This window comes from Heptranchias perlo, unplaced genomic scaffold, assembly GCF_035084215.1.
Source record: "Heptranchias perlo isolate sHepPer1 unplaced genomic scaffold, sHepPer1.hap1 HAP1_SCAFFOLD_50, whole genome shotgun sequence".
Taxonomy (NCBI): Eukaryota; Metazoa; Chordata; class Chondrichthyes; order Hexanchiformes; family Hexanchidae; genus Heptranchias; species Heptranchias perlo.
In genome coordinates, this window is record NW_027139516.1 from 6,099,134 (window position 1) to 6,171,222 (window position 72,089).

The 72,089-nt window shown below is 44.6% G+C and overlaps 9 non-coding genes across 9 annotated transcripts; 4 read left to right on the plus strand and 5 right to left on the minus strand.

The window, feature by feature from the left end:
* Positions 1-4,432: 4,432 nt before the first annotated feature.
* On the minus strand, positions 4,433-4,504 carry trnae-cuc (transfer RNA glutamic acid (anticodon CUC)). Its single transcript has one exon. It is a non-coding gene; the product is annotated as a tRNA-Glu (tRNA).
* Positions 4,505-13,701: 9,197 nt separating this feature from the next.
* On the minus strand, positions 13,702-13,774 carry trnav-uac (transfer RNA valine (anticodon UAC)). The gene has a single exon. It is a non-coding gene; the product is annotated as a tRNA-Val (tRNA).
* Positions 13,775-15,100: 1,326 nt separating this feature from the next.
* trnal-cag (transfer RNA leucine (anticodon CAG)) lies at positions 15,101-15,183 on the plus strand. The gene has a single exon. It is a non-coding gene; the product is annotated as a tRNA-Leu (tRNA).
* A 2,115-nt stretch (positions 15,184-17,298) lies between these two features.
* Positions 17,299-17,371, minus strand: trnav-aac (transfer RNA valine (anticodon AAC)). Its single transcript has one exon. It is a non-coding gene; the product is annotated as a tRNA-Val (tRNA).
* A 12,502-nt stretch (positions 17,372-29,873) lies between these two features.
* Positions 29,874-29,945, plus strand: trnaw-cca (transfer RNA tryptophan (anticodon CCA)). The gene has a single exon. It is a non-coding gene; the product is annotated as a tRNA-Trp (tRNA).
* A 4,995-nt stretch (positions 29,946-34,940) lies between these two features.
* On the minus strand, positions 34,941-35,023 carry trnal-cag (transfer RNA leucine (anticodon CAG)). The gene has a single exon. It is a non-coding gene; the product is annotated as a tRNA-Leu (tRNA).
* Positions 35,024-35,252: 229 nt separating this feature from the next.
* Positions 35,253-35,325, plus strand: trnai-uau (transfer RNA isoleucine (anticodon UAU)). Its single transcript has one exon. It is a non-coding gene; the product is annotated as a tRNA-Ile (tRNA).
* A 5,491-nt stretch (positions 35,326-40,816) lies between these two features.
* trnae-cuc (transfer RNA glutamic acid (anticodon CUC)) lies at positions 40,817-40,888 on the plus strand. The gene has a single exon. It is a non-coding gene; the product is annotated as a tRNA-Glu (tRNA).
* Positions 40,889-56,281: 15,393 nt separating this feature from the next.
* Positions 56,282-56,354, minus strand: trnam-cau (transfer RNA methionine (anticodon CAU)). The gene has a single exon. It is a non-coding gene; the product is annotated as a tRNA-Met (tRNA).
* Positions 56,355-72,089: the final 15,735 nt, after the last annotated feature.

Below are 72,089 nucleotides of genomic sequence, written 5' to 3' on the forward strand. Positions count from 1 at the left end.
AAACAGACCATTGCTTAAAATGACTGGCTCCCAGTCACTGTTTTGAAGGCATTTATCAGCCTGTCCTTTTCAAACTGGTGAGTCTGTTTGGAATCTCTGAGAATGTTAATCAAGTCGACAGTTTCCATCGTTTGTGAGAAAAAGACAACAAAGAACCAGGATGTTCGAAAGTTCGGTCACTGTTTCGTATAGCATTTGTGAATTATTTATTATTTTCTTTTCCAATAAGGATCTGGTTGAGCTTTACAGTAAAACTGTTGTCTTACTGCTACTGTTCTGTTTGTTCTCTTACTGTTTCACCAAATTGTTTTGCAGTTAAAGTCTAAAACAATGTCTAGTGAAGTGTGACTCTGTCACCCTCTGAAGAGCAGGCACGATTAGGCACTGGATAGAACGAGTGGGCTGAGATAATCTGAAGGGGTTTCACTGTTCATTACCTGGAGCCCTTCCAATGTTACATTGATATCAGGACAAGTGGAAACACTGAGACATTGGGAGTGAAGCCTCACCTAACAGAGGAGCTGCTTTTTCAAGCTGAGAAATACAGCTGGTTTTAAATCAGCAAAATTTAATGAAAGTCGGCAAAAAAGGCAAATATCTCTGAACTGTCGCCACTATCTGAAACACACAGACATTTTACTGATCGGGGAATAATGATCTTGTTCAAAAAATACAAATTACAAATCAATACTCATCTTTTTATAAATAACGACCTGATATAAATCATTGTCCAACCAAACAAAAGCACCAAACATTCCCAGGACATTGAGAGATTACGTGAGTGGGCAAAACTGTAGCAAATGGAGTTCAATGTGGGGAAATGTGAGGTCATCCACTTCGGATCTAAGAAAGATAGATCAGAGAATTTTCTAAATGGTGAGGAGCTCGGAACTGTGGAGGAGCAGAGAGATTTAGGGGTCCAAGTACAGAAATCATTAAAAGCTAGTGGACAGTTACAAAAATAATTAAAAAGGCTAATAGAATGTCCGCCTTTATTTCAAGAGGGCTGGAATATAAAGGGGTGGAAGTTATGTTCCAGCTGTACAGAGCTCTGGTTAGAGCCCATCTGGAGGACTGCATTCAGTTCTGGGCACTGCGCCTCAGGAAGGATATATTGGCCTTGGAAGGGCTGCAGCGCAGATTCACCAGAATGATATCGGGGTTAAAAGGGTTAAATTATGAGGACAGGTTGAATGGACAAGGCTTGTATTCCCCTGAATATAGAAGATTAAGGCGTGATTGAATTGAGTTGTTTAAGATGATGAAAGGAGTTGATAGGGTAGATAGAGAGAAATTACTTCCTCTGTTGGGGGAGTCTAGAACAAAGGGGCATGACCTTAAAATTAGAGCCAGGCCGTCCAGGGGTGATGTCAGGAAGCACTTCTTCACACAATGGGTCGTGGAAATCTGGAACTCTCTCCCACAAAAGTCTGTTGAGGCTGGGGGTCGATCCGAAATTTCAAAACGGAGATTGATAGACTTTTGTTAGGCAAGGGTATTAAGGATTCTGGAACCAAGGCGGGCAGATGGAGTTCAGATACAAATCAGCCATGATCTAATTGAATGGCGGAACAGGTTGAGGAGCTGAAATGTCTACTCCTGTGCCTATGTAACAGGCTCGTGTGGCTGAATGGACTCCTCTTGTTCGTATGTAACATGCGCAAGGGGCTGAATGGCATCCAGATCCTGTATAACAGTCTCGAAGGGATGAATGGCCTCCTCCTGTTCCAGTGCAACAAGCTCGAGGGGCTTAATGACCAAGTCCTATTCCAGTGTAATAGGCTCGAGGTGCTGAATGGCCTTCAGTTCCCGTATAACACGCTCGAGGGGCTGAATGGCCTGCTGCTGTTCCTATGTAAAAGGCTTGCGGGGCTGATTGGCCATCAGATCTGGTGTAGAGGGCTCGAGGGGCTGAATGGCCTCCTCCTGTTGCTATCTGACAGGCTTGAAGGGTTGATTGGCGTCTAGTTCCTGTATAACAGGGTCGAAGGGCTGAATGGCCTTCAGTTCCCAGATAACAGGCTCGAGGGGCTCAATGGCCTCCTCCTCTTGCTATTTGACAGGCTTGAGGGGTTGCTTGGCCTCAAGTTCCTGTATAACAGGCTCGAAGGGCTGAATGGCCTCCTCCTGAATCAATGTAACAGGCTTGAGGGGATGATCGGCCACCAGTAACGATGTAACGGGCTTGAGGGGCTGAATTGCCTCCTCCTTTTCCTGTGTAACAGCCTTCAGAGGCTGAATGGCCGTCGGTTCCCATATAAGAGGCTTGAGGAGCTCAATGGCCTCCTTCTGTTCCTGTCGAACAGCCGTGAAGGACTTGCCGCCATTTTGTCCAAGATGGCCGCCGTACTTACAGCCATTTTGTACAAGATGTCCAGCGAACTTGCCACCATTTTGTCTAAAATTTAGAGCCGGACCTTTCAGGAGCAAGATTAGAAAACATTTCTACACACAAAGGGTGGTAGAAGTTTGGAACTCGATTCCGCAAACGACAATTGATACGAGCTCAATTGCAACATTTAAATCTGAGATAGATAGCTTTTTGGCAATCAAAGGTATTAAGGGATATGGGCCAAAGGCGGGTATATGGAGTTAGATCACAGATCAGCCATGATCTTATCAAATGGCGGAGCAGGCACGAGGGGCTGAATGGCCTACTCCTGTTCCTATGTTCCTATGATATTATTCATATCGAATTCCGACCGGCATTTGATGAGGTTCCACACAAGAGACTGTTGGCAAAAATGAAAGCGCATGGAACTTGAGGCAATGTATTGGCATGGGTAGAGAATTGGTTCGGAGATAGGAGACAGAGAGTAGGGACAATGGGCACATACTCCAATTGGCAGGATGCGACTAGTGGTGTCCCCCAGGGATCTGTAACTGGGGTCTCAGCTTGTCACCATATTTATCAATGACTTCGATGAAGGAACAGAGTCTTATATCCAAGTTTGCTGATGACACTAAGTTAGGTGGTACAGTAAGTAATGTGGATGAAAGTGGAAAGTTGCAAAGGGACATTGATAGTTAAGTGAGTGGGCAAAACTATGGCAGATGGAGTTCAATGTTGGGTAATCCACTTTGGACCGATGATCAGGGTATTTTCCAAATGGTAAGAAGCTCGGAACTGTTTAGAAGCAAAGAGAATTAACGGTTCTTTTGCATAAATCAGTAAAAGCTAACGGACGGGTCCAAAAATAATTTAAAAGGCTAACGCAGTGTTAGCCTTTATCTCAGGGGGCTGGAATATAAAGAAGTGGAAGTTATGTTCCAGTTATATAAAGCTCTGGTTAGACTGCGTCTGGAGTAACTGCGTTCAGTTTTGGACACTGCACCTCAGGAAGGATAGATTGGCCTTGGAGGGGGTGCAGAGCAGATTCACCAGAATGTTACCGGGGCTGAAAAGGTAAAATAATGAGGACAGGCTGCATCGACTGTGCTCGTATTCCCTCGAGTATGGAAGATTGAGGGGCAGTCTGAGCGAGGTGTTTAACATGTTCAAATTATTCGATAGAATAGAGAGAGAGAATCAATTTCCTCTGGGGAATCAAGAACGAGGGGGACATCACCTTAAAATTAGAACCATGCCATTCAGGTTCGAAATCAGGAAGCACTTTTTTACACAAAGGGCAGTTGAAGTCTGGAACTCTGTCCCCCAAAAGGCTGTGAATGCTGGGGGTCAACTGAAGCTTTCAAGACTGAGATCGATCGATTTTTGTTGGGTCAGGGTATCGAGGGATAGGGAGCAAAGACGGGTAAATGGATTTGAGGTACAGATCATCTCTGATCCAATTGAAGGGCGGAACAGGTTCAAGGGGCTGAATGGCCTCCTCCTGTTCCCAATGGAAATGTTGAGAATATGTTTTGTTGAGGCTGTGACGTCTGGGTCAACCCCTGTCCAAACAAGGCAGGTCACATTTGGGAGTTTAATAACTTTGAAATGAACATTTTCCTTTTGTGACTTGTGCAACTTCGATCAATTGAATAGTTATGAAAGAGAATCAATGCAGTCAATCCAACTTATGGCTAATAAGCTAAGCAGAGGTTTCTGTGGTGTAGCGGTTATCACGTTTGCTTTGCACGTGAGAAGTCCCCGATTCAATCCCAAGCAGAAACATTATGTTCGGGCAAATTTATTTTTTCTCTGTGAAATACCCGGTCCTGTTAAATTTAACACAAATTCGTGGTCTCACGAGCATTGAACATTTTAAACCGAGCCCTTAAAAATACAGTGTGTAAAATGAGAAGGGATAAAAAGTTCATCGCACAAAAGAAATTATTAAAGTTTTCCAACTTCCCTCAGTCGCCTTTCATTCTGCAAAATAACGTTATCGGTTAATTAATGGAATTGAAAAAAATGTTTGTTTTTTTTTTCTTCCCACAGTCTTTGAGTGAGTTCATGCGACGAATATAACAAGTGTTCAAAAGTTGCTTCCCTGACCGGGAATCGAACCCGGGCCACGGCGGTGAGAGCGCCGAATCCTAACCACTAGACCACCAGGGAGCTCTGTTGACTGTCTTATCAGATGTAACATGGATTTCCCTTTGTCTGTGATTCAGCTTTTATTTCTTTTTAGCTCCTGATTGCGGATATTCCCGTGATTAAATAGGTAAAAAGCTCAGGAAAACCCGAGGAGGTGGCATCCCGCTCAACGAGCCTTTCCAGCAGCATTTATCTTACAAAGGACTGGAGTGAGTGAAACTTTCTCCGGGGGGGTCTCAATGTGGAAAGGGTGGCGAGTGAAAAAGCCATTTACCAGTCAGGATCGCCGAGCGGTCGAAGGCGCTCTATTTCGTGCCACACAGGCGGCTTTTTTTGTCTTCATTCATGGGATGTGGGTGTCAATGGCAAGGTCAGCATTTATTGCCCATCCCTAATTGCTCTTGAGAAGGTGCTGGTGAGCCGCCTTCGTGAACTGCACCTTTCATTGACTGTGTCATTGACGTTTTCTGGATAGAGAGAAACTCTTTCCGCTGGTTGGGGATTCAAGGACTCGGGGGCGCAGACTCACTTCTGACAACAGTGATTTTGACTCCTATTTTATTTGTTGCTTGAGCTGCAGTTTATTTTTCGGCCGAGTTGATTTGCTTTTCCCGCAATAACCAACCCGGTCTCCGTCCACGGCACGTTTTGACGCCCACCGGCTCGTCCCTGAACCGAGCTTTAAACGAAAATATGCTGGAAACACAAGGCGATAATTCAACAACTATGGAGAGAACAGACGCTTGGGGAAATGTACCACAGGAACAGGAGTAGGTCATTCAGCACCTCGAGCCTGCTCCTCCATTTGATAAGATCATGGCTGATCTGTGATCTCACTCCATATACCTGCCTTTGGCCCATATCCCTTAATACCTATGGTTGCCAAAAAGCTGTCTATTTCAGATTTAAAATTAACAATTAAGCAAGCATCAATTGCCCTTTGCAGTAGAGAGTTCTAAACTTCTACCACCCTTTGTGTGTAGATGTATTTTCTTATCGCACTCCTGAAAGATCTGGCTCTAATTTTTGGACTGTGCCCCCTCGTCCTTGAATCCCCAACCAGCAGAAAGAGTTTCTCTCTATCCAGAAAACGTCAATGATACAGTCAATGAAAGGTGCAGTTCACGAAGGCGACTCACCAGCACCTTCTCAAGAGCAATTAGGGATGGGCAATAAATGCTGACCTTGCCATTGACACCCACATCCCATGAATGAAGACAAAAAAAGTCGCCTGCATGGCCGAGTAATTTCCTGCTGCTAAACGACGGGAAGAATGAAACCATCGGCTTCAGTCCTTTGAACGAACTGTATAAACTTGCCGTCGAGCTCAATCCCCACTTGGTCCTCTGCCCCGAATATCCACTGAATTAGAGAATCCTCCATAACATCGAATCACAGCATGGAAACATCATAGAAGGAGGCCATTCGGCCCATCGTGCCTGTGACAACTCTTTGAAAGAGCTATCCAATTAGACACGCTCCCCTTCCATTTCCCCATAGCCCTGCAAAATTTTCCCCTTCAAGTATTCATCCAGTTCCCCTTTGAATGTTATTATTGAATCTGTTTCCACCACCCTTTCAGGCAGTGCATTCCAGATCATGACAACTCGCTGCGTAAAAACATTCTCCTCATCTCACCTCTGTTGCCAATTACCTTAAATCTGTGCCCTCTGGTTACCATCCTTTGTGGAACTGGAAATAGTTTCTCCTTATTTATTCTATCAAAACCGTTCATGATTTTAAACACCTCTGTTAAATCTCCCCTTAACCGTCTCTGCTCTAAGGAGAACAACCCCAGATTCTCCCGTCTTTCCACCTCACTGAAGTCCCTCATCCCTGGCACCATTCTAGTAAATCACCTCTGCACCCTCTCCATAGCCTTGACACCCTTCCTAAAGTGTGGTGGGCAGAAATGTGTGGTGGCCAGCTGGGGCCTAACCAGTGATTTATAAAGGTTTAGCATAAGTTTCTTGCTTTTGTACTCTATGCCTCTATTAATAAAGTCAACGATTCCGAATACTTTTTTTTTACAATCTATTCAACTTGTCCTGCTACCTTCAAAGATTTGTGTACCTATATCCTCAGGTCTCTCTGTTCCTGCACCCCCTTTAAAATTGCACCATTTAGTGTAAAGAGCTGACACATGCACGATGGGCCGAATGGCCTCCTGTGATTCTATGATAATATGTTTTTGATTACACCTCCATGAAGCGCTTTGGGATATCCCTCAGAAGTGGGAGTCAGCAGTTCACTTTCTCCCTTAACACTTCCGTCTGACCTCGGCTGTTTAAATCGATGTTTTCTTGGTGCACTTGTTACCATGTTGGCCTCACACACGAAAAACTCCCGGTTTAATCCCGGGCCAGAAACAATTTGCTGGAATTTGCTCCTCACAAACTTCCAGGAGCGAGCTTTCTCTCGTGTAAATTGGGCTGCAATCCTTTCACATTCAACAACGGCTGCACCAGATTCCTGGTCTCATCACTACTGAACACTTTCAGCGAGAGAGGGCGGGAGCGAGGCGGAGGAAGAGAGAAGGACAGCGAGAGAGGGCGGGCGCGAGGCGGAGTAAGAGAGACGGACAGCGAGAGAGGACGAGACTCTTAAAATAAAGTGCGTAAAATGAGAAGGGATGAAAGTCAGAACAGTTAGCGTAGTTTCGACAGTCACTCGGCAAACTTGTTGGCATTTCGTTCAGTGTGAAACAGAAAGTTGTGGGTTTATTAATGGTAATTTAAAAAATCATCTGAGACTTGAATTATTTTGTGTAATCAAGTGAACTGTTTTGTAAAAGCAAATTTTGTGATTGGGAATCGAACCCGAATCATTGCGATGAGAGTGCCAAATCCTAACCACAAGACCACTGTTTTAATAGTAGGACCATATCTTTGCCACAGTTATAAATATATTGGGCTGCAGCCGTGTTCGATTAAAAATATATTTCTGATTTGTTAGATGCAAATGCATTTCATGACTGCTGCTTACAAATGTATTTACATGTATCTGTATTTTTATTCATTTATTGGGGTGTATATAATGTCAATGTATTTTCTGGATATTTATTTCTCTATGTCTTATTTTTTATTACACACAAATACATAACACAGATACACAGAGATATAATGATAACCACTACACAGTTACACCCAAATGTATTTATAAGTGTCACAGATGCAATCATATATATTTATAACAAGATATATCATATTGTAAAAATAATCAAAATAAATTTATAAATGGCATACATGATATAAACACTCACTTTATAAAGAAGCATGACACCCATTTATACACATCCATAGTTTAAATTTTCACACCGTCCTTTTATCAGTCCTCAACAATGTCCACACAACGAAAGTCTCAGCATTTCTTCAGATGCTGCCCGTCCAGTTCCTTTCCTGTGATGTGATGATTCTGGGTGCCGGGTGTGTGTAATTAGATTTGCTGCAGTCATGCTGCCGCGGACAGGTGAAGGCTGCTTCTGAGGCTGCCTGACACCCGGTGGGAGTGGGCGGGGATTTGGTAATCTGAAATAAATGAAACGGTGTATGAGAAACTTTCATAAAGGTCAACATCCAGGTCCCTCCCATTCGACCTCCAGGCGCAATCGCAGCGCGTCTGATTCAAGGTTGCGTGTTCAAATCACGTCGGGGTCACACTTGTTCTTAGCGCTGGTAGGAGTCTGAATAATTCCGCAATTCATATTGCATTCCCTTTTTCACAATAAACAGAACACTGCTCTGAATTCTGCCTCACTAGTGGAAGGATGATAGGGGAGCTGAGGAGAATTTTTTTCACCCAGAGGTTGGTGGGGGCCTGGGACTCACTGCCTGAAAGGGTGGTAGAGGCAGAATCCCTCGTTACATTTAATAAATATTTGGCTATGCACTTGATGTGGCGTAACCGACAAGGCTACGGACCACCCGCTGGAAAGTGGGATTGGACTGGATGGCTCATTTTCGGCTGGTGCGAACGTGATGGGCCGAATGACCTCCTTCTATGCCATAAATTTGCTGTGATTCTACAAAATTAGCAATTGTTTGTTGTAAGACCAAATTCCCGAAACGGAGATCAAACCCAGACCACGACAGTGAGAGCGCTGAATCCGGACCACCAGGGAAGGCAGGCGAGGATTTTAAATATATCTGACAGCGTTTGTGTCAGGTAAAACTAATATTTCTGGTTAAGTGACTCTGTTAGTTGCAAATGTATTATCTGATTCTGTATTATTTATTGTTGTGTACATATTGTAAAGCTACTTTTCGCGCTGATAAGAGTCTGTATAATTCCGCAATTAATGCTTTATTTGCATTTTCACAATAACAAGTCTGTCTCACTGGTTCCCCAGTGTCAGGGAGGGAAGTGTCTGATGCCCTCTTTTATTTTAAGTTAGAAAACGAAGACAAACACTCGTATTCGTTCAAAATCAAACTGCAGGTGGACACGCACACAGAGATAAACACAGCCAATGATCTGGACGTGATGTTGGGATTGCTGCACATGGACACACAGGGGCGAGTTTACTGCAATGATAGACAAGAGTGGCAGCTTTTTCGGGCCCGACTAGCTCAGTTTGCACAGCATGAGACTTTTAATCTCAGCGTCGTGGGTTCAAGCTCTACGTTAAGCGCAACCTCTTTTAAACTTTTTATGTTGCTTTCAGGGACGAACTCCAGCTCTGACTCCCCCCCGTCCCGCCCCTGAACTCCCGTGCAGTTTCACCGCGCACATTTTGGCCGCTCTCTCTGTCTCACCCGGGACCTCTGAGTCTGCTGTACCGTGATCGCCAACTCACCCAGTTTGGAAATTTAAACCACAGCAGGTGCCTCGCAAAGGGCAAGAGAAGTCGGGAAGGCTGCAACCTCTGACAAAATCTCATTCCCATTAGAGGCTTGTGTATCTGAACCCCGAACACTTTCTGCACATTTTAAAAGTTTTGACATTCACTGTACAGGACGCGGCACCTAGAGTCTCGTCTCTTATTCTCACAGTGATGCGTCGGGCCGTTTTCACTCGTAAAACAGCTATTGTGATATTGTGATATTGTCTTAGGCTCCCTCACCAGCAGATAGGGTTTGTCTATCTACCTTTCAAAATCCTAAAAAGCCTTCTATATTCCAGGGGATACAAGTATGTAACCGCTCCTCATAATTTAATCCTTCGAGCCCTGCTAACATTCTGGTAAATCTGGGCTGCGCTCCTTCCAAGGCCAATCTACCCTTTTAGAGTAAAAGTGAACAAAACTTGAAATGAGCGTCACTGAGGATCAGTTTTCTCTCACTCAAAGTTATCTGTTTAGTGAAGTAAAAGATGCAGCTTTTCAAGAATAAGGGAGCAGCCACTGTCGCACTTGTTGGCAGGAGGAAAAAACTCCTCCCTGGATGTTTATGGAGAGCAAGTTTCAACATAATGTTCACACTCGGGAACCTTTTGCGTGTAAAGCAAACGCGATAACCGCGACACTACGGAAACCGCTACTATCTCATTAAAAACAATGGGGAACTGACTTAGTCTCCTGTCTCTGTTCTGACTTGGAATGCGTTGCTTCTCATCCCAGCAACACTTAATATGTTACAACACAGAAGGAGATCATTCGGCCCATCTTGCCTGTGCTAGCTCTTTGAAAGAGCTATCCAAGTCGTCTCACCACCCATAAGCTCTTTCCTCATAAGTCCTGCATTTTTTTTCCTTTTCAAGTATTTATCCAATGCCCTTTCGAAAGTTACTCTTGAATCTGCGTCGACCGGCCTTTCAGGCATCGCATTCCAGGTCATAACAACTCGCTGTGGAAATTATGTTCCCTCATGTCGCCACTGACTCTTTTGCCAATTACCTTAAATCTGTGTCCTCTGGTTACCGACCCGTCTGCCACTGAAAAAAGTTTCTCCTTATTTGCTCAATCAAAACCATTCATAATTTTGAACACCTCCATCAAATCTCCTCTTAACCTTCTCTACTCTTAGGGGATAATCCCAGCTTCTCCATTCTCGCCATATAACTGAAGTCCCTCATCTCTGTTACCATTCTAGTAAATCTCCTCTGCACCCTCTCCAAGGCCTTGACATCTTTCCTAAAGTGCGGTGCTCGGAATTGAACACAATACTCCAGCTGCAGCCGAACCAGTGTTTTATAAACGTTTAGCATAACTTTGTAGCTTTTGTACTCTATGCCTCTATTAATAAAGTCCATTTCACCAGGCTGGCTATGTCCTCCTGAAGTCTGATACTATCCACCACATTGTTTACTACATTCCCGAGTATCGTGTCATCTGCAAACTTTGAAATTATACCATGTATACCCAAGTCCAGGTCATTAATGTATGTATCAAAAATGTAAACTTTTTGCAGTGTGACTTGTGCGATTTTAAGCCTAGTTTATAAAACATCTGCTCATAATTTAACGCATTGCACCCTGGTAACAATCTGGTGAATCTGTGCTGCACTCCTTCCAAGGACAATATATCCTTTCAGATTCAAAGGGTATAAACTTGAAATAAGCGTCACCGTGGATCAGTTTTCGCTCACTCAAAGTTATCTGATGAGTGAAATGAAAGAAAACGCTTTTAAAGAATAAGGAAGCAGCCACTATTGCCCCTTTTGACAAGCCTATTTTGTGGCATTTTATCAAACGCCTTTCGAAAGGCCATATACACAACATCAACCACATTGCCCTCATCAGCCCTCTCTGTTAACTCATCACAAAACTCAATCACGATTTGCCTTGAACAAATCCACAGTGGCTTTCTATTATCAATCCACACTTGTCCAAATGACTGTTAATTTTGTCCCAGATTATGATTTCTAAAAGCTTCCCATCACCATGGTTAAACTGACTGGCCCGTAGTTGCTGGGTTTATCCTTACACCCTTTTTTGAACAACGGTGTAACATCTGCAATTCTCCAGTTCTCTGGCACCAAACCGTGTATCTAAGGAGGATTGAAAAATTATGGCCAGGACCTCTGCAATTTACACCCTTACTTCCCTCAGCAACCTAGGATGCATCCCATTCAGACCAGATGACTTATCTACTTTAAATACAGCCAGCCTTTCTAGTATCTCCTCTTCATCAATTTTCACCCCATCCAGTATCTCAACTACCTCCCCTTTTATTGTGATTTAGGCAGCATTTTCTTCCTCGGTAAAGACAGATGCAAAAAACTCATTTAGTACCTCAGCCATGCCCTATGCCTTTATGCGTGAATCTCCTTTTTGGTCCCAAATCGGTCTTACCCCTCCTCTTACTACCCGTTTACTATTTATATGCCTATAGAAGGCATTTAATGACTTGATGAATGGATCGAGTGTAATGTATCCAAGTTTGCTGATGATACAAATCAAGGTGGGAAGGTAAGCTGTGAGGAGGACACAAAGAGTCTGCAAAGGGATATAGACAGGTTAAGTGTGTGGGCAAGAAGGTGGCAGATGGAGTATAATGTGGGGAAATGTCAGGTTATTCACTTTGCTAGGAAGAACAGAAAAACAGAATATTTTTTAAATGGTGAGAAACTATTAAATATTGATGTCCAGAGAAACTTGGGTGTCCTGGACACCTGAACTCCAGGTTGTGCTAACCTAGTATAAGCATATAAAACCTGATGACAGAGAAAGGCTAAATAAACACTACGACATGAAACAATCTTTAGTGGTTTCTGACAGTCAGCAAAGTGGGATGGTTTACCACCATGAGTTAAGATAAGTGGTGCTTACGTTCAGAACAATGCAGCCGAATCGTATAAAGATAGGACATGCTCCCTTCTCAAATGTTACAGCTCTCAATCGGGGACAATCAGAAGTCGATTGCCACCGGCAGTCCGCAAAGGTCAGGTCTGATATACCTGGATTCGCAGACAGGTCACGTTGTGTTGATTGCTTGTCATTAATGTAATCTGCAGACAGTTGTATTATAACTATAATACTGTTGAATGTAATGTTGAAGACAGCTGTAGTGCAAATCTGTTGTAAGGCAATCTATTAAACTTGCTATTTTGTAACCACTCGGGCTAAAATCAAGCGGAAGTTATTGTTGATGGATTAACAACCCATAGTTGCGAGAGTAATGGGAGAAATCCGCTCACAAACATTCACTTTATATGTAAACATCATCCCCATAGTTTATATTTTCACACGTTCTTTTCTGCAGTTCGAATCGAAGTCTAAACACCGAAAGTCTAAGTGTTTTTCAAAGGTTTCCCCTCCTGTTATGTATCTTGAGCAGTTTCCCACATCCGTTTCCTGTGATGTGATGATTCTGGGTGCAGGATGAATGCAATTGGATTTGCTGCAGTCCGCTGACAGCAGGCGATGGAAGCGAGCGCCATGCTGTCGCTGACAGGTGATGGCGACTTCTGATGCTGCCTGACATCCGGTGGGAGTGGGCGGGGATTTGAAAACCAACCCATTCCACCAAAACAGGAGAAATAAAGCGGTGCTTGACAAACATTGATCGAAACAAACACCCGATGTGACATCCAGGCCTCGTGGCGCAACGGTAGCACGTCGAACTCCATATCATGAAAGTTCCGTGTTCAAATCACGTCGGGGTCACAGTTTATTTCTCTTCGAGCTGGTTTGTATAATTCTGCAATTAAAGTTTTCTTTGCGTCTTCACAATGAACAGAACCTTGCTCGAAAGTCTGCCTCTGGTTCCCCAGTGTCAGGGAGGGAAGCACCGGATGCCCTCATTTATTTAATGTAACAAACCGAAAACAAACACACGTCTTCGGTTCAAAAACCACCCTGCAGGTGGACCCAGAGTGAGATAAACACACGGCAGAGATGCAGACAGTATCCGGAAACATCGGGAAAGAGACAAGAAAAATAGCTTGAGCGCTTTGTTATCAGAAAATTGTCTGAACCTCCATAGTCAATGATCGGGCTTTTGTTGGTCGGTTTCCCATTGAACCGGAGAATTCGGGAGAACTTGGTAGATGGTTGGTTCGGTTCCCTTGTCCCCCCACCAGCGGAAAAGGTTTGTCGATCCCACCCGACGAACTCCTTTCAAAAGCCACTCTGTCCAAAGCCAATATATCCTTCCAGATTAAAAGGGAATAAAACTTGAAAAGAGCATCACTGTGGATCAGTTTTCTCTCACTCAAAAATATATGTTCAATGAAGTAAAAGATGCAGCTTACAAAGAAGAAGGGAACAGCCACTGTCTCCCTTTATGGCAGAAGAAGAAAATCGATCTGGATGTTTCTGGAGACCAAGTTCCAACATAATGTTTCCGCCCAGGATCGAACCGGGGACTTTTCACGTGTAAAGCAAACGTGATAACCGCTACACTACGGAAACTGATGGTATTTTATTTAACACAACGGGCAACTGAATGGTGTCCTCTCTCTGCTCGTACTTGGAATGTCTTGTTTCAAGTGCAGCAAGGGACAGAGACAGTGGCTGCTCTCCCTTTTCTTTAAAAACTCTCAGGGTAGTGGGTTTGAGCCCCACGTTGGGCGAGTACCATTTTAAACTTTTATGCTGCTTCCACCGGTGAGCCCCAGCTCTGACACTTCCCCCACCCCCATCTCCGTCTCACCGCACACGATGGGGCCGCGCCCGGGCAGAATCTCTCCAATTCGGTTTCCGCCCCTGTCGCAGCATGAAATGGTCCTTATCAAAGTCACAAATGATACCCTTTGTGACTACCACCATAATAAACTATCGCTCCTCATCCTTCTCAAATACAATATCTCACTGTGCTGTTGTGCTGTTAGACAAGTTTCCTCTATCTGCTCTTATTTGGAATGTGTTGCTTTTCCGTCTGACAACACTTAGTATAATCGTATTATGTTAGGCCACAAAATGAGATCATTCGGTCCATCGTGCCAGTGCCGGGTCAAACACACGTACTCGTTCAAAATTCGTTCAGAGATAGTTTGAGTGCTTTGTTATCTGAAAATTGCCTGAACCCCCACAGACCACGGCTTTCCTCCTCGCTATTAACCACACGGCCTATTTTTGTGTCACTCGCAAATTTCTTAATCATGCCCCCTTCGTTAAAGTCCAAATCGTTAATGTAGAGCACAAAAAGCAAAGGACCAAGTATCGAGCCCTGCGGCACCCGACTGGAAACAGCCTTCCAGCCACAAAGCACCCGTCGATCATTACCCTTTGCTTCCTGTCACTGTGCCAATTTTGGATCCAACAAGCCACATTCCCTTGGATCCCATGGGCTTTTACTTTTTTGCCCAATCTGCCATGTGGGAATTTTTCAAAAGCCTTTCTAAAATCCATGCAGACTACATCAATTGCGGGACCCTCATCGATCCTTCTTGTCACCTCCTCGAAAAATTCAATCGGGTTAGTCAGACACGACCTCCCCTTAACAAATCCATGCTGACTGTCCTTGATTTGTCCCTGGCTTTCGAAGTGACAGTTTATCCTGTCCCTCAGAATTAATTACAATAATTTGAAATGGAATCTTTCTCCTGATTGCTACAATAACAGATACGGCGGTTAGGTGCACTTCGGTCCGGCTCGCTCAGTCGGTGGAACATGCGACTTTTAATATCAGGGTCGTGGGTTCGAGCCCCACGTTGGGTGAGCACCATTTTAAATATTTATGCTGCTTTCACTGTCCAACAGTGCAGAAATGATGCAGAATGAAAAGGGAAATCGGCAGTCAGGAAGGCCGAGCGGTCTAAGGCGCTGCGTTCAGGACGCAGTCTTTTCTGGAGGCGTGGGTTCAAATCCCACTTCTGACATTTCTTATTTTTACCATTACGTGGAAATATTTTATTTGTGGATTGGGCTGCAGCTGATTTTTCCACCAAGTTGATTCGGTCCTCCCACAAAAGCAACTGGCTTTGTCATGGAGATGTGACTTGAGAAGTTTCGAACGGTGAAATGGTTGACATATTATTAACCTGGACAAAGAAAAAGAACAGCAGTGGGAAACATTTAAAACGGTGATCAATAGAGTCCAGGAGAAATTTCTCCCACTAAAAAGCAAGAACAAACTATCCAGAAATGACACACCAGGGATGAATAAAGAAATAAGGGCAAAATTGAAACTAAAGAAAAAGGCACACACTAGACAATAAAGGAGAGAGGGGAATGTGAAAAGACTGGGAAAGAAGTCGAAAGAACTATTAGAAAGGCAAAAAGGAATATCAAAAAAGCAAAGTATTCTGGACACATCAACAGCCAAAGCAAATTTCGGATAGGAATCGGGCCATTAAGGGATACACACGACAAACTCACAGGCAATGACAGCGAAGTGGCAGAAATATTAAATAATCACTTTGCTTCAGTATTTATCAGGGAGACTAGTATTGTGGGCATGACTGGACAGCTCTGAAAGTGCTGTCCAGTTCGTCCCACTCGCCTGCTGTTTCCCCATAGCCCTGAAAATGTTTCCATCCAAGCGTTTATCCAATTCCCTTTCGAAAACTATGAGTTAAGAAAAACAATATTGAAAGGGGTGCTGGGGCCTCTGCAGCGTCGATGTGGAGTGTGTGATGATTGAAGTTATCAAGATGGTTGCTTTACACATGGTATGTTGTGCAATCATCCTGAAATATCTTCAATATCGAATACAAATTGAATTGCAAACCTGACGGAAAAACATTGGAAAACAAGTCACGAGTGAACGCAAATCATCTGGGGCCCGTTTTCAGCCTCACGGCACTTTATGTAAAGTGAAATAACTTTGCATTGAAAAGATTTGGAACTTGCATCTGTGCCTTTATCTGTTCCATTTCTTAAAGTTGCTGGCGTCTGATGATGTGCAATCCTCTGCTCCCTCTATTGAACAAGAAAGGAGGTGTTTGACGTTGACGGGACCTGTTGGTTATGAGCTTATCCTGCACATTGAGTGGGTTCGCGTTCTGTGAACGTCAACTTTAGCCCAGCGGTGAACTTCGCAGCAAACAAGTGCGACACCGTCTCACCGCGGGCACTGACTGACATGTTGATTGTTATTTCTTTCAGACTTAAATAAATAGTAACCCTGATTTTAAATTTGCACTCAGTGATTTTTAGGTAGTCTCCTTTCAACGTTTCAAAGGCGACTCCTAATTTATGATAGTCCGGCCATTTCACCAGCCGTGTTGAAAACAAAACATGTCTCTGCTTTTCGCGTCTTTTTTCGAAAGGCAAAAAATATATTTCCCGTGACCTCTGAAGGATGGACAAGTACAGTTCAGAAAGCTGAAGCAAGTTCACCGAGCTTAAATCGTCTGACCACGTTAAAGGCGCTATACACAGATATATATATGCATATATATATATATATATATATATATATATGCCTGTTTCTGTGGTTGTCTTTTTTCTGTGTGTGTCCATCTGCAGGTCGATTTTGAATCAATACCAGTGTTCGTGTCAGTTTGTTGCATGAAATAAATGAGGGTATCAGGCGCTCCCCTCCCTGCCACTGGGTAGGTACTGAGTCAGGGTTTAAATCAAACATCTGTTTTATTTGTGAAAAAGCAATTAAAATCTTAATTCGGGAATTATCCAGTCTCATGTGAGCGGTGAAAGAAACAGTGACGCCGCTCCCTTTTGATCTGGAGTCTGATTTTTGCGCCATGCACCCTGATGACAGGATCTTGGATGTTATTATACATATGAATGTTTCTCAAACACCGTTTCGTTTATTGGTTGAATAGATCGGGCTTATCAAATCTCCGCCAGATCCCACCGGGTGTGAGACAGTATTGGAAGCAGCCTTCACCCCCAATATCACGCTGGCATTGATCTCCTGCTCTCAGCGGACTGCATTAACAGGGCTGGGAGAAATGGACTTTGTTCACACTTGACCACCAGTGTGAATCGTTAAATATTTAATCATTTTTAATGGGGACAAGGTTACAAAATGTTTCCGCCCGGTTTCGAACCGGGGACTTTTCGCGTGTTAGGCGAACGTGATGACCACTACACAACGGAAACCTGATGTCTGTGTACCTGTGTTAGGGATATAACCCATCAGCCAAACTAATTTCCGTATTACTGTCCAGGAGCTGATTTCAAAGGGATACATTTACTGCGCTGTATTTCGGAAGGCTGCAGAGAAGGATCGGTGACGATGGTCAGGCAGGGAATCCCAGAGCATCGCGCCCACACAAACATTTCAGTTTTTTTTCATGAGCCTGATATCCGATCGCAGTGTAAATTATGGCGAATCAGGCAAGCTCAGATGACATTGTTCACAGAGTGTTTTCTTGCAGCCAAATCACACATTAGAAAACTTGAAATGAGATTAAGAGATCGGAGCCATTTAAAGTGCTCCCAGTTGCTCCAGATCAGGAATTAAAACCTGGCACCGGCTTCAGGGCGATCAGAATGAGGCGATAAATCCTAAATTGGGAAAAAAGGTGCAATTTTCGTCCCTGGGTGGCCGACCGTTGCGCCACAAGGTCTACTCGGGGCAGATATTTTTTTATGTACGTGTACGTATTATATACTTAAATATATATGTTTGATGCAGTGTTCCCTAGTCGTTGGGAATAGTTCATTGCACAAAACTAATTCAAGTCTGTGAGACACTTAATGTTTTTTTTAATCGCCATTAATACGTTCTGTTGCACACTGAAGGAAATGCTAACTTGTTTGCCAAGTGACAATTAAAACGTTTATAAATCTTTGTGCTTTGCATGTCATGAACTTTTCTCCCTTCCTATTTTACATATTGTATTTTGGGAGTCTGCTTAAAAATGTTTAATGCTTATTATACCAGGAATCTGGTGCAGCCGCTGTTAAATTTAAAAAGGTTTGTAGCCCCTTTCACGCTTGAAGAAACTCGACCCTGGAGGTTTATGGGGAGAAAATCCCAACAAAATGCTTCCCTCCGAGGTCAAATCGGGGACTTTGTGCGTGTAACTGGTGAACATGATAACCGCTACACTACGGAAACGACAAACGTTTCGGTCTCAGGGCTGAAGGAAGTGTCTCGGCAAAACATGAGCTGCTAACTCTCTTTACACTGACTCTTTTGACGAACATTTCATCGATCGAAACTATACAAGTCACAGCGAAAAAATGTCAAAGTCATTAAAATCCCGAATTAGCCTCAAATGAGGATATAACTTTCGTTATGGGCTTAGTCTAAGATAGACATTTGGTTTCCAAACGGTTAGACATTTTTAGAATTCAGAATGTGTTGTTTTATTGGTGTTAAAGCAATTCTAAATCGGGCATAAACCCAAGATGTTGTTCAAATTCTAATGTCAATTTTTCTTGTGTATTAATAATAACTGATTGTTTTCTTTATGAAGTCGTGGTCTGTGCTTGAAGTTTCTTGAGGAAAAAGAGACCATTAAGTTAATGATAAAATTAAACCTCGTGGAGATAAAACGTCATTGCCCCAAATTAAAGTGTAAAATCACTTTGTACCTTTCTGCTCCTCCATCTGTACCATGTGTAACTTTCCCAGTGAGCTGCTGGATTCTGTGATAAATCACACTGTACTCTTACCCCTTTTGCTGTGTTACTGTGTGACAGGGTCCCGCAGCACTCTTCTGCTTTGTTACAGTTACAAATACTGTTATTGTTTCAGATTAAATAATAATGGAGAAATAAACACCATCCCAGATCAGAACTACAGTCACATTGAGTCCAATTTTACTCTGATTTATTTAATAGAAGCTAGAATTGCATTCTATACACAAAATGGCTAATTTGACCTTTCGTCCGATTGTCTATTCTCTCCTTCGCCGTGAACATTACATCAAAAAAAAAAGAAACGTTAATCCTTTTTTTTCAGCAGAAGTTCACGTTTTGGTGTTTAATTCCTTCACTGCACCGCTGTCTTTGTGTTAAACATCAACTACTGCCAATCTCACTCAGTTTGTATCTTTAACTATAATGCAACTGTAATTTAACAGGAACAGCAAATAAACCCTCTCCGTCCAAACAGCGCGGAGAGAGCGAGACCAGAGCGGGGATATAAACAGCGCGGAGAGAGGGAGACCAGAGCGGGGATATAAACAGCGCGGAGAGAGCGAGACCAGAGCGGGGATATAAACAGCGCGGAGAGAGGGAGACCAGAGCGGGGATATAAACAGCGCGGAGAGAGCGAGACCAGAGCGGGGATACAAACAGCGCGGAGAGAGTGAGACCAGAGCGGGGATATAAACAGTGCGGAGAGAGTGAGACCAGAGCGGGGATATAAACAGCGCGGAGAGAGGGAGACCAGAGCGGGGATATAAACAGCGCGGAGAGAGCGAGACCAGAGCGGGGATATAAACAGCGCGGAGAGAGCGAGACCAGAGCGGGGATATAAACAGCGCGGAGAGAGCGAGACCAGAGCGGGGATATAAACAGCGCGGAGAGAGCGAGACCAGAGCGGGGATATAAACAGCGCGGAGAGAGCGAGACCAGAGCGGGGATATGAACAGCGCGGAGAGAGCGAGACCAGAGCGGGGATATAAACAGTGCGGAGAGAGCGAGACCAGAGCGGGGATATAAACAGTGCGGAGAGAGTGAGACCAGAGCGGGGATATAAACAGTGCGGAGAGAGTGAGACCAGAGCGGGGATATAAACAGTGCGGAGAGAGTGAGACCAGAGCGGGGATATAAACAGTGCGGAGAGAGCGAGACCAGAGCGGAGATATAAACAGCGCGGAGAGAGCGAGACCAGAGCGGGGATATAAACAGCGCGGAGAGAGCGAGACCAGAGCGGGGATATAAACAGCGCGGAGAGAGTGAGACCAGAGCGGGGATATAAACAGCGCGGAGAGAGCGAGACCAGAGCGGGGATATAAACAGTGCGGAGAGAGTGAGACCAGAGCGGGGATATAAACAGCGCGGAGAGAGGGAGACCAGAGCGGGGATATAAACAGCGCGGAGAGAGCGAGACCAGAGCGGGGATATAAACAGTGCGGAGAGAGCGAGACCAGAGCGGGGATATAAACAGTGCGGAGAGAGCGAGACCAGAGCGGAGATATAAACAGCGCGGAGAGAGTGAGACCAGAGCGGGGATATAAACAGTGCGGAGAGAGCGAGACCAGAGCGGGGATATAAACAGCGCGGAGAGAGTGAGACCAGAGCGGGGATATAAACAGTGCGGAGAGAGTGAGACCAGAGCGGGGATATAAACAGCGCGGAGAGAGCGAGACCAGAGCGGGGATATAAACAGTGCGGAGAGAGCGAGACCAGAGCGGGGATATAAACAGTGCGGAGAGAGTGAGACCAGAGCGGGGATATAAACAGCGCGGAGAGAGGGAGACCAGAGCGGGGATATAAACAGCGCGGAGAGAGCGAGACCAGAGCGGGGATATAAACAGTGCGGAGAGAGCGAGACCAGAGCGGGGATATAAACAGTGCGGAGAGAGCGAGACCAGAGCGGAGATATAAACAGCGCGGAGAGAGTGAGACCAGAGCGGGGATATAAACAGTGCGGAGAGAGCGAGACCAGAGCGGGGATATAAACAGCGCGGAGAGAGTGAGACCAGAGCGGGGATATAAACAGTGCGGAGAGAGTGAGACCAGAGCGGGGATATAAACAGCGCGGAGAGAGCGAGACCAGAGCGGGGATATAAACAGTGCGGAGAGAGCGAGACCAGAGCGGGGATATAAACAGTGCGGAGAGAGCGAGACCAGAGCGGGGATATAAACAGTGCGGAGAGAGTGAGACCAGAGCGGGGATATAAACAGTGCGGAGAGAGTGAGACCAGAGCGGGGATATAAACAGTGCGGAGAGAGTGAGACCAGAGCTTACTCTGAGAGCGAGACTCTGAGACCAGCGGCAGAGTTCGGGGTGACGTCACCAGTCAGAAAGTGACGCGGCACAGGGGAGGCAGCTGATTGGTGAGTAGGTTCAGGTGAGTTTTTCTACCATTTTACTGTAAGTAAAGTAATAAGAAAGGGAAGATCTGCAGGTTTTATAGCAGATAGTGTTTTTTTTTAGTGAACCTAGGTCCCTAGTATAGTTAACATTTTCTAATTTCAACGTAATTTAAAAGGGGTAACTAAGCTAAGGCAAGTCATGGCAGCAGACCTCGCACCCGTGATATGCTCCTCCTGCAAGATGTGGGAAGTCATGGACACTACCAGTGTCCCTGCCGACCATGTGTGCGGGAAGTGTGTCCACCTGCAGCTACTGACCGATCGTATCTCGGAGCTGGAGCTGCGGGTGGACTCACTGTGGAGCATCCGCGATGCAGAGAAACTCGTGGATAGCACGTTTAGCGAGTTGGTCACACCGCAGGTAAAGGGTATACAGGCAGGAAGTGAATGGGTGACCACCAGGAAGAGTAAGAGATGCAGGCAGGTAGTGCAGGGGTCCCCTGTGGCCATCCCCCTCTCAAACAGATATGCCACTTTGGATGCTGTTGGGGGGGATGACTTATCAGGGGAAGGCAGCAGCAGCCAACTTCCTAGCACCACGGGTAGCTCTGCTGCACAGGCTGGGAGGAAAAAGAGTGGCAGAGCTATAGTGATAGGGGACTCAATTGTAAGGGGAATAGACAGGCGTTTCTGCGGCCGCAACCGAGACTCCAGGATGGTGTGTTGCCTCCCTGGTGCAAGGATCAAGGATGTCTCGGAGCGGCTACAGAACATTTTGGAGGGGGAGGGCGAACAGCCAGCTGTCGTGGTGCACATAGGCACCAACGATATAGGTAAAAAAGGGGATGAGGTCCTAAAAGCAGAATATAGGGAGTTAGGAGGTAAATTAAAAAATAGGACCTCAAAGGTAGTAATCTCAGGATTGCTGCCAGTGCCACGTGCTAGTCAGAGTAGAAATAGGAGGATATTTCAAATGAATACGTGGCTAGAGGAATGGTGCAAGGGGGAGGGATTCAAATTCCTGGGACACTGGAAACGGTTCTGGGGGAGGTGGGACAAGTACAAACCGGATGGTCTGCACCTGGGCAGGGCCGGGACCGCTGTCCTAGGAGGAGTGTTTGCTAGTGCTGTTGGGGAGGGTTTAAACTAAAGTGGCAGGGGGTTGGGAACCTGAGCAGGGAGAGAGAGGAAAGCGTAACAGGAAGGGACAGAAGGTATGGAGTAAAAGGTAAAGTGTTAAAAAAGGAAAAAGCAGGAACTAAGCGTCACAAAACAGATTTGAAAGTTCTTTATCTGAATGCACGTAGCATTCGTAATAAAATGGACGAGTGAACGGCACAAATAACTACGTATGGGTATGATCTTGTGGCCATTACAGAAACATGGCTGCAGGGTGACAACGACTGGGAATTAAATATGCCAGGGTATTTAACAATCAGGAAGGACAGGCAGGAAGGAAGGGGAGTTGGGGTGGCTATGTTAATAAAGGAAGGAATCACTGTAATACAGAGAAATGATATTGGGTCAAAGCATCAAGATAATGAAAGAGTTTGGGTGGAGATAAGGAATAATAAGGGAAAAAAAAACATTAGTGGGCGTAGTATATAGGCCTCCTAATAGTTGCAACTCTGCTGGAAGAAGTATGAATCAGGAGATAGTCGGGGCATGTAATAAGGGAACAGCCATAATTATGGGGGATTTTAATTATCATATTAACTGGACAAATCAAATTGGGCAGAGCAGCCTTGAGGACGAGTTCATTGAGTGCATCAGGGATGGATTTCTTGAGCAGTATGTAACTGATCCTACAAGGGGGCAGGCAACCTTGGACCTGGTCCTGTGTAATGAGTCAGGATTAATTAATAATGTCCTAGTTAAGGATCCCCTTGGAACGAGCGACCACAACATGGTTGAATTCCATATCCAATTAGAGGGTGAGAAGGTTGATTCTCAAACAAGCGTACTGAGCTTGAATAAAGGAGACTATGATGGTATGAGAGCGGAATTGATTAAAGTGGACTGGGAAAATAGATTAAAGGGTAAGACGGTACATGAGCAGTGGTGTTCATTTAGGGAGTTATTTTACAACTTTCAAAATAAATATATTCCACTGAGGAAAAAAGGGTGTAAAAGAAATGACAGCCATCCGTGGCTAAGTAAAGAAATCAAGGATAGTATCCGACTAAAAACAAGGACATATAAGGTAGCCAAACTTAGTGGGAGGATAGAAGATTGGGAATTCTTCAAAAGACAGCAAAAAGTAACTAAAGGATTGATTAAGAAAGGGAAGTTAGATTATGAAAAGAAATTAGCAAAAAATATAAAAACAGATAGCAAGAGTTTCTATAGTTATATAAAAAGAAAAAGGGTGGCTAAGGCAAACATAGGTCCCTTTGAGGATGAGACCGGGAAATTAATGGTGGGAAACATGGAGATGGCAAAAATGCTGAACAAATATTTTGTTTCAGTCTTTACAGTAGAGGACACTAAGAATATCCCAACACTGGACAAACAGGGGACTCTCGGGGGGGAGGAGCTAAATACGATTAAAATCACTCAGGAGATGGTACTCAGTAAAATAATGGGACTCAAGGCGGATAAATCCCCTGGACCTGATGGCTTCCATCCTAGGGTCTTGAGGGAAGTGGCAGTAGGGATTGTGGATGCTTTGGTGATAGTTTTCCAAAATTCCCTGGACTCAGGAGAGGTCCCGGCAGATTGGAAAACTGCTAATGTAACACCGTTATTTAAAAAGGGTAGTAGGCAGAAGGCTGGAAATTATAGGCCAGTTAGCTTAACATCTGTGGTGGGTAAAATTTTGGAGTCTATTGTTAAGGAGACAGTAACGGAACATTTAGATAAGCATAATTTAATCGGACAAAGTCAGCATGGTTTTATGAAGGGGAAGTCATGTCTGACAAATTTGCTTGAGTTCTTCGAGGATATAACGTATAGGGTGGATAAAGGGGAACCAGTGGACATAGTGTATTTAGACTTCCAGAAGGCATTCGACAAGGTGCCACATAAAAGATTATTACTTAAGATAAAAAATCACGGGATTGGGGGTAATATTCTGGCATGGGTGGAGGATTGGTTATCGAACAGGAAGCAGAGAGTTGGGATAAATGGTTCATTTTCGGACTGGCAACCAGTAACCAGTGGTGTTCCACAGGGGTCGGTGCTGGGTCCCCAACTCTTTACAATCTATATTAACGATTTGGAGGAGGGGACCGAGTGCAACATATCAAAATTTGCAGATGATACAAAGATGGGAGGGAAAGTAGAGAGTGAGGAGGACATAAAAAACCTGCAAGGGGATATAGACAGGCTGGGTGAGTGGGCGGAGATTTGGCAGATGCAATATAATATTGGAAAATGTGAGGTTATGCACTTTGGCAGGAAAAATCAGAGAGCAAGTTATTTTCTTAATGGCGAGAGACTGGAAAGTACTGCAGTACAAAGGGATCTGGGGGTCCTAGTGCAAGAAAATCAAAAAGTTGGTATGCAGGTGCAGCAGGTGATCAAGAAAGCCAACGGAATGTTGGCTTTTATTGCTAGGGGGATAGAATATAAAAACAAGGAGGTATTGCTGCAGTTATATAAGGTATTGGTGAGACCGCACCTGGAATACTGCATACAGTTTTGGTCTCCATACTTAAGAAAAGACATACTTGCTCTCGAGGCAGTACAAAGAAGGTTCACTCGGTTAATCCCGGGGATGAGGGGGCGGACATATGAGGAGAGGTTGAGTAGATTGGGACTCTACTCATTGGAGTTCAGAAGAATGAGAGGCGATCTTATTGAAACATATAAGATTGTGAAGGGTCTTGATCGGGTGGATGCAGTAAGGATGTTCCCAAAGATGGGTGAAACTAGAACTAGGGGGCATAATCTTAGAATAAGGGGCTGCTCTTTCAAAACTGAGATGAGGAGAAACTTCTTCACTCAGAGGGTGGTAGGTCTGTGGAATTTGCTGCCCCAGGAAGCTGTGGAAGCTACATCATTAGATAAATTTAAAACAGAAATAGACAGTTTCCTAGAAGTAAAGGGAATTAGGGGTTATGGGGAGCGGGCAGGAAATTGGACATGAAGCTGAGTTCGGATCGGTCAATGCCCTGTGGGTGGCGGAGAGGGCCCAGGGGCTATGTGGCCGGGTCCTGCTCCGACTTCTTGTGTTCTTTAGATTTGTGGTTGGGATCAGATCAGCCATGATCTTATTGAATGGCGGAGCAGGCTCGAGGGGCCGATTGGCCTACTCCTGCTCCAATTTCTTATGTTCTTATGTTCTTATACCCAGGGGCGAGTTTACTGCAATGACAGACAAGAGTGCTACGTTCGTTCACGCCCGGCTAGCTCAGTCGGTAGAGCATGAGCCTCTTACTCTCATGGTCGTGGGTTCTCCTTTAAACTTTTTATGTTGCTTTTAGGAGCGAACCCCAGCTCTGACGCACCCCGACCTCCCGTGCAGTGTCACCGCGCACATTGTGGCCGCGCCCGGGCTGATTTCTCTCTCTCACACCCGGGACCGCTGAGTCTGCTGTACCGTGATCACCAACTCATCCAGTTTGTGAATTTAAACCGGAACAGGTGCCTCGCAAAGGGCAAGAGAAGTCGGGAAGGCTGCAACCTCTGATAAAATTTCATTCCCATTAGAGGTTTGTGCATCTGAATCCCTGACACTTTCTGCATCTTTTAAAAGTTTTGACATTCACTGTACAGGACGCGGCACCAAGAGACTCGTCTCTTCCACTCACAGTGATGCGAAGGGCCGTTTTCACTCGTAAAACAGCTATTGTGATATTGTGATATTGGCTTCGACTCCCTTAACAGTGGAAAGAGTTTGTCTAACTACCTTTCAAAATCCACAAAAATCTTCCCTATCCCAAGGAATACAAGTATGTAACCGCTCCTCATAATTTAACCCTTCGAGCCCTGCTGACATTCTGGTAAATCTGGGCTGCGCTCCTTCCAAGGCCAATATGCCCTTTTAGAGTAAAAGGGAATAAAACTTGAAATGAGCGTCACTGAGGATCAGTTTTCTCTCACTCAAAGTTATCTGTTTAGTGAAGTAAAAGATGCCGCTTTTCAATAATAAGGAAGCAGCCACTGTCGCCCTTTTTGGCAGGGGAAACAAACTCCTCCATGGAGGTTAATGGAGAGCAAGTTTCAATATAATATTTCCACTCGGGAACCTTTCACGTGTAAAGCAAACGCGATAACCGATATACTAAGGAAACCGCTACTATCTCATTAAAAACAATGGGGAACTGACTTAGTCTCCTGTCTCTGTTCTGATTTGGAATGCGTTGCTTCTCCGTCCAGCAACACTTAATATGTTACAACACAGAAGGAGTTCATTCGGCCCATCGTACCTGTGCTAGCTCTTTGAAAGAGCTATCCAAGGAGTCCCACCACCCACAAGCTCTCTTTCCTCATAAGCCCTGCAATTTTTTTTCCTTTTCAAGTATTTATCCAATCCCCTTTTGAAAGTTACTATTGAATCTGCTTCCACCGGCCTTTCAGGCAGCGCATTCCAGATCATAACAACTCGCTGTGTAAATTATGTTCCCTCATGTCGCCTCTGGCGCTTTTGCCAATTACCTGAAATCTGTGTCCTCTGGTTACCGACCCTTCTGCCACTGAAAACAGTTTCTCCTTATTTGCTCTATCAAAACCTTTCATGATTTTGAACACTTCTATCAAATCTCCCCTTAACCTTCTCTGCTCTAAGGGGATAATTCCAGCTTCTCCATTCTCACCACGTAACTGAAGTCCCTCATCCCTGTTATCATTCTAGTAAATCTCCTGTGCACCCCCTCCAAGGCCTTGACATCTTTCCTAAAGTGCGTTGCCCAGAATTGAACACAATACTCCAGCTGCAGACTAACCAGTGTTTTATAAACGTTAAGCATAACTTTGTGAAATAAGAACATTAGAAATAGGAGCAAGAGTAGGCCAATCGGCCCCTCGAGCCTGCTCCGCCATTCAATAATATCATGGCTGATCTGATCCTTATCTCAAATTTAAATTCATGTCCAATTTCCTGCCCGCTCCCCGTAACCCCTAATTCCCTTTACTTCAAGGAAACTGTCTATTTCTGTTTTAAATTTATTTAATGATATAGCTTCCACAGCTTCCTGGGGCAGCAAATTCAACAGACCTACTACCCTCTGAGTGAAGAAGTTTCTCCTCATCTCAGTTTTGAAAAAGCAGACACTTATTCTAAGATTATGCCCCCTAGTTCTAGTTTCCCCCATCCTTGTGAACATCCTTACCGCATCCACCCGATCAAGCCCCTTCACAATCTTATATGTTTCAATAAGATCACCTCTCATTCTTCTGAACTCCAATGCTTTTGTACTCTGTGCCTCTATTAATAAAGTCAATTTCACCAGGCTGACTATGTCCTCCTGAAGTCTGATACTATACACCATATTGTTTACTATATTCCCGAGTTTCGTGTCATCTGCAAACTTTGAAATTATACCCTGTATACCCAAGTCCAGGATATTAATGTATGTATCAAAAATGAAAACATTTTGCAGTGCGACTTGTGTGATTTTAAGCCGTGTTTACAAAACATCTTCTCATAATTTAACGCATTGCACCCTGGTAACAATCTGGTGAATCTGTGCTGCACTCCTTCCAAGGCCAATATATCCTTTCAGATTAAACGGGTATAAACTTGAAATAAGCGTCACTGTGGATCAGTTTTCGCTCACTCAAAGTTATCTGTTGAGTGAAATAAAAGAAAGCGCTTTTAAAGAATAAGGAAGCAGCCAATATCGCCCCTTTCGACAGGCCGATTTTGTGGGCACTTTATCAAACGCCTTTTGAAAGGCCATATACACAACATCAACCATATTGCCCTCATCAAACCTCTCTGTTAACTCAGCACAAAACTCAATCACGATTTGCCTTTAACAAATCCACAGTGGCTTTCTATTATCAATCCACACTTGTCCAAATGACTATTAATTTTGTCCCAGATTATCATTTCTAAATGCTTCCCACCTCCATGGTGAAACTGACTGGCCCGTAGTTGCTGGGTTTATCCTTACACCCTTTTTTGAACAAGGGTGGAACATCTGCAATTCTCCAGTTCTCTGGCACCAAACCCTGTATCTAAGGAGGATTGAAAGATTATGGCCAGCACCTCTGCAATTTACACACTTACTTCCCTCAGCAACCTCGGATGCATCCCATTCGGACCGGGTGACTTCTCTACTTTAAGTACAGCCAGCCTTTCTGCTATCTCCTCTTTATCAATTTTCACCCCATCCAGTATCTCAACTACTTCCCCTTTTACTGTGATTTAAGTAGCATTTCCTTCCCCAGTAAAGATAGATGCAAAATACTCATTTAGTACCTCAGCCATGCCCTATGCCTTCATGCGTAGATCTCCTTTTTGGTCCCGAATCGGTCTTACCCCTCCTCTTACCACCCGTTTGCTATTTATATGCCTTTAGAAGACTTTTAATGACTTGATGAGGGGATCGAGTGTAATGTATCCAAGTTTGCTGATGATACAAAGGTGGATGGAGAACTAAGATGTGAGGACACAAAGATTCTGCAAAGGGATATAGACAGTTTAAATGAGTGGGCAAGAAGGTGGCAGATGCAGTATAATGTGGGAAAATGTGAGGTTATTCACGTTGGTAGGAAGAACAGAAAAACAGATTATTTTTGAAATGGTGAGAAACTATTAAATGTTGATGTCCAGAGAAACTTGGGTGTCCTGGACACCTGAACTCCAGGTTGTGCTAACCTAGTATCAGCATCCAAAACCTGATGACAGAGAAAGGCTAAATAAGCACTAAGACATGAAACAATCCTTAGTGGTTTCTGAGAGTCAGCAAAGTGGGATGGTTTACGACCATGAGTTAAGATCAGTGGTGCTTACGGACAGAACAATGCAGCCGAATCGTATAAAGATAGGGCATGCTCCCTTCTCAAATGTTAGAGCTCTCAATAGGGGACAGTCAGAAGCCCATTGCCACAGGCAGTCCGCAAAGGTCAGGTCTGATATACCTGGATTCGCAGATAGGTCAGGTTGTGTTGATTGCTTGTCATTAATGTAATCTGTAGACAGTTGTATTATAATAATAATACTGTTGAATTTAATGTTGAAGACAGCTGTAGTGCAACTCTGTTGTAAGTCAATCTATTAAACTTGCTATTTTGTAACGCTCTGGCTAAAATCAAGTGGAAGTTATTGTTGATGGATTAACAACCCATAATTGCCACATTAACGGGAGAAATCCGCGAACAAACATTCACTTCATATATAAACATCACACCCATAGTTTATATTTTCACACGTTCTTTTTTGCAGTTCTAACCAAAGTCCAAACATCGAAAGTCCACGTGTTTTTCAGAAGTTTCCCGTCCTGTTATGTATCTTGAGCAGTTTCCCACATCCTTCTCCTGTGATGTGATAATTCTGGGTGCAGGATGAATGTAATTGGATTTGCTGCAGTCCGCTGACAGCAGGCGATGGAAGCGAGCGCCATGCTGCCGCTGACAGTTGAAGGCGACATCTGATGCTGCCTGACATCCGGTGGGAGTGGGCGGGGATTTGAAAGCCAACCCATTCCACCAATCTCAGAGCTATAAAGCGGTGCTTGACAAACATTGATTGAAACAAACACCCATTGAGCAGCCAGGCCTCGTGGCGCAAGGGTAGCGCGTCTGACTCCAGATCAGAAGGTTGCGTGTTCAAATCACGTCGGGGTCACAGTTTTTTCCCTTAGAGCTTGTTTGGACAATTCCGCAATTAATGTTTTCTTTGTGTCTTCACAATTCACAGAACCCTGCTCTAAAATCTGCCTCTGGTTCCCCAGTGTCAGGGAGGGAAGCACCTGTTGCCCTCATTTATTTAATGTAACAAACAGAAGACAAACACACGTCTTCGTTCAAAAACCACCCTGCAGGTGGACACATAGTGAGATAAACACAGGGCAGAGATGCAGACAGTATCCGGAAACATCTGGAAATAGACAAAACAAATAGATTGAGCGCTTTGTTAACAGAAAATTGTCTGAACCTCCACGGTCAATGAAAGGGCTTTTGTTGGTCGATTTCCCATTGCACCTTATAATTCAGGAGAACTTGGTAGATGATTGGTTGGGTTCCCTTGTCCCCCACCAGCGGAAATGGTTTGTCGTTCCCACTCTACGAACTCCTTTCAAAAGCCACTCTGTCCAAAGCCCACACATCCTTCCAGATTAAAAGGGAATAAAGTCGAAGTGAGCGTCACTGTGGATCAGTTTTCTCTCACTCAACGTTATCTGTTCAATGAAGTAAAAGATGCTGCTGACAAAGAAAAAGGGAACAGCCACTATCTCCCCTTTTGGCAGGATCAAAAAATCAAACCGGATGTTGATGGAAACCAAGTTCCAACATAATGTTTCTGCTTAGGATTGAACTAGGGACTTTTCGCGTGTAAAGTAAACGTGATGATCGCTATAATAAAGAAACTAATCGAATGACAATCAACACAATCGGCAAATGAATGGTGTCCTCTCTCTGCTCGTACTTGGACCGTGTTGTTTCAAGGACAGCAAGAGACACAGACAGTGGCTGCCCCCCCCACCTTTTCTTTAAAAACTCTTCATTTTACATCAATAAACAGATACGTTTGAGCAAGAGAATGTGGAAAATTATACAGACCACATTAATGTAGAAATACGTGAATAGTTACTTGACCATAAAAGAGAAAAGCATGATGGGTATTTGACCAATGTTAACTCCTTGACTCCCATACATAGGGTAGTTACAATTTCACACACACACACATTAATGTGGTCTTTATAGTTTTCCACAAGAGAACTGATCCACAGTGACTCTCATTGCAAGAGCATCAGATCTCAGGGTCGTGGGTTTGAGCCCCACGTTGGGCGAGTACCGTTTTAAACTTTTATGCTGCTTCCACCGGTGAGCCCCAGCTGTGACACTTCCCCCCGCCCCCCACTACTCCGTATCACCCCGCACCATGGGGCCGCGCCCGGGCTGAATTTCTCCATTTAGCTTTCCGCCCCTGTCGTAGCATGAAATGGTCCTTATCAAAGTCACAAATTATACCCTATGGGACTACCACCATGATAAACTATCCCTCCTCATCCTTCTCAAATACAATATCTCACCGTGCTGTTGTGCTGTTAGACTAGTTTCCTCTCTCTGCTCTGATTTGCAATGTGTTGCTTTTCCGTCTGACAACACTTAGTATCGCATTATGTTAGTCCACAAGTCGAGATCATTCGGCCCATCGTGCCTGTGCCGGGTCAAGCACACGTATTCGTTCAAAATTCGTTCAGAGATAGATTGAGTGCTTTTTTTATCAGAAAATTGCCTGAACCCCCACAGCCTGCAGCTTTCCTCCTCGCTAGCAACCACACGGTCGATTTTTGTGTCACCCGCAAATTTCTTAATCTCGCCCCCAACGTTAAAGTGCAAATCGTTAATGTATACCACAAAAACCAAAGGACCAAGTACCGAGCCCTGCGGCACCTCACTGGAAACAGCCTTCCAGCCGCAAAAAAACACCCGTCGACCATTATCCTCTGCTTCCTGGCACTGAGCCAATTTTGGATCCAACAAGCCACATTCCCTTGGATCCGATGGGCTTTTACTTTTTTGACCAATCTGCCATGTGGGAACTTTCCAAAGCCTTGCAAAAATCCATGTAGACTACATCAATTACGCTACGCTCATCGATCCTCCTTGTCACCTCCTCGAAAAATTCAATCAGGTCAGTCAGACACGACCTCCCCTGAACGCTCAGAATACATTTTTTTATTCGTTCATGGGGTGTGGGTGTCGCTGGCGAGGCCGGCATTTATTGCCCATCCCTAATTGCCCTTGAGAAGGTGGTGGTGAGCCGCCTCCTTGAACCGCTGCAGTCAGTTTGGCGAAGGTTCTCCCACAGTGCGACATAGTAACAGACAAAGCACCGGTAGGCGCGCCGGTTGCAGGAGAGCTGGTTGTCGGTGATATCGATGCTGTGAGCGAGACCAGACCGTTTCCATGTTTCCACAAACAATGTCCCATCCTTCATTTCTGGAAAAGTAACACTGATAGTGGTCAATTGCATTTCTGTGACTGCAATATGTAACTTTGGCAAGGTGACACGCTGCTTTAGTGTATCTTGCAATAAAAAGCACAGGACCGTCTCTGTGGCGCAACCGGTTAGAGTGTTCGGCTATTAACCGAAAAGTTGGTACTTCGACCCCACCCAGGGACGAAAATAAGACCTTTTTCATCCCACTTTCGGATTCATTGCCTCATTCTAATAGACCTGAAGCCGGTGCAAGGTTTTAATTCCTGATCTGCAGTAACTGGGAGTTCTTTAAATGGCTCTGATTTCTTAATCTCTTTTCCCATTAAAAAAGAGTAAATATTTAACGATTCGAACTGCTGAATAATGTGAACAAAGTCCATATCTCCCAGCCCTGTTCATGCAGCCCGCTGGGAGCAGGCGATGAATGCCAGCGTGACATTGGGGGTGAAGGTTGCTTCCAATACTTTCTCACATCCGGTGGGACCTGGCGGAGATTTGATAAGCCCTATTAATTCAACCAATACATGAAACGGTGTTTGAGAATCATCCATAAAGATAATAACATCCAGGGTCCTGTCTTCAGAGTGCCTGGCGCAAAGGTCTAACTCCAGATCAAAAGGCTGCGTGTTCACATCACATCGGGGTCAGTGTTTCTTTCACCGCTCACATGAGACTGGATAATTCCCGAATGAAGGTTTTAATTGCTTTTTAACAAAAGAACAGAAGTTTGGTCCAAACCCTGACTCAGTGCCTACCCAGTGTCAGGGAGGGGAGCGCCTGAGACCCTCATTTATTTCATGCAACAAACTGATACGAACACTGGTATTGATTCAAAATCGACCTGCAGATGGACACACACAGAAAAAAGACAACCACAGAAACAGACAGCAAATACTTGCACATATATATATATATAAATATATAGCGCCTTTAACGTGGTCAGACAATTTCAGCTCGGTGAACTTGCTTCAGCTTTCTGAAATGTACTTGTCCATCCTTCAGACGTCACAGGAAATATATTTTTTGTCTTTCGAAAAAAGACGCGAAAAGCAGAGACATGTTTTGTTTTCAACACGGCTGGTGAAATGGCCGGACTATCATAAATTCGGAGTCGCCTTTGAAACATTTAAAGGAGACTATCTAAAAATCACTGAGTGCAAATTTAAAATCACGGTTACTATTTACTTAGTTCTGAAAGAAATAACAATAAAAACGTCAGTCAGCGCCCGCGGTGAGACGGTGTCGAACTTGTTTGCTGTGAAGTTCACCGCTGGGCTAAAGTTGACCCCGTTTAAAAAACGCGAACCCACTCAATGAACAGGATGAGCTCATAACCAACAGGTCCGTCAACGTCAAACACCTCCTTTCTTGTTCAATAGAGGGAGCAGAGGCGTGTCCATCATCAGACGCCAGCAACTTTAAGAAATGGAACAGATAAAGGTACCGATACAAGTTCCAAATCTTTTCAATGGAACGTTATTTCACTTTACTTAAAGTGCCGTGAGGCTGAAAACGGCTCCCAGATGATTTGCGTTCACTCGTGACTTGTTTTCCAGTGTTGGTCCTTCAGGTTTGCAATTCAATTTGTATTGGATATTTAAGATATTTCAGGATGATTGCACAACATACCATGTGTAAAGCAACCATCTTGATAACTTCAATCATCACACACTCTACATCGACGCTGCAGAGGCCCCAGCACCCCTTTCAATATTGTTTTTCTTAACTCACAGTTTTCAAAAGGAAATTGGATAAACGCTCGGATGGAAACATTTTCTGGTCTATGGGGAAACAGCAGGCGAGTGGGACTAACTGGACAGCTCTTTCAGAGAGCTGGCACAGGCACGATGGGCCAAATGGTATCCGAATGGTGCTGTCTTATTCTATGATTCTATTAACAGATCAATTTTCGCCTTTCACTGAGCCTCCCTGAATGGAGGACAGTAATCGTGTCCCTGTGAAATGAGCTCCTGAACAGCAATACGGAAATTAGCGTGGCTGAGCGGTTTGAAACTCTGGCCAGGCAGCTAACAGGAAATTTCCTCTCTAAGTTTGATTAGTTTATCAATTATCTCCCCCCTTCGATCTTCAATGTCTTTACATACTTTTTGATCTCTTCTTCGACTGTCATTCCCGCAATACTCGTCTCTCTGGTAAATACTGAAATAAAGTGATTATTTAATATTTCTGTATCCCTGAGTGGCCCTATTCCTATCCTAAATTTGCTTTGGCTGTTGATGTGTCGAGAATACTTTGCTTTTTTGATATTCCTTGTTGCCTTTCTAATAGTTGTTTAGACTTCTTACCCCGTCTTTTCACATTCCCCTCTCTCCTTTATTGTCCAGTGTGTGCCTTTTTCTTTAGTTTCAATTTTACCCTTATTTCTTTATTCATCCCTGGTGTGTCATTTCTGGCCAGTTTGTTCTTGCTTTTTCGTGGGATATATTTCTCCTGGACTCTATCGATCACCGTTTTAAATGTTTCCCACTGCTGTTCTATTTCTTTGTCCAGGTCATTCATATGTCAAACATTTCACCATTCAAAGCTTCTCAAGTCACATATGCATGACAAAGCCAGTTGCTTTTGTGGGAGGAGCAAATCAACTGGGCAGAAAAATCAGCTGCAGCCCAATCCACAAAGAAAATACTTCCACGTTTTCGTAAAAATAAGGAATGCCAGAAGTGGGATTCGAACCCACGCCTCCAGAAGAGACTGCGACCTGAACGCAGCGCCTTCGACCGCTCGGCCATCCTGACGACGGACAGCAGCTTTCATTCTGCATCATTTCTGCACTGTTGGTCAGTGAAAGCAGCATAAAAGTTAAAAATGGCACTCGCCCAACGTGGTGCTCAAACCCACTACCCTGAGAGTTTTTAAAGAAAAGGGGGAACAGTCACTGTCTGTATCTCTTGCTGCACTTGAAACAACACATTCCAAGTACGAGCAGAGAGAGGACACCATTCAGTTGCTCATTGTGTTGAACCAGTTTCTGTAGTGGAGCGGTTGTCACGTTTGCTTTATACGCAAAAAGTCCCTGGTTCGATCCCGGGTGGAAACATTATTTTGGAAATTGTTCTCCATGAACATCCAGATCGAATTTCTTCTCGTGCCAAAAAGGGAGACAATGGCCGCTCCCTTCTTCTTTCGAAGCTGCATTTTTCACTTCATTAAACAGATAAATTTGAGTGAGAGAAAACTGATTCTCAATGACGCTCATTTCAAGTTTTATTCCCTTCAAATCTGGAAGGCTTTGAACAGAGTGGCTTTTGAAAGGAGTTCGTTGGGTGGGATCGACCAACTTTTTCCGCAGGTGGGAGACGAGGGAACCGAATCAATCACATACCAAGTTCTCCTGAATTATAAGTTGCAACGGGAAACCGACCAACAAAAGCCCTTTCATTGACCGTGGAGGTTCAGACAATTTTCTGATAACAAAGCGCTCAATCTATTTCTCTTGTCTGTTTCCCGATGTTTCCGGATACTGTCTGCATCTCTGTCCTGTGTTTATCTCACTATGTGTCCACCTGCAGGGTGGTTTTTGAACTAAAACGTGTGTTTGTCTTCCGTTTGATGCATAAAATAAATGAGGTCATCAGGTGCTTCCCTCTCTGACACTGGGGAACCAGAGGCAGACTTCAGAGCAGGGTTCTGTTCATTGTGAAGACGCAAAGAAAATATGAATTGCAGAATTATACAAACCAGCTCCAAGGGAAAAAACTGTGACCTCACCGTGATTTGAACACGCAACCTTCTAACCTGGAGTCAGACAGGCGACCGTTGCGCAACGAGGCCTGAGTGCTGCAATAGGTGTTTGTTTCTATCAACATTTGTCAAGCACCGCTTTATAGCTAACAGATTGGGTTAGCTTTCAAATGCCCGCTCACTCCCACCGGATGTCAGGCAGCATCAGAAGTGTCCTTCACCTGTCAGCGGCAGCATGGCGCTCCCTTCCATCGCCTGCTGTCAGCGGACTGCAGCAAATCCAATTACATTCATCCTGCACCCAGAATTATCACATGTTTGTTCACGGATTTGTCCCGTTACTGTGGTAACTATGGGTTGTTAATCCATCAACAATAACTTCCACTTGATTTTAGCCCGAGTGGTTACAAAATAGCAAGTTTAAGAGATTGACTTACAACAGAGTTGCACCACAGCTGTCTTCAACATTACATTCAACAGTATTATTATTGTAATACAACTGTCTACAGATTACATTAATGACAAGCAATCAACACAACCTGACCTGTCTGCGAATCCAGATATATCAGACCTGACCTTTGGGGACAGCCTGTGGCAATGGACTTCTGACTGTCCCCTATTGAGAGTTCTAACATTTGAGAAGGGAGCATGCCCTATCTTTATACGATTCGGCTGCATTGTTCTGTACGTAAGCACCACTGATCTTAACTCATGGTCGTAAACCATCCCACTTTGCTGACTCTCAGAAACCACCAAAGATTATTTAATGTCTTAGTGTTTATTTAGCCTTTCTCTGTCATCAGGTTTTAGATGCTGATACTAGGTTAGCACAACCTGGAGTTCAGGTGTCCAGGACACCCAAGTTTCTCTGGACATCAACATTTAATAGTTTCTCACCATTTCAAAAATGTTCTGTTTTTCTGTTCTTCCTACCAAAGTGAATAACCTCACATTTCCCCACATTATACTACATCTGCCACCGTCTTGCCCACACACTGAACCTGTCTATATCCCTTTGCAGACTCTTTGTGTCCGCCTCACAGCTTACTTTCCCAACTAGCTTTGAATCATCAGCAAACTTGGATATATCACACTCGATCCCTTCATCAAGTCATTAAAAGTCTTCCATAGGCTTATAAATAGTAAACGGGTCGTAAGCAGAGGGATAAGCCCGATGAGGGACCAAAAGGGAGATCTTCGCGTGAAGGCATCTGGCATGGCTGAGGTACTAAATGAGTATTTTGCACCTGTCTTTACAGAGGAAGAAAGTGCTGCCTAAATCACTGTAAAAGGGGAGGTAGTTGGGATTCTGGATGGGGTGAAAATTGATCAAGATGAGATACTAGAAAGGCTGGCTGTACTTAAAGTCACCTGGTCCGAATGGGATGCATCCTCGGTTGCTGAGGGAAGTAAGGGTTTAAATTGCAGAGGTCCTGGCCATAATCTTTCAATCCTCCTTTGACACAAGTTTTGGTGCCAGAGAACTGGAGAATTGCAGATGTTCCACCCTTGTTCAAAAAAGAGTGTAAGGATAAACGCAGCAACTACTGGTCAGTCAGTTTAACCACGTTGGTGGGAAGCTTTTAGAAATGATAATCTGGGACAAAATTAATAGTCATTTGGACAAGTGTGGATTGATAATAGAAAGCCACTGTGGATTTGTTAAAGGGAAATCATGATTGAGTTTTGTGATGAGTTAACAGAGAGGGCTGATGAGGACAATGTGGTTGATGTTGTGTATATGGCCTTTCAAAAGGCGTTTGATAAAGTGCCACAAAATAGGCTTGTCAAAAGGGGCGATAGTGGCTGCTTCTTTATTCTTTAAAAGCGCTTTCTTTTATTTCACTCAACAGATAACTCTGAGTGAGCGAAAACTGATCCACAGTGACGCTTATTTCAAGTTTATACCCTTTTAATCTGAAAGGATATATTGTCCTTGGAAGGAGTGCAGCACAGATTCACCAGATTGTTACCAGGGTTAAGGAGTTAAATTATGAGAAGATGTTATATAAACTCGGCTTAACGTCACACAAGTCACACTGCAAAAAGTTTTCATTTTTGATACATACATTAATATCCTGCACTTGGATATACAGGGTATAATTTCAAAGTTTGCAGATGACACGAAACTCGGGAATGTAGCAAACAATGTGGTGGATAGTATCAGATTTCAGGAGGACATCGACTGCCTGGTGAAATGGACTTTATTAATAGAGGCATGGATACAAAAGAAACAAAGTTATGCTGAACGTTTATCAAACTTTGGTTGGGCTGCAGCTGGAGTATTGTGTTCACTTCTGGGCACCGCACTTTAGGAAAAATGTCAAGGCCTTGGAGAGGGTGCAGAGGAGATTTACTAGAATGGTAACAGGGATGAGGGACTTCAGTTATGTGGCGAGAATGGAGAAGCTGGGATGATCCCCTTAGAGCAGAGATGGTTAAGGGGAGATTTGATAGAGGTATTCAAAATTATGAAAAGTTTTGAGAGAGCAAACAAGGAGAAACTGTTTCAAGTCTCTGAGATGATTCTTTTAATTACCATTAATAAACCCACAACTTTCTGTTTCGCACTGAACGAAATGCTAACAAGTTTGACGAGTGACTGTCGAAACGAGGCTCACTTTTCTGACTTTCATCCCTTCTCATTTTACGCACTTTATTTTAGGAGTCTGCTTAAAAGTGTTCAGTGGTGATGAGACCAGGAATCTGGTGCAGCCGTTGTTGAATGTGAAAGGATTGCAGCCCAATTCACACGAGAGAAAGCTCGCGCCTGGAAGTTTGTGAGGAGCAAGTTCCAGCAAATTGTTTCTGACCCGGGATTAAACCGGGAGTTTTTCGTGTGTGACGCCATTACACCACGAAAAATTTATTTAGTCTAGCCCAGGTCAGATGGAAGTGTAAAGGGAGAAAGTGAACTGCTGACTCCCACTTCTGGGGGATATCACAAAGAGCTTCATAGAGGGGTAATCAAAAACATAGAATCATAGAAACACAGGCGGCCATTCGGCCCATCGTGCCTGTGCCAGTTCTTTGAACTAAATGGTGCAATTTTAAAGGGGCTGCAGGAATAGAGAGACCTGGGGGTATACGTACATAAATCTTTGAAGGTGGCAGGACAACTTGAATAGATTATAAAAAAAAGTATTCGGAATCGTTGACTTTATTCATGGAAGCCTAGAGTACAAAAGCAAGGAACTTATGCTAAACCTTTATAAATCACTTGTTAGGCCCAGCTGGTCACCACACAATTCTGCCCACCACACTTTAGGAAGGATGTCAAGGCCTTGGAGAGGGTGCAGAGGTGATTTACTGGAATGGTGCCAGGGATGAGGGAATTCAGTGAGGTGGAGAGACGGGAGAATCTGGTGTTGTTCTCCTTCGAGCAAAGTAGGCTAATGGGAGATTTAACAGAGGTGTTCAAAATCATGAAAGGTTTTGAAAGAATAAAAAAGGAGAAACTATTTCCAGTGCCAGAAAGGAGGTGAACAGAGGACACAGATTTAAGGTAATTGGCAACAGGGGTGAGATGAGGAGAATTGTTTAACGCAGCGAGTTGCCATGATCTGGAATGCACTGCCTGAAAGGGTGGTGGAAACAGATTCAATAATAATATTCAAAGGGGAACAGGATAAATACTTGAAGGGGAAAATTTTGCAGGGCTATGGAGAAAGGGAAGGGGAGTGGGTCTAATTGGATAGCTCTTTCAAAGAGTTGGCACAGGCACGATGTGCCGAATGGCCTCCTTCTGTGATGTTTCCATGCTGAGATTCGATGTTATGGAGGATTTTCTGATGCAGTGGATATTCGGGGCAGAGGACCAAGTGGGGATTGAGCTCGACGGCAAGTGTATACAGTTCGTTCAAAGGACTGAAGCCGATGGTTTCATTCTTCCCATCGTTTAGCAGCAGGAAATTACTCGGCCATGCAGGCGACTTTTGTCTTCATTCATGGGATGTGGGTGTCAATGGCAAGGTCAGCATTTATTGCACATCCCTAATTGATCTTGAGAAGGTGCTGGTGAGCCACCTTCGTGAACTGTACCTTTCATTGACCGTGTCATTGACATTTTGTGGATAGAGAGAAACTATTTCCGCTGTTTGGGGATTCTTGGACGAGGGGGCACAGTCCAAAAATTAGAGCCAGATCTTTCAGGAGTGAGATTAGAAAACACTTGTACACACAAAGGATGGAAGAAGTTTGGGACTCTCTTCCCCGAACTGCAATTGATATTTGCTTAATTTCTAATTTTAAATCTGAGATCGATAGCTTTTTGCCAACCGAAGGTATGAAGGGATATGGGCTGTTCTATAGTTCTCTCTATAGTTGTTGCCTTGTGTTTAAAGCATATTTTCGTTTAAAGCTCGGTTTAGAGTTGAGCCGCTTGGCGTCAAAACTTGCAGTGGATCGAGACCGGATTGCTTATTGCAGGAAAAGCAAATCAACTGGGCCGAAAAATCAACCGCAGCTCAAGCAACAAATAAAATAGGAGTCAAATAACTGATGTGAGAAGTGAGATTCGAGCCCACGCCTCCGAAAGAGACTGCGACCTGAACGCAGCGCATTAGACCGCTCTGCCATCCTGACTGATAAATTATTTCTTCACTCGCCACCCTTTGCACATTGAGACCCCCCAGAGAAAGTTTCACTCACTCCAGTCCTTGGTAAGATAAATGCTGCTGGAAAGGCTCGGTGAGCGGGATGCCACCTCCCCGGGTTTTCCTGAGCCTATTGTACTTTATTCCTATTTAATCACGGGAATATCCGCAATCGGGAGCTAAAAAGAATTAAAAGCTGAATCACAGAGAAAGCGAAATCCATATTACACCTGATAAACCAACTAACAGAGCTCCCTGGTGGTCTAGTGGTTAGGATTCGGCGCTCTCACCGCCGCGGCCCGGGTTCGATTCCCGGTCAGGGAAGTAACTTTTGAACACTTGTCGGATGAACTAACTCAAAGTCTGTGGGAAGAAAAAAAACAACCATTGTTTTCATCACCATTAATTAACCGATAACGTTATTTTCCAGAATGAAAGGCTACTGAGGGAAGTTGGAAAACTTTAATAATTTCTTTTGTGCGATGAACTTTTTATCCCTTCTCATTTTACACACTGTATTTTTAAGGGCTCGGTTTATAATGTTCAGTGCTCGTGAGACCACGAATTTGTGTTAAATTTAACAGGACCGGCTATTTCACAGAGAAAAAATAAATTTGCCCCAACATAATGCAGCTGTCCGAGATTGAACCGTGGACTTCTCACGTGTAAAGCGAACCTGACAACCGCTACACTACAGAAACTTCGGTTTTGGTTATCAGCCAGAAGTTCGAATGACTGCATTGATTCTCTTTCACAACTATTCAATTGATCGAAGTTGCACAAGTCACAAAAGAATAATTTAAAAGGCTAACGGAATGTTCGGCTTTATCTCAGGGGGCGGGAATATAAAGAAGTGGAAGTTATGTTCCAGTTATGTTCATTTCAAAGTTATTAAACTCCCAAATGTGACCTGCCTTGTTTGGACAGGGTTGACCCTGACGTCACAGCCTCAACAAACCATATTCTCAACATTTCCATTGGGAGCAGGAGGAGGCCATTCAGCCCCTTGAACCTGTTCCGCCCTTCAATTAGATCATAGATGATCTGTTCCTCAACTTCATTTCCCCGCCTTTCTCCCGATCTCTCGATACCCTTACCCAACAAAATCGATCGATCTCAGTCTTGAAAGCTTCAATTGACCCCCAGCATCCACAGCCTTTTGGGGGACAGAGTTCCAGACTTCTACTGCCCTTTGTGTAAAAAAGTGCTTCCTGATTTCGAACCTGAATGGCATGGTTCTAATTTTAAGGTTATGTCCCCCTCGTTCTTGATTCCCCAGAGGAAATTGATTCTCTCTCTATTCTATCGAATCATTTAAACATGTTAAACACCTCGCTCAGACCGACCCTAAATCTTCTTTACTCGAGGGAATACGAGCCCAGTCTGTGCAGCCTGTCCTCATAATTTAAGCTTTTTAGCCCCGGTAACATTCTGGTGAATCTGCTCTGCACCCCCTCCAAGGCCAATCTATCCTTCCTGAGGTGCAGTGTCCAAAACTGAACGCAGTTACTCCAGACGCAGTCGAACCAGAGCTTTATATAACGGGAACATAACTTCCACTTCTTTATATTCCCGCCCCCTGAGATAAAGGCGAACATTCCGTTAGCCTTTTAAATTATTTTTGGATCCGTCGGTTAGCTTTTACTGATTTATGTAAATGAACCGTTAATTCTCTCTGCTTCTTACCATTTGGAAAATACCCTGACCATAGGTCCAAAGTGGATTACCCCACATTGAACTCCATCTGCCATAGTTTTGCCCACTCACTTAATCTATCAATGTCCCTTTGCAACTTTCCACTCGCATCCACACTACTTACTGTACCACCTAACTTAGTGTCATCAGCAAACTTGAATATACGACTCTCTATTCCTTCATCAAAGTCATTGATAAATATGGTGACAAGCTGAGACCCCAGTTACAGAGGCCTGGGGGACACCACGAGTCCCATCCTGCCAATTGGAGTATGTACCCATTATCCCTACTCTCTGTCTCCTATCTCCTAACCAATTCCCTACCCATGTCAATACATTGCCTCAAGTTCCATGCGCTTTCATTTTTGCCAACAGTCTCTTGTGTGGAACCTTATCAAATGCTTGTCGGAATTCTATATTAATAATATCATAGGAACATAGGAGCATCGGAACATAGCCTTTGTATGTAGAAGTGTTTTCTAATCTCACTCCTTAAAGGTCTGGCTCTATTTTTTAGACTGTGCCCCCAAGTCCTAGAATCCCCGACCAGCGGAAAAAGTTTCTCTCTGCCCATCGTGCGTGCGCCAGCTCTCTGAAAGAGCTGTGCAGTTAGTCCCACTCGCCTGATGTTTCCCCATAGCCCTGAAAAAGTTTCCATTCAAGCGTTTATCCAATTCCCTTTTGAAAACTGTGAGTTAAGCAAAACAATATTGAAAGGGGTGCTGGGGCCTCTGCAGCGCCGATGTGGAGTGTGTGATGATTGAAGTTATCAAGATGGTTGCTTCACACATGGTATGTTGTGCAATCATCCTGAAATATCTTCAATATCCAATACAAATTGAATTGCAAACCTGATGGACAAACACTGAAAAACAAATCACGAGTGAACGCAAATCATCTGGGACCCGTTTTTAGCCTCACGGCACTTTAAATAAAGTGAAATAACTTTGCATTGAAAAGATTTGGAACTTGCATCTGTGCCTTTATCTGTTCCATTTCTTAAAGTTGCTGGCATCTGATGATGTACACGCCTCTGCTCCCTCCATTGAACAAGAAAGGATGTGTTTGACGTTGACGGGACATGTTGGTTCTGAGCTCATCCTTTGCATTGAGTGGGTTCGCGTTTTTTAAGCGGCGTCAGCTTTAGCCCAGCGGTGAACTTCGCAGCAAACAAGTTCGAAACCGTCTCACCGCGGGCGCTGACTGCTATGTTTATTGTTATTTCTTACAGACCTAAATAAATAGTAACCGTGATTTTTAATTTGCACTATGTGATTTTTAGCTGGTCGCCTTTAAATGTTTCAAAGGCGACTCCGAATTTATGATAGTCCGGCCATTTCACCAGCCGTGTTGAAAACAAAAAATGTCTCTGCTTTTCGCGTCTTTTTTCGAAAGGCAAAACATATATTTCCCGTTACCTCTGAAGGATGGACAAGTACATTTCAGAAAGCTGAAACAAGTTCACCGAGCTTAAATCGTCTGACCACGTTAAAGGCGCTCTATATATATATGCAAGTAGTTGCAGCCTGTTTCTGTGGTTGTCTTTTTTCTGTGTGTGTCCATCTGCAGGTCGATTTTGAATCAATCCAGTGCTCGTGTCAGTTTGTTGCATGAAATAACCGAGAGTATCAGTTGCTTCCCTCCCTGCCACTCGGTAGGTACTGAGTCAGGGTTTTGCCCAAACTTCTGTTTTTTTTTTTGTTGAAAAAGCAATTAAAACCTTCATTCTGGGATTATCCAGTGTCATGTGAGCGGTGAAAGAAACAGTGACCCCAATATGATGTGAACACGCAGCCTTTTGATCTGGAGTCCTGGATTTTTATTATACATATGAATGCTTCTCAAACACCGATTCATTTATCCCACCTTGGTTGAACAGATCGGGTTTATCAAATCTCCGCCAGGTCCCACGGGGTGTGAGACAGTGTTGGAAGCAGCCTTCACCCCCAACATGACGCTGGCTTTCATTACCTGCTCGCAGCGAACTGCAATAACAGGGCTGTGAGATATGGACTTTGTTCACATTGAATCAGCAGTGTGAATCGTGAAATATTTACTCATTTTTAATGGGAACAAGGTTTTAAAATGCTTCCGCCTGGTTTCGAACCAAGGACCTTCGTGTGAGGCGAACGTGATAACCACTACACTACGGAAACCTGACATCTGACGCTCCGTGCGAGGAGCAAACCCCTCAGCCAAACTAATTTCCGTATTACTGTCCAGGCGCTCATTTCCCAGGGATACATTTCCTGCGCTGTATTTCGGAAGGATCGGTGGCGATGGTCAGGCAGGGAATCCCAGAGCATCGCGCCGACACAAACATTTCACTGTTTTTTTCATGTGCCTGATATCCGACCGCAGTGTAAATTATGGCGAATCAGGCATGCTCAGATGACGTTGTTTACATCGTGTTTTCTTGCAGACAAATCACACATTAGAAAACTTGAAATGAGATTAAGAGATCAGAGTCATTTAAAGTGCTCCCAGTTTCTGGGTGGACTCGAAACACCGACCTTTCAGTTAATAACCGAACGCGCTAACCGAATGCACCAAAAACACCATCTGATGTTTTTGTTCTTGCAAGATACACTAAAGCAGCGTGTCACCTAGCCAAAGTTACATGTTGCAGCCACAGAAATGCAATTGTCCACCATCAGTGTTACTTTTCCAGAAACAAAGGATGGGACATTGTTTGTGGAAACATGGAAACGGTCTTGTCTCGCTCACAGCATCGATATCACCGCCAACCAGCTCTCCTGCAACCGGCGTGCCCACCGGTGCTTTGTCTGTTACTAATTAGCATTGTGGGAGAACCTTCGTCACACGGACTGCAGCGGTTCAAGGAGGCGGCTCACCACCACCTTCTCAAGGGCAATTAAGGATGGGCAATAAATGCTGGCCTCGCCAGCGACGCGGCGCCCACATCCCATGAAAAAATAAAGATGAAGTGTTGTGAGCGTTCTTGCGCTCATGTCAGGTTTTGATCCCTGATCTGCAGCAACTGGGAACGCTTTAAATGGCTCCGACCTCTTAATTTCAAATACAGCATCAGAGTAACTGTTCCAGGGGGACATGCCGACTCAGCTGCGTCTTGGCCGCCTGTCTGGTCAGTTCTTTATTTGTCTCCAATTCTGTTTCCCAAAGCGTATCGACAGATTCACAAAGCTGTTTGTCATTTCGGTTCCTTTCGATTTGTCCAGCTCCCGACTGGCAATAATTTGCAAACCTGGTTTCAACCCTCCGCCTTCCATCGTGTCCGGGGATGGGTTATGTGGAGAGACTGGACAAGCTGGGATTGTTCTCCTTCGAGCAAAAAGAGGTGAAGGGGAGATTTAATAGAGGTGTTCAAATTATGAGGGGATTTTGATAGAATGGATGGGGAGTAGTTATTTCCATTGGCAGGAGGGTCGATAACCAGAGGACACAACCTGCATTTATATAGCGCCTTTAACGTAGTAAAACGTCACAAGGTGCTTCACAGGAGCGTTATTAAACAAAACTTGACACTAAGCCACATAAGGAGATATTGGGACAGATGACCAAAAGCTGAGTCGGAGAGTTAGGTTTTAAGGTATGTGTTAAAGGAGAGAGAGGCGGAGAGGTTTAGGGAGGGAATTCCAGAGCTTCGGGCCTCGGCAGCTGAAGGCACGGCCGCCAATGTTGGAGCGATTAAAATCGGGGATGCGCAAGAGGCCAGAATTGGAGGAGCACAGAGATTGTGTTTATTCGTTCATGGGATGTGGATGTCGTTGGCGAGGCCGGCATTTATTGCCCATCCCGAATTGCCCTTTAGAAGGTGGTGTTGAGCCGCCTTCTTGAACCGATGCAGTCCATGTGCTGTTATGTAGTGAGTTCCAGCGACGATGAAGGAACGGCCGATATATTTCCAAGTCAGGATGGTGTGTGACTTGGAGGGGAACGTGCAGGTGGTGTTGTTCCCATGTGCCTGCTGCCCTTGTCCTTCTAGGTGGTAGAGGTCGCGGGTTTGTGAGGTGCTGTCGAAGAAGCCTTGGCGAGTTGCTGCAGCTGCAGTGCATCCTGTGGATGGTGCACACTGCAGCCACAGTGCGCCAGTGGTGAAGGGAATGAATGTTTAGGGTGGTGGATGGGGTGCCAATCAAGCGGGCTACTTTGTCTTGGATGGTGTCGAGCTTCTTGAGTGTTGTTGGAGCTGCACTCATCCACTCCTGACTTGTGCCTTGTGAATGGTGGAAAGGCTTTGTGAAGTCAGGAGCTGAGTCACTCGCCGCTGAATACCCATGCTCTGACCTGCCCTTGTCGCCACATGATCTGGGAGGGTTGTAGGTTACAGAGGTAGGGTGGTGCGAGGGCCATGGTGGGATTTGAAATCAAGGATGAGAATTTTAAAATCGAGGCGTTCCCGGACAGGAGGTTTGACTGGAACGTCACACCGTCCCCTCCCGTGTTTACTTCCACAAACGTACATTGGGACAGGGCTTGGGCGGATTTTTCTGTGGCTCAACCGGGGCCGCTGAGTCTCCTGCAGTCCCCCCGATCACCAACTCACCCAGTTTGTACATTTAAACCGGAAAAAGTGCCTTGCAAAGGGCAAGAGATGAAGGCAAGGCTGGAACCTTTGACAAAAACATTGATTATCCACCAGCGAGGTTTGTGTACCTGAATCACTAACTCTTCTTTCAAAGTTTTGTCATTCATTGGACGCCGCGCGGCACGAACAGACTTGTCTCTTGCACTCACAGTGAAGCGGAGGGCCCTTTTCACTCGCACGCCAGCAATTGTGATATCAAGAAAAAGGTGGCCGAGAAATTCTCCATTTCAGCGAAAATGGAGCGCTGGGGTCCGCTCATGAGTGCAGCATAAAAGTTGAAACTAGCACCCACGATCCTGAGGTGAATGCCTCTACCGACTGAGCTAGCCAAGCCTGAGGAAACTGCTACTTTCTTGTCTGTCGGGCCCATCAATGTGTCAGAATCAAGCACCCGGGCGTTTAAGCAACAACCAACTGAACTGAGACGGTTCACTCACTTGTCCCAACACCTGCTGTGCCTTAACTTGCTCACCGCTACCAGTAGTTTATTTTGAAATGACGCTTCCCTCCCTGGCACCGCAGAACTAGTGACCAAAGTTCCGTTTATTGTTAAAAAGCATTAATTCCGAAATTATCCAGGCTCCTATGAATGGTAAGATAAATAGTAACTTCGACGTGATTTGGACACGCAGCTTTCTGATTTGGCGTTAGATGCACTACCGTTTGCGCCACGAGGTTAACTGATGGCATAGATTATATATGTATCTATATTTATTACATACTTAAATATATATGATTGATGCAGTGTTCCCTTGTGGTTGGGAATAGTTCATTGCACAAAAATAATTCAAATCTGTGAGACACTTATTGTTCTGTTTAATCACCATTCATACGTTCTGTTACACACTGAAGGAAATGCTAACTTGTTTGCTAACTGACAATTGAAACGTTAATAAATCTTTGTGCTTTGCATTTCATGAACTTTTATCCCTTCCCATTTTACATACTGTATTTTAGGAGTCTGCTTAAAAATGTTTAATGCTTATTATACCAGGAATCTGGTGCAGCCGCTGTTAAATTTAAAAAGGTTTGTAGCCCCTTTCACACTTGAAGAAACTCGACCCTGGAGGTTTATGGGGAGCAAATGCCAACAAAATGCTTCCCTCCGAGATCAAATCGGGGACTTTCTGCATGTAACTGGTGAACACGATAACCGCTACACTATGAAAACGACAAACTTTTCGGTCTCAGGTCTGAAGGAAGTATCAAGGGAAAACATGAACTGCTGACTCTCTTTACACTGACTCTTTTCACGAACATTTCATCGATCGAAACTATACAAGTCACAGGGAAAAAATGTCAAAGTCATTAAACTCCCGAATTAGCCCCAAAATCTATCAATCTCAGTTTTGAAATTTTCAATTGACCCCCAACCTCAACAGCTTTTTAGGGGAGAGAGTTCCAGATTTCCACTCCCCTTTGTGTGAAGAAGTGCTTCCTGACATCACCCCTGAACGGCCAAGCTCTAATTTTAAGGTTACACCCCCTTGTTCTGGACTCTCCCCACCAGAGGAAATAGTCTCTATCTGCCCTGTCAAATCCTTAAATCATCTTAAACACCTCAATTAGATCACCCCTTAATATTCTATACTCAAGGGAATGCAAGTCTCGTCTTTGCAACCTGTCCTCAAAATTGCTTATCAAGGATAGCCACCAAAAACTGTTTTGCGATAGCTGGCTCTTGAGTGCATTGTTTTGTATCCGTGGGCTGGTTCATCCAGGGGTTGATTCTCGCTTTGTGGTTATTAATCCAAATATATAAGAGGTCCTGGTTCAAATCCCGGAGAAGCCCTTATTTTACTTTTGATCTTGAACTTCCAAAGACAGAAAAGTACCCAAATCACCCCACATGAGTGAAACAATTCCTATGTTTCATACTATTACCCAACACAACTGCCCAACTTGGTTCTGATGAAATGACATTGACCTGAAAGATTAACTCTGTTTCTCTCTCCACAGATGCTGCCTGACCTGCTGAGGGTTTCCAGCATTTTCCATGTTTTCAGAGTATCACTTCCCTCATCACCTAACTACACTCCTCCACTGGATGTCGCCTTGTGGTGCAAACAGGCTCCTTCCGCACAGCCAGGTGTTCTGCTTTAGACATTAATTATAACTATAACTTTTGAACTTGTTAGTTAAGACATATGGCCTTGCCCATTTACCAGAAAGCAGAATGGTGTTTATCTCTCACCAGTCCAGCCCTTTCCCGCTGCATCAGCTTGGAATGATACGTAGCAATTATACAGATGTCACACATCTCCTGCTTCCCTGTGAAGCTGGTAAGATGAATCGCACACAATGCTGTCTGACACACATACACAACAGCTCTGACTGATTTAAAGGTCTTGTTATGATGGTCAGAGAATTGTTTATATCAAAATGAGAATTATACTTATGAGTATTATGATATCAGCTACAATCCAAGAGTTTCTGGATTTCAGAATCTACCGGTCTCTATATTAAACATATGCATGCATATAAAATGAAGTAAATCTGTCTTATGATTGTAGTTTCATTCTCCCAACAGAGATTTATACTTCCTTAATTAAGATGCAAAAGCAAATTGTTAATATTACTTCAATATAAAGACTAACACTTTCCTTACAATACAGGTACCCCAAACTAATATAATACCTCAAACTGATAGAGCTTCTCAAACTAAAACAGTACCTCAAACTAATACAGTACCTCAAACTAATAAAGTACCTCAAACTAATACAGTTCCTCAAACAAATACAACACATTCAACTAATACAGTATCTCAAACCGATACAGCACCTGAAACTAATACAATACCTCAAACTAATACAGCATCTCAATCTAATGCAGTACGTCAAACTAATACAGTACCTCAAACAAATACAAAACCTTAAACTATTACAGTACCTCAAGCTGATACAGCAACTGAAACTAATATAATACCTCAAACTAACACAGCATCTCAAAATAATATAGTATCTCTAACTAATACAGTCCCTCAAACTAATACAGCATCTCAAAATAATACAGTAACTCTAACTAATACAGTACCTCAAACTAATACAGTACCTCAAACGAAGACAACAATTAATCTAAAATAGCACCTCAAACCGAAACAGAACCTGACAATAATATAACACCACAAACTACTGCAACACCACAAACTACTACAACACATCAAATTAATACAGTACCTCAAACGAACAGAGCATCTCAAACTAATAGAGCACCGCAAACTAATAGAGCACCTATAACGAATACAACACCTCAAACTAATACAGCACCTCAAACTAAGGCAGCAACTCAAACGAAGACAGCATTTCAAACTAATAGTGTCCCTCAAACAAATACAGCACCTCAAACTAATACTGTACCTCGAATTAATACAGTACCTCAAACTAATCCAGCACCTCAAACTAATAGAGTTCCTCAAACAAATACAGCACCTCAAACTAATAGAGTTCCTCAAACAAATACAGCACCTCAAACTAATAGTGTTCCTCAAACAAATTCAGCACCTCAAACTAATAGTTTTCCTCAAACTGATACAGCACCTCAAACTAAGAGTGTTCCTCAAACTAATCCAGCACCTCAAACTAATAGTGTTCCTCAAACAAATTCAGCACCTCAAACTAATAGTGTTCCTCAAACAAATACAGCACCTCAAACTAATAGTGTTCCTCAAACAAATACAGCACCTCAAACTAATAGTGTTCCTCAAACTAATCCAGCACCTCAAACTAATAGTGTTCCTCAAACTAATCCAGCACCTCAAACGAATAGTGCTCCTTAAACAAATACAGCACCTCAAACTAATAGTGTTCCTCAAACAAATACAGCACCTCAAACTAATAGTGTTCCTCAAACAATACAGCACCTCAAACTAATAGTGTTCCTCAAACAAATACAGCACCTCAAACTAATAGTGTTCCTCAAACAAATACCGCACCTCAAACGAATATTGTACCTCAAACAAATACAGCACCTCAAACTAATCGTGTTCCTCAAACAAATCCAGCACCTCAAACTAATAGTGTTCCTCAAACAAATACAGCACCTCAAACTAATAGTGTTCCTCAAACAAATACAGCACCTCAAACAAATAGTGTTTCTCAAACAAATACAGCACCTCAAACTAATAGTGTTCCTCAAACAAATACTGCACCTCAAACTAATTGTGTTCCTCAAACTAATACAGCACCTCAAACTAATAGTGTTCCTCAAACAAATACAGCACCTCAAACTAATAGTGTTCCTCAAACAAATACATCACCTCAAACTAATAGTGTACCTCAAACAAATACAGCACCTCAAACTAATAGTGTTCCTCAAACAAATACAGCACCTCAAACTAATAGTGTTCCTCAAACTAATACAGCACTTCAAACTAATAGTGTTCCTGAAACAATTGCAGCACCTCAAACTAATAGTGTTCCTCAAACAAATACAGCACCTCAAACTAATAGTGTTCCTCAAACAAATACAGCACCTCAAACTAATAGTGTTCCTCAAACAAATAAAGCACTTCAAACTAATAGTGTTCCTCAAACAAATACAGCACCTCAAACAAATACTGCACCTCAAACTAATAGTGTTCCTCAAACAAATAAAGCACTTCAAACTAATAGTGTTCCTCAAACAAATACAGCACCTCAAACAAATACAGCACCTCAAACTAATAGTGTTCCTCAAACAAATACAGTACCTCAAACTAATACTGTACCTCAAACAAATACCGCACCTCAAACTAATAGTGTACCTCAAACAAATACAGCACCTCAAACTAATCGTGTTCCTCAAACAAATCCAGCACCTCAAACTAATAGTGTTCCTCAAACAAATACAGCACCTCAAACTAATAGTGTTCCTCAAACAAATACAGCACCTCAAACAAATAGTGTTCCTCAAACAAATACAGCACCTTAAACTAATAGTGTTCCTCAAACAAATACTGCACCTCAAACTAATTGTGTTCCTCAAACAAATACAGCACCTCAAACTAATAGTGTTCCTCAAACAAATACATCACCTCAAACTAATAGTGTTCCTCAAACAAATACAGCACCTCAAACTAATAGTGTTCCTCAAACTAATACAGCACATCAAACTAATAGTGTACCTCAAACAAATACAGCACCTCAAACTAATAGTGTTCCTCAAACAATTACAGCACCTCAAACTAATAGTATTCCTCAAACAAATACAGCACTTCAAACTAATAGTGTTCCTCAAACAAATACAGCACCTCAAACTAATAGTGTTCCTCAAACAAATACAGCACCTCAAACTAATAGTGTTCCTAAAACAAATACAGCACCTCAAATTAATAGTGTTCCTCAAACTAATACAGCAACTCAAACAAATAGTGTTCCTCAAACAAATACAGCACCTCAAACTAATAATCTTTCTCAAACAAATACAGCACTTCAAACTAATTGTGTTCCTCAAACCAATACAGCACCTCTAACTAATCGTGTTCCTCAAACAAATACAGCACAGCAAACTAATAGTGTTCCTCAAACAAACACAGCACCTCAAACTAATAGTGTTCCTCAAACAATTCCAGCACCTCAAACTAATACAGTACCCCAAAACTAACCATTAACTGAAATGTCAATGTCCGAACAGGAGAAGCAGTTTGACCTTGACAGGCGGCGGATCTGTTAAGAGGATATTAAGCTGCAGGAGAAAGTCCCGTTCAGGAACTGCAGTTGTATTCAATTAATTTCGAGTCTTTTCTCGACATTAGAGCAGAGAAACACGTGGTGCGTAATATCACCGCAGGACCTTCCATGGTCGGCCTAATTCAGTACAACATCCCCAGTACATTTCGTCTGAAGCTCATCACCAGATGCCTTTCAAGGAACCTTTGCTGATTTGTTGCAGTTCACTTTGGGTTTGAATAGAGTTGTTTCTTTCCCAGCATAGCTTTATTGGGGCGAGGGGTATTTGAGTTTGTACCGGGCAATTTGTAGCTGTCCATTGCTAATTGATCTTCAATTGACACAATACATTTCAATTAAACTATCACAAAAAGACGGACTATTCCTGCATCCACTCCCCCCCCCCCCGCCACCACCAATGTTCCAACTTACTCCATTTCTCCATCGCTGCTTCTACCAATCTCTAACTCTGTCTCTAATTATAAATCTGTCCATCGTGCTCTCTTTCTACTAATTTTATGTTTCTTTATCTCTTTCAACTTTATCCATTGTTATTTTGAACTTATTAAAAATCAATATCAATCTCCTTCGACCGATTCGAATGTATCGTTGTCTCTCCACTGCTTTAAATGTATTTTTTCTGTCTATCTATCTTTCTATCCATCTACCTCTCCATTCATCTATCTCTCTATCTATATATCTCTCTATCCATCTATCTCTCTATCCATCTGCCTATCTATCTATCTTTCTTTCTATATATCTCTCTATCCATCTATCTCTCTATCCATCTGCCTATCTATCTATCTCTCTATCTATATATCTCTCTATCCATCTATCTATCCATCCATCTATTTAACTATCTACCTATCTATCTCTCTATCAATCTATCTATCCATCTATCTATCTATCCATCCATCAATCTATTCATCTATCTCACTGTCTATCTATCTTTCTATCTATATATCTCTCTATCCATCTATCTATCCATCCATCTATCTATCTATATATCTCTCTATCCATCTATCTATCCATCCATCTATCTATCTATATATCTCTCTATCCAACTCTCTCTATCTATACATCTCTCTAGCCATCTATCTATATATCTACTTACCTATCTATCTATCTCTATCTGTCCATCTATCTATCTATATAGCTATCTATCTGTTGACCTTTATCTCCCTATGTCTCTATATCTGTTTCTCCCTCCACCTGTTTATTGCTCTGTTGTTGTTTCTCTATCGCTTTCTGTCTCTCCTTCTTCATTACTCAAGTTTATCAAATAGCTTTCTAATCTTTATCAAAAAAATGCAATATTAAAGCATGAGCATGAGGTAAATTAGCAAATTACAAGGTGGGGTGGACTCAGTATGTTGGTCTGTGAAGACGTCACCGAGCCCTCTTCCTTCTTCAGGCTGCTGATCACAGAAGTCTCCCTGAGCAGCTTCTGGAAGAAGAAGCGCGATCACTTCTCGTCCTGCTCCACGGAACGGACTCTGGAACGAAAGATAATCTTTGAGGTCCCTTTAACTGGATGGATCACACCGTGAGATCACAAGGTGAGGCCCCTTTAACTGGACGGTTCACAGCATGAGATCACAGGATGAGGCCCCCTGAACTGGACGGTTCACACCGTGAGATCTCAGCATGAGGCCCCTTTAACTGGACGGTTCTTCCCGTGAGATACGGTCTGTATTGCACTGTATTGCTTCGAAATTGTGAAATTTAGTTTTAACTCTGTGTATTCTTAAATTTTATGCAGTAATGTATGTTTTGTAATAAAAAAAATTCGCAGAAACTTTCGAATCAAACGGGAATCAAACCTCCACACGTTATCCATTGCTCCGTTGGCCCAGTTTTCAAAAAGCATGCAGCAACTCACATTCCCACAGCGCTGGAGAATGAGCAGTTACCGAGTCAGTCTCGGTCATGCCCACGCGATTCCACGAGTCCGGAAGTGTCAAAAGGTGCACGGTGAACAATCACCAAAGAGAGAGACATGAGCTGCTTCCTTTCGATCGCTCAGCTTGTCGAGCGGAGAACTATAGTACAATTAACAGATCAAAGTTTGCTGGTTCGAAGTAATAAACGTGCTTTTGGAGTAAGTAGCTCTAGGCCATTCTCTTAACCTTACAGGCAGCCGACAGCTTAACATGTTGGCGCTGAGGCACAGGAGACCACTTTTCCTTTGTCAAACCTTGAAGCTTTCTGTGTCTTTCAGAACACGGCTGTTTTGCTCGAGCATTTGCCTCTGCTCACCAGCAGGGAGTGCCTTTGAGCAACAACACGTCAAACCGCTTTCAGGCAAAAACGTCTTCGATCAGTCAGACAGACAGGGCTCTCGCTGCTCCCTCAAGCTCGGGGCCGCTGTTCCTTTCCTGAGATCTCGTCTACCTTCCGCAGGCTCGGGCTCTTCTCAGCATCATTCACGATTACTGTGGCTTTCCGTTCTGCTGTTGCTCACTTGCTGATGTCCGATACTTCCGATTGGAGCAAAATATTGATTGTCGTCAGGGAGGGGGCCAACCCAAGGCAAGATTTCTCTGCTGATCGTGGAACTGCTTGGAGGCGAGTGCGAAACAACGACTGAGAAGGGCATTGAATAAAGGGGGCAGTAGCAACATGGATACAGAATCGGCTAAGGGACAGGAAACAGAGTAGTGGTGAACGGTTGTTTTTCGGACTGGAGGGAGATGGACAGTGGTGCTCCCCAGGGGTCGGTGCTGTGACCACTGCTTTCCTTGACATATATTAATGACTTGAACTTGGGTGCACAGGGCACAACTTCAAAATTTGCAGATGACACCAAACTTGTAAGGGTAATGAACAGTGAGGAGGATAGTGATAGACTTCAGGAGAATATATACAGACTGGTTGCATGGGCGGACACATGGCAAATGGCACTTAACGAAGAAAAATGAGAATTGATGCATTTCGGTAGGAAGAACGAGGAGAGGCAATATAAAGAAGAGGCCACAACTCTAACAGTGATACAGGAACAGAGAAATCTAGGGGTACATGTGCACATATCATTGAAAGAGGCAGGCCAGGTTGAGAAAGCGGTTAAAAAAGCATACGGGATCCTGGGCTTTATAAATAGAGGCAGAGAGTACTAAAGTATGGAAGTCATGATGAAGCTTTAGAAAACATTGGTTCAGCCACAACTGGAGTATTGTGTCCACTTCTGGGCGCCGCACTTTCGGAAGGATATGAAGGCGTTAAAGAGGGTGCAGAAGAGATTTACTCAAATAATTCTAGGGATGAGGGACTTTAGTTACGTGGATAGACTGGAGAAGCTGGAGATTTGAGAGATATTTTCAAAACCATGAAGGGTTTAGACAGAGTATATAGAGAGAAATCGTTCCCATTTGCAGAAGGGTGAAGGACCAGAGGACATAGATTTAAGGTGATTGTGAAAAGCACCAAAGATGACATCAGGAAAACCGATGTGGCGGGGGAGTGGGACCAGCTGGATTGCTCTTGCATAGAGCTGGTGTGGTCTCGATGGGCAGAATGGCCTCCTTCCGTGATGTAATCTTTCTATGATTCAAGTCGAGTGCTCGTTGAACATGTGAAAGATAGTAGGATCGTTTCTTGCATTCTCCACTCACCTTTTGACTTGGGTCAATTGTCCAGAAACAAAAGTGGCGTCAGGTTTCAGCGAGCCCATGGTCCATGTGCTTCTTAAGCTTCACTGCGTGCTACGGTACAGAGAGGTCAAGGGGCAGCAAATCTTTTTGTGTGCTGCAGGAAGCAAAAATTCTTGATTTTGGTCTTGAGCAAAGATGGAAAAAAAAAAGCTTAACGATGCCTTCTCTGAGGATTGAACTCAGGACCTTCAGATTATGAGACTGACGCGCTGCCTGCTGCGCTAAGAAGGCACTTGATGCAAAAATCTCCAGGCAGCTCTATCAAGTCGGACAGTTTGCAAGGTGTAAAATCATAAACTCATCGGCAGTTTGCAAAAACTCTCCATCCAGTTGGAAATCGAACCAACAACCTTCTGAATTTTGGTCAGACACATTCCCCATTGCTCGACTGGCCAAAGGTGTGTCGAGTAAGTCGGAGCTCACACGCTCACAGCGCCGCGGTATGAGCAGGCACCGAGTCAGTCTCGGTCATGCCCACTCCATTCCACGAGTCGGGGAGTGTCAAAAGGCGCACGGTGAACAATCACCAAAGAGAGGGACCTTTGCTGCTTCCCTTCGATAGCTCAGCTGGTAGTGTGGAAAACTTGTAGAGATTAAAACTTGAAAGCAAAATCACTCTTAAATCGTTGGTTTAATTCTGGCTCAAAATAGTGAACGTGCTTTCGGAGTAAGCGGTGTTGAGCTCAAGGCCGCTTTCTTAACTTTACAGACTGCTTACTGCTTAAAATGTTGGCGCTTTTCCTTTCTCAAACCTGAAAGCTGTTTTACTCGAGCATTTGCCTCTGCTCACCAGCAGGGAGTGCCTTTGAGCAACAACACGTCAAACCGCACTCACTTTCAGTCAAAAAAGACTTCTGTCAGTCTTTTGGACAGGTCTCTCGCTGCTCAAAGGAGTGCCGTTGAGCAGCAATTTTTTAAAAAATATTCGAAATATACTTTATTTCATAAATGTAATGATACATACAGTTCAGGGTTGAAGTTCGCAATTTCAATTCAAAACAATACAAAACATATCGCACACACGATGATCCCATTATTTCAATACAATACACAGTACATGTCTTATAATACATTCTGTATAATAAAAGGTGGGATGGCTTTACACGGTGCTCTTTCCCCGTAGGGCCCTTTCGTAGGCCGCAACGCGCCTCAGTGCGTCCCGCAGCACGTTCTTCTGGACCTTGGAGTGTGCCAGTCGGCAACACTCGGTCGTGGACAGCTCCTTCAGCTGGAATTCCAGCAGGTTTCGGGCGGACCAAAGGGCCTCCTTCACCGAGTTGATGGTCTTCCAGCAGCTGACATCTGTCTCGGTGTGCCTCCCAGAGAACAGTAGATAGAGCACAGCGTCCTGTGTTACCACGGTGTTGGGGATCAGCCGGGACACACAGCAACGCATCTCTCTCCAAATTTTCTGCATAAAGGTCCAGTCCACCAGGAGACGGACGACGGTCTCAGTCCCGTTGCAGCCTTGAAGGCAGCTTGAGGTGGTGCTGAGGTACCGTACATGTTGGATGGACTGCAGGGGAAGGGCCCTTCTCACCACCATCCAGCCCACATCCTGGTGCCTGTTGGTCAGTTCTGGCGACGAGACGTTCTGCCAGATGGGAACTGACCGATCGGATCCACCCTCTCCTTTTCCTGCAGGACCCCCAGAACGTTCGACTGTCTGACGGCCTTGTGGTCGAAGTGGTTCCTCCTCAGTAACTTCTCCACCTGGGACAGGTTTTGGGGGACGGTCCATCTGGACGGGACGTCCTGTGTCTGCTCGGCCAGCATGACCAGGCCCAGTTTTCTCAATGTATTTGACAGTTAGAAACTCAGCACGTAGAGACACTTGGTGTTTGTGTACCGGGGCTCTACACACATCCTGAGGCAGCCACACACAAAGGTGGCCATCAGGATCAGAGCAGCTTTGGGGACGCTCCTCCTCACTTTGTCTGGGGCCTTGTACATGGTGTCCCTGTGGACGCATCCTACCTTGGACCTCCAGACAAAGTGGAAGATAGCTCGGATGACTGTGGTGACGGAGCTGTGGGGAATGGGTCAGACCTGGGCCACGCAGAGCAACACCGTGAGTACCTCACACCTTATCACAAGGTTCCTGTTGGTTATGGAGAGGGATCGTCCCCCCAACATACCAGGCTTCAGCTTGGCCTTGGCGACTCGCTCCTCCCATTTCTCGGTGGAGGACTGGGGCCCTCCGAACCAGATCCCTAGCATCATCAGGTCGTCGGATCTGACGATGAAGGGGACAAATGATCGGGCCTCCCACCTACCATAGAACATGGCCTCACCCTTCCTGCGGTTCACTCTGGACCCCGAGACCAGCATTTGAAGCATAGACAATAGGAGCACAGTAGGCCATTCAGCCCTTCAGGCCTGCTCCGCCATTCAAAATGATCATGGCTGATCGTCTAACTCAGTATCGTGTTCCCGCTTTTTCCCGATATCCCTTGATCCCTTTAGCATTAAGAAATATATCTATCTCCTTCTTGAGTACATCTAATCATTTGGCCTCCACTGCCTTCTGTGGTCGAGAATTCCACAGGTTCACCACCCTCTGAGTGAAGTAATTTCTTCTCATCTCGGTTCTAAATGGTGTACCCCGTATCCTGAGACTGTTACCCCAGGTTCTGGACGCCCCACCCATAGGGAACATCCTCCCTGCATCTAGTCTGTCTAGTCCTGTTAGACTTTTATCTGTTTCGATGAGATCACCTCTCATTCTTCTAAACTCTCGTGAATATAGGCCTAGTCGCCCAATCCCTCCTCATGCATCAGTCCTGCCATCCCAGGAATCAGTCCGGTAAACCTGCATTGCACTCCCTGCATGGCAAGGACATCCATCCTCAGATAAGGAGAACAAAACTGCACACAATACACCAGATGTGGTTTCACCAAGGTCCTGGAAAACTGCAGTAAGACATCCTTGCTCCTGTACTCAAATCCTCTTGCAATGAAGGCCAATGAAGGCTCGGAACGTTCGCAGTTGCCGATCAGTCTTGGACCGACTGCTGATCGGAGCAAAAGACGGCGACGTCATCCATGTACAGGGGGGCCTTAACCTGAGAGCCTCCACTGCCTGGGATCGTCATCCTCCTGATAACTGTCCTTCCTAATGGGCGGGGCAAATGGCTCGATACAACACATGAACAAGACCGTGGAGAGAGGACAGCCCTGTCTGACTTCAGATCTGTTCAGAAAACTCTCCGACTCCCGCCCATTGATTAGAACTGCGCTATGGAGGTCCACGTAGAGCAATCGGATACAATCGCAGATTCCCTCCCCAAACCCCATTTTGGAGAGCGTGTCCATCATGTACCTGTGGGATATTCTGTCGAAGGCCTTCCCCTGGTCCAGGCTGATGAGGCAGGTGTTCACCCCTCTGTCCTGCACGTTGGCGATTGTATCCCTGAGCAGCACAAGGCTATCAGAGATCTTGCTGCCGGGTACAGTTACAGGTCTGATCCAGGTGGATCACCCACTCCAGAGCAGACTCGAGCCTATTGGCTATGGGCTTCGACAGAATCTTATAGTCAGCATTTAGCAAGGAAATAGGTCATCAATTTCTGATTTCTTTCCTCTCCCCCTTCCGCTTGTAGATGAGGATGATGATGCACTCCTCATGAACTCTGACATGCTGCCTGCCAGAAACATACCCCCGTACACATCCAGTACGTCTGGGTATATCCAGTCCCATAGAGTCGAGTACAACTCAACCGGTAAACCATCGCTCCCGAGAGTTCCACTCTTCTCGAAGGACCGGACGACCTTTGTCAGCTTGCCAAGGTCAGTGGCCGATCCAGGCTCTCGCGTTCGCTGTCCTCTAAGACCTCCGATATGGAGGAAATGAAGGACTGGAGGCCGTACTGTCTCTCGGCTTTGTGTCATACAGCCCGGCATAAAAGGACTTGCTGATCCTCAGTATGTCGGTCTGTGAAGATATCACCGAGCCGTCTTCCTCCTTCAGGCTGCTGATCACCAGTGATCTCTCTTTGCAGCTTCAGGAAGAAGAAGCGCGAGCTCTTCTCGCCCTGCTCCACGGAGCGGACTCTGGACCGAAAGGTGATCTTCGAGGCCTCGGAGGTGATGAGTGAGACTTTCTGGCCCTTCAACTCCCTGAGTTCCTCCCCGACATCGATCCCCATCGACTGCAGCTGGAGCAGATCCTGCCTGCTTTTCTGGAGCTGGGACAATTTCCTCTGTCTCTCTCTCGTCCCTTTAACAGGACGGGTCAAGCAGTGAGATCAGATGGTGAGGCTCCTTTAACTGGACAGATCAAACCGTGAGATCAGAGGGTGAGGCCCCTTTAACTGGACAGGTCAAACCGTGAGATCAAAGGGTGAGGCCTCTTTAACTGGATGGGTCACACCGTAAGATCAAAGGGTGAGGCTCCTTTAACTGGGCGGGTCACACCGTGAGATGACAGGGTGAGGCCTTTTAACTGGAAGGGTCAGACCGTGAGATCTCAGGCTCAGGCTGCTTTAAATCGATGGGTCACACCCTGAGACCTCAGGGTGAGGCCCCTTTAACTGGATGCGTCACACTGTGAGCTTGCACCGGGCACCGGTGGCCAATCCAAACTCTCTCCTTCTGTGCTGTAATTGAGCAGCAATAGTTGGGGAATGGGCTGGAATGGTCAGCAGGAAACTGTCATCATTTGGTCGAGCGGGTTAATCGATTGGATTCCACTGTATGAACATTTGACCAGATCCTGTAACAGTGACGGCACAGCAGGGTCGAGTGATACATTTCTTGTTACTGCCAGACCTCCTGCGACTTTACCCACATGCAGGTCGAGGCCTGGAGTGCGGTTACTGATATTTACTGGGCCACCAAGTGGAAAATTAGGGCTGGAAGTTCTCCCTGGGCAGTAATCCCACTGGAGCTGCATTGACCGAGCTTGGGACCTGCCCCACCGCTCCTGACACTGGCCCAGGTGGTAACTCACAGAAGGGAATTAGATATATTTCCCTTCGCGTAAAGGAGATATTTCCAGGCCTCTGGGGAGAGAGCAGGGGAGTGGGACTAATTGGACAACTCGTTCAAAGAGCTGGCACAGGCACGATGGGTCGAATGGCCTCATTCTGTGCTGAAGGGTTCTCTGATTCGAGGTGGGATTTCGTCGCTCTGCTAATATAAATGTGTGAGGTGCCGAGAGTGTTGGAAAAATGAAGGCTTGAGATGGTAGAACAACAGATCAGGGTCTCAGCAGCAGTGGGACCAGGATTGTACTTTGTAAGTGATGCAGTAAAACAGCAGTGGGAACGGAAATCACAAAATCACAAGAAATTTCGAGGTCCATGTATATAGATCATTAAAATGTCATGGACAGGTGCAGAAAATAATCAAAATAAGGCGAATGGAATACTGGCCTTTATATCTCGAGAACTAGGATACTGGGGGGTAGGAGTTTTGCTGCAACTATACAAAGCCCTGGTTCGACCACACCTGGAGTACTGTGTTCAGTTCTGGGTACCACACCTTAGGAAGGATATATTGGCCTTGGGAGTGCAGCGCAGATTGACGAGAATGATACCTGGACACTCAGGGTTAAATTACGAGGAGAGATTCCAAAAACTAGGCTTGCATTTCCTGGAATTTAGAAGATTAAGGGATGATTCGATCGCAGTTTTCAAGGTATTAAGGGGAACTGATCAGTTGAATGGAGAGAAACTATTTCCGCTGGTTCGGGAGTCTAGGACTCGGGGACATAGCCTGAAAATTAGAGCCAGTACTTTCAGGAGTGAAGTTAGGAAACACTTCGACATGCAAAAGTTAGGAGAAGTTTGGAACTCTCTTCATAAACCGGCAGTTGATGCTAGCTCAATTGTTAATTTTAAATCTGATATTGAAAGATTTCTGCAAACCAACGGTATCAAGGGATATGTGAATAAGGCAGTTGTATGAAGTTAGGTCACAGATCAACCATGATCTCATTGAAAGGCGGAACAGGCTCGAGGGGCTAAATGGCCTAATCCTGTTCCGATCTTCCTAAGTAACTATGTGTCAGTTTTCTGTCTTTATAAACACTTCACTGTATTTCACTCCGTCTCCAACACTGTGAGGCCTCCCCTGGTCTATCAGCTTTCAGTGTTCATAAACTCTTCACCGTATTTCCCTCCGTGTCCTACACATTGAGGCCTCCACTGGTGTGTCAGTTTTCTGTCTTTATAAACACTTCACTGTATTTCACTCCGTGTCGAACACTGTGAGGCCTCCCCTGGTCTATCAGCTTTCAGTGTTTATGAACACTTCACTGTAATTCACTCCGTCTCCAACACAGTGAGGCCTCCCCTGATCTATCAGCTTTAAGTGTTTAGAAACACTTCACTCTATTTCACTCCGTGTCCAACACTGTGAGGCCTCCCCTGGTGCATCAGCTTTCAGTGTTTATAAACAATTCAGCGTATTTCACTCCATGTCCAACACTGTGAGGCCTCCCCTGGTCTATCAGCTTTCAGTGTTTATAAAATTTCAGCGTATTTCACTCCGTGTCCAACACTGTGAGGCCTCCCCAGTGTATCAACTTTCAGTGTTTATAAACACTTCACTGCATTTCTCTCCGTGTCCAACACTGTGAGGCCTCCCCTGGTGTGTCAGCTCCCGGTATTTATAAGCACTTCAATATATTTCACTGCATTTCCAATACTGTAAAGCCTCCACCGATGTGTCAGCTCACTGGGCTATAAATTGGGTCGTGAAATGCCCGTTGTATCGGCGCTATGCGACCTCCTAATGTGCCCAGATGGGGTCCGGAATGCACGCGCATAAATCCAGCATGACTTGCTCCGTAGGCCACCTTGGAGGTGATGCTCCCACTGACACTATGGGATAACATTTTGAAAGTAGTCGCTTATTAATAGCAGGGAGAAACACTCCTGTGACACAAATAGGGCCCGTGGAGACTGACATTAATTACAGTCATTGAAGAAACAGATCCAGTTAACAACTTTAAATCCAACAATGTTTATATCACAACAAATAATTAACCAAATATTACAGAGATGGAAAACCCAAAGCCCAGTATATTATTTTAATAAGTATTTGAAAGAAGAGAATCTATGAGACCCACAGTCTGACAGCACTGATGTGAAGGGAGAGCAGCTTCATTCACAGATTGCAGATTATTTCTGAGTGAAACCCTTTAATTTCAGAGTTCCTACCCTCTTCTCAAGGGTTGGGTTTAAACTCAGAGATGGGAACTGAACCATTCTATTGGTCAGTTTGGAGACCATTTTGCGAATATTGGTACAATCTCTGGATAGCCCATCAATATTGGCAAGTCTATGGATCTTTTAAATATTGGGGCAGCCTCTGCATCTACCTGTAAATAATGGCACCGTCCTTGCATTCTATTGTAATTATTCGCACAGCACATGGATTTCCCCGCAATTATTCAAACAGACTATGGGAAAGGCTCTGAATAGTTTTAAATATTGATCCGCTTCCTGATTTCCTGAAACAACCTGTGGACTGTCTAAATGTGTAAACTACCTAGTAACACTGTAAATATTGAATCACTCCCACAGACCCTGTAAATATCGACTCACTCCCACAGATCCCTGAAAATGCTGGCACAGTCTGGGGACTTCCTGAATGTCTACAGTTCTTGGTACCCTTTTACAAATTGACTCACTCTCAGAGACCCCTCTTCACACTGACACAAGAACAACAACAGCTTGCATTTATACAGCTCCTTTATCGTAGCAAAACGTCCCATCGCGCTTTACAGGAGCGATTGGCTAACATAATTGACACTGACCCACATGAAGAGATATTAGGAGAGGACTCAAAGAGGTAGGTTTTAAGGAGCGTCTTAAAGAAGGAGAGAGAGGTAGAGAGGTGGAAAGGTTTAGGGACGGAATTCCAGAGCTGAGGGCCGAGGCAGCAGAAGGCACGGCCGCCAATGGTGAACTGATTAAATCGGTGATGGGTAAAAGGCCAGAATTGGAGGAGTGCAGAGATCGCGGAGGGTTGTAGGGACGGAGGAGGTTACAGAGTTGGGGAGAGGCGAGGGCATGGAGGGATTTGAAAACAAGGATGAGTATTTAAAAATCGAGGCACTTCCGGATCTGGAGCCAATGTAGGTCAGTGAACACTGGTGATGGGAGAAAGGGACCTGGTCCGAGTTAGGATGCGGGCAGTGGTGATGGGAGAGAGGGACTGGATCCGAGTTACGATGCGGGCCGTGGTGATGGGAGAAAGGAAATTTGTGCGAGTTAGGATGCGGGCCGTGGTGATGGGAGAAGGCGGCTTTGTCCGAGTTAGGATGCGGGCAGCAGAGTTTTGGATGAACTCAAGTTAATGGAGAGTGGAAGATAAGAGTCCGGCCCGGAGACCATTGGAATAGTCCAGTCTGGAGGTAACAAAGGCAAGGATGAGGGTTTCAGCAGCAGACGAACTGAGGCAGGGGCAGAGACGGGGCTGATGTTCGGGAGGTGAAGTAGACAGTCTTAGTGATGGAACGGGTATGTGTTCAGAAGCTCATCGCATGGACAAATAGGACGCCAAGGTTGCGAACGGCCAGGGAGAAGGATGGAGTCGGTGGCGAGGGAACGGAGTTTGTGGCAGGGACCAAAGACAATGGCTTCGGTCTTCCCAATATTGAGTCGCAGTAAATTTTTGCTCATCTGCTACTGAATGTCGGACAAGCAATGTGACAAATGAGAGACAGTGGAGGGGTCGAGGGAGGTGGTTCTGAGGTAGAGCTGGGTGTCGTCAGCGTACATGTGGAATCTGACGTGGTGTTATTGGATGATGTCGCCGAGGGACAGCATGTCGGTGAGAAATAGAAGGGGAGCAAGGATCGATCCTTGGGGGACTCCAGAGGTAACGATGAGGTAGAAGGAAGAGAAGCCTTTGCAGGTTATTCACTGGTTACCACTGGAGAGATAAGAATGGAACCAGGCGAGCGCAGTCCCACCCAGCTGGACAACGCAGGTCAGGCCTTGGAGGAGGATGGTGCGGTCAACCGTGTCAAAGGCTGCAGATAGGTCGAGAAGGATAAGGAGGGATTGTTTACCATGGTCACTGTCACATAGGATGTCATTTGTGACTTTTATAAGGGCAATTTCAGTACTGTGGCAGGAGCGGATACCTGATTGGAGGGATTCAAACATGGATTTTTGGGAAAGATGGGCACGGATTTGGGAGACGACAACATGTTCAAGGACTTTGGAGAGGAAAGGAGGTTGGAGATGGAGGCGATAGTTTGCAAGGACAGGGGGGTCAAGTATGGGTTTTTTGAAGAGGAGGTAATGATGGCAGATTTGAAGGGAAGGGAGACAGTACCTGAGGACACGGAACCGTCAACAATATCAGCTAGAATGTGTCCCAGGAAGTGAAGTCGGGTGGTCAACAGTTTAGTGGGATTTGGGTCGATGGAGCAGGACGTGGGGCTCATGGTCAAGATGAGCTCGGAAATGGTATGAGGGGAGACCGGAGAGAAACAAGAGAAATATGTGAGTTCAGGGCTAGGGCAGGGGGGAGCCGTCGGGGAAGTTTGGTTTGGTGGGCTAGGGGAAGGGAGGCAGCAGAACGGATGGACTCAATCTTAGTGACAAAGAATTCCATGAGCTACGTGCACTTTTCATTGGAGGTGAGGGCGGAGGGGGCAGGGGTGAGGGGTTTAAGAAGATGGTTATCTTTGCATTCCAGGATGATCCTGGAATACTGAGCAGTGTTAGTAGAGGAGAGCAGGACCCAATAATGCCCGAAAGAAGGCCCAAAAGATGGAGATATAATGAGGGAACTTGCCTTCATACAGCGCATTTCAAGACCTCAGGATGTCCCAAAACAGTCAATGAAGAACATTGTGACGTCTAGTCACTGTGGTAATGTCGGAACCGTGACAGCCAATTTGAACACAGCAAGATCCCACACAATTCACTGAGATAAATTACCAGAAAATCGGTTTTAGTAATGTTGGTTGAGGGATAATTATTGGTCAGGACACCGGGGAGAACTCACCTATACTATTTTAAATATTGCTGGGGGATCTTTTACAGCTACCTGAGAGGGCAGATAAGCCCTCGCTTTAATGCGTCTACAAAAGTCGGCACCTCCGACATTTTTGTGCTGCATCAGTACTGACCCTCCGACAGCACTGTGCTCCCTCAGTAGTGACCCTCAGAAAGTACTGTGCTCCCCCAGAAGTGACCGTCCAACAGTACTGTGCTCCTTCAGTGCTGTCACTCCGACAGCACTGCACTCCTTCAGTAGTGACCGTCCGACAGTACTGTGCTCCCTCAGTACTGACCAGTGTATCGAAGTTTGCTGATGATACAAAGCTAGGTTGGAAATTAAGCTCAGTGGAGGATATAAGGAGTGTGCAAAGGAATGTAGATAGTTTAATTGAGTGGGCAAGAAGGTGGCAGATGGAGTATAATGTGAGAAAATGTGAGGTTATTCACTTTGGTTAAAAGAATAGAAAAACGGAGTATGTTTTAAATGGTGAGAAACTATTAAATGTTGGTGTTCTGAGAGATTTGGTGGACCTCCGCCACAAAACAGAAAGTTAACATACAGGTACAGCAAGCAATTAGGAAGGCAAATGGTATGTCGGCATTTATTGCAAGGGGGTTGGAGTACAAGAGTAAGGAAGTTTTGCGAACAATTGTACAGCTATTTGGTGAGACCACACCTGGAGTACTGTGTACAGTTTTGGTCTCCTATCTAAGGAAGGATACACTTGCCTTCGGGGCAGCGCAATGAATTTTAACCAGATTGATTCCTGGGATGAGAGTGTTGTCATATGAGGAGAGATTAAGAAGAACAGGCACGTATTCTCTAGATTAGAAGAATGAGAGGTGACCTAATTGAAACTCATATCATTCTTAGAGGGCTTGACAGGGTAGATGCAGAGAGGCTGTTTCTGCTGGTTGGAGAGTCTAGAACCTGGGGTCATAGTCTCAGGATAAATGTTGGGCGATTTCGGACTGAGATGAGGAGGAATTTTTTCACTCAGAGGTTTGTGAATCTTTGGAATTGTCTACCGCAGACTATTGTGGATGCTGAATCGTTTAGCATATTCAAGGCTGAGATCGATGAACAGTTGGACTCGAAAGGAATCACGGGATATGTGGATAGGCCGGGAAAGTGGAGTTGAGGTCGAAGATCAGCCGTGATCTGATTGAATGGCAGAGCAGGCCCGAGGGGCCGTATGGCCAACTCCTGCTCCTTATTCCTCACGTTCTTATGACCATTCGACAGCACTAGTGCTCCCTCAGTACTGAACCTCCGACAGCACTGCGCTCCCTCAGTATTACACTGCAGTGTCAGCCTGGATTATGTATTCAGGCTCCTGAAGTGGGACTTAAACTCACAACCTTCTGACTCACAGGTGAGAGTGCTACCACTGAGCCACGGCTGGTACCTGAAACGGGGAGAGGGAGATAGAGGGGCTTACGGAGACCACACACTGGAGTGTGGATATGGCTGAAGGCACAGCTGTCAAAAGTAGGAAAAAATGGACTGTGGATGCATAAGTTGCCAGAAGTGGAGGACCGGAGTGGTGAGCGACTCACCAATCAAAAAGCCAGGGGTGGGGTGGAATCCGTTGCTAGGACTTCCCAATCTTTAACTGGAGGAAATTGTGTCTCATCTAAAACAGAATGTGGGTCTGACAAACACAAAGACATTGGCGTCATAGAATCACAGAAAGGTTACTGCACAGAAGGAGGCCATTCGACGCATTGAGTATGTGCCGGTTCTATGCAAGAGCAATCCAGCTCGTCCCACTCCTCCGCCTTTCCCGGTTGTCCTGCAATTGTTTCCTTTCAAGCACTTATCCATATCCCTTTTGAAGGCCATGATTAAATCTGCCTCAACCACCCCCTCTGGTCGTGCATTCCAGATGCTAAACACTCACTGTGTGAAAAAGATTTTACTCATGTCATCTTTGGTTCTTCTTCCAATCTCCTTCAATTGATGTCCTCTGATTCTTGACGCTTCCGCCAATGGGAACAGTTTCTTTCTATCTGCTCTGTCCAGACCCTTCATGATTTTGAATACCTCTATCAAATCTCATCTCAACCTTCTCGGTTCCAAGGACAATAACCCCAGCTTCTCCAGTCTATCCAAGCAATTAAAGTGCCTCGTCCCGCGAATCATTCCAGTAAATCTCTTCTGCACCCTCCCTAAGGCCTTCACATTTTTTCCCAAAGTGCAGGGCCCAGAACTGGACACAATACTCCAATTGTGGCCGTACCAGTGTTTTATAAAGGTTCATCATGACATCCTTGCTTTTGTGCTCGATGCCTCTATTTATTAAGCTCAGGATCCCGTATGCTTTTTTAAACTGTTTTCTCAACCTGCCCTGTCACCTTCAACGATTTGTGCACATGTACACCCAGATCTCTCTGTTCCTGCATGAAGGGTCAAGAGAGGCGGTGGTTCTGTCAGCATCCATCTGAAAGCTGGTCCATGTCTGCGGACTGTGTCACCAAAGGGCAGCATGTAGATGAGGAAGAGGACGGAGCCAAGGATTGAACCTTTAGAAACATCAGAGATAACGGGGATTGGGTGGGAAGAGAAGATTCTCCTGGCTCTGATCAGATAGGTGAGTGGAACTAAGTGAGGGTAGTCCCAGCAAATGAGGCCAGTAATCCATGGCTGAGGAGGTCATTGGTGGGTTGGCTGTGGGTGTGAAGATGGGGAGGGGTGGGCCATGAAGGGACTTTAACCCAAGGATGAGAACTATAAATTTAAGGGTTATGGAACTGGGAACCAGTTAGGGTCAGTGAGGCCCGACAGTGCCTGGTGCTGGTTGGACACGGACTACAGAGTTTTGGACGAGCTCACGTTTATGGAAGGTGGAGGTTGGGTGGCCGGTCAGGAGTGCATTGCAGGAATGGAGTCAGGAGGGGACAGAGGCATTAATGAGGGTTTCAATGGCAATGGGCTGATGAAGGAATGGAGGCGGGTGAGGGAATCACGGGGCCTTTGTGAAGGAGGTCAAATCGGGTCATGAGCTCAGCTCGGTGTTACACGGGGCCAATTTTACTGGAGCCGTTAACCAATGTAGAATAAACGGGTAAACATCTGCAGTGAAATAGCGGAGAGAGGAATGTCAATGGACCCGTTCAGTGTCCGTCCCCTAACATCACCCACAGTCATTTCTAGGCTGCAATCCTCAACCTGCCCTTTCACTGTCCTCGTGTCAGAGACTCAATATTCTTGTTTTAACTGGAAACTGCAGGAACAGAGTGAAACGGGTCTGCTTGTGTCCCTGGATTCAGTCTGCACTGCGGAGAAATCGGTAACTTTTATAAATGAATCTCCAGGAGTGAACATGGTCAATACAATTACATAAAAACTGTAAATGGAGCCGCTCATTATTGTTGGATCAGTCCTGTATGAGAACAGATTTAAACTTTATTCCTCAGACAGGTCTGATAAGATAATGACCTGGGTTTTGAGATGTTTGTTTTCTATCCACCTCGTTATTTACATTGGAGTCAACGCTGCAGATGTAATGTGTTTGTTAAACTGACTGTAACTGATAGCAATGATCAGGAGTAAAACCGTGTCAGTGGAGACATATGCCCTGTATAAATCAGGGCTGGTTGGAATGGATCAGCTCAGAGTGCCTGCCCGAGCTGTGGTTTCCAGGCCAACAGAAGTAAGTGCTTCTCACAGAAATGGGATATCGAGTAATCGATCAGATAATGCTCATTTATTATCCTGTTCTTGCGGCCATTGGCGTTCCAGGTAAGCCATTATTCCAGCTCTTAATGGTGTAAATCAGTGTTAACTCTGTTGCTGTACTTGGCAAATTACGTTTTCTCCCTGCCTGTTTTATGCAGTCGCCTGTACTGTTCTGTCTGTTGAATGATGGAATGTGTTCAGTCTCTTTCGGTCTTGTTGGAGCTGCAATATATCCGTAATGATTTTTGTGTATCCAACCCTGACATTGTTACTGGATTATTCTCCATACTGAATGTAATGTTGAACAATGGTATTTTCTTAACTTCCAAAAGTTCGGTCTGAAGGAGTTACATTATATCTGTAGTGGCCTTTCCATATCTAACCCCGGCATTGTTACTGGAATGATTAATGTACTGAATGTATTGGAGTCAGGTTTCTGGGCTAATAGCTGATGTCAGGCCATCAGGAGCTGTTAATAGTTCCATCGTGTGGGGCTAACCAGTTCTGGAATATGTTTTCATCAATGTGTTTTCAGTGATTGATAATGAGACATCTCACGGTCTCATTGTTACAAGGAGGCAGCGCAATGTCCTTCCTCTCAGTTTGCTGCTGACTCACATCTCCTTCTCTGCTTCACTGTGGATGAATTCACTGACTGTCACTGGGCTTCACTGTAAAATGAAATGTTTTGATGTTATATTGTCTCAGTTTGCACTGTCCCTTTTGCAATCAGGAGCCCTTTTGTTTATCTTCAGATTATAAGCGTGCTTTTGGCGTTTTGTTCATTGAACAGTCCCGCCATCTGTCACTTTACTTTATAATTACTGGAGAAGGAATCTCAATTATTGTGATTTCTGTCCGGAAGAGGCATTCGATTCTGTTTATTTCATGATTTGTAGATGAAGTGAATAGTGTAGGTGAACGGGTGGAAACTTGAATGATCTGTCGAAACATTAAACTATTCCATGGAGGGTTCACTATTCAACACACTAACACTGAGAATAGGATCGGTGGAACACTGGGCTGGTGAAGAGAATGCAGGCACAGGATGATAGGATTTAATCGGATATGAAAAGCGACTTGAGAAAGAGAGTAGAGTGAGTGAGAGAGAGGGCGACTGAGAGGGAAAGCGAGAGGTTGTGGTGTGAATAATTCATCAGAATGAACTTCTGAAGCTGATTTGAAGGTGTTATTATGATGTGGTCAGATTGGGTGAGTTTTTATTGTGGGACTCTCTCCTCATGTTTATATCCCTGTCAGGTCCTCAGTCTGTTTTTGTGAATGTTCCTTGTTTTCCAACTTGGCACTAAATTTAATTACAGTTTACTTCAAGAATAGAATCAGAAATTTCTTGATCACAATGAATTATTCAGATACTCTATTTTTATAGCTCGGCTGAATTCAATAACAAAGTGGTTGATTTTATTAATACTATACAATTTAAGTTTAATTGAATGCGCAAATTAATTTTATTAAAGACATTTTACACCCAACTCAGGTTTCCTGACACCAATAACCACAGAAATGAACTGTTGAATGTATTAGTTGGATCGTGTTAGTGGGACCGAGAGATTAGATTTCCTCTAACACTGTGCTGCAGTCTCTCCCTGTGAATCCCAGCCTCTCCTCCCACTTCATTGAATCCGCTGTCTCCTCATCCGTTGTTTCAGTTTTTCCGTTTTCCCAAACCATCTGCTCCTCACTCCCCTCTACCTCCTACACGTTCATATACACTACAATTTTATTTGTCTCCCTACCAATCTCACTCATTCTCGGCTGTCTTCAACCAGAGCAACACACAAGCTGCTCCTCCCCCTATCTCCTCACATTCCCGACCCTTCCTTCTCTTTTCCGTCCGTCTGGAGCCCAAATGCGGCTTTAATCCGCTGGATTGCAGGTGTGTAAAACCCTTTTTCCCTCCCCGATGCGCACCGAGCCCTCACTCAGCCATTCCAGTGGATCCGGTGCTCACTTTATTCACTTTCTCTATCCATCTCCCAATTCATTATTGATCATTGTGTTTAAAAAAATCTCTCTGCCCGAAAGCGCTGCCCAGGTCAATCAATCACTTTCCACCCTTCGATGCAGCAACAAAGCTGGAAATTTCACCCCAGATCCTCTCAAACTGCTGCTTTGGCTCCAGGTCTGATCAGTAATTTCTCTGTTCCCTTACAGTTAACTTGGTGGCGATTGTGATCCTGTCCCGAGGAAAGTGCGGTCTCTCCAAATGTATCAGTCGCTACCTGGTGGGAATGGCAGCGGCCGATCTTCTGGTCGTTATCACTGATCCGATATTGGGCACGATTAATGTGATGT